The 65,976-nt window shown below is 34.6% G+C and overlaps 7 protein-coding genes across 7 annotated transcripts; 4 read left to right on the top strand and 3 right to left on the bottom strand.

Annotated features, from left to right (window-relative positions):
* Nucleotides 1-7,285: 7,285 nt before the first annotated feature.
* On the top strand, nucleotides 7,286-12,485 carry LOC113500030 (carboxypeptidase B-like). Its single transcript, XM_026880673.1, has 6 exons — nucleotides 7,286-7,388; nucleotides 7,836-8,045; nucleotides 8,163-8,268; nucleotides 8,507-8,629; nucleotides 9,620-9,808; nucleotides 11,842-12,485. Exons 1-6 carry the CDS (start codon nucleotides 7,321-7,323, stop codon nucleotides 12,427-12,429), a joined length of 1,284 nt encoding a protein of 427 aa, XP_026736474.1. The 5' UTR covers nucleotides 7,286-7,320; the 3' UTR covers nucleotides 12,430-12,485.
* A 3,625-nt stretch (nucleotides 12,486-16,110) lies between these two features.
* LOC113500051 (carboxypeptidase B-like) lies at nucleotides 16,111-23,220 on the top strand. The gene is made up of 5 exons (XM_026880712.1): nucleotides 16,111-16,216; nucleotides 18,249-18,461; nucleotides 20,048-20,207; nucleotides 20,616-20,936; nucleotides 22,498-23,220. Exons 1-5 carry the CDS (start codon nucleotides 16,146-16,148, stop codon nucleotides 23,053-23,055), a joined length of 1,323 nt encoding a protein of 440 aa, XP_026736513.1. The 5' UTR covers nucleotides 16,111-16,145; the 3' UTR covers nucleotides 23,056-23,220.
* A 5,182-nt stretch (nucleotides 23,221-28,402) lies between these two features.
* LOC113500031 (carboxypeptidase B-like) lies at nucleotides 28,403-31,060 on the bottom strand. The gene is made up of 6 exons (XM_026880674.1): nucleotides 30,947-31,060; nucleotides 30,354-30,563; nucleotides 29,896-29,995; nucleotides 29,581-29,703; nucleotides 29,254-29,442; nucleotides 28,403-29,060 (listed from the first exon to the last, which is right to left on the bottom strand). Exons 1-6 carry the CDS (start codon nucleotides 31,012-31,014, stop codon nucleotides 28,455-28,457), a joined length of 1,296 nt encoding a protein of 431 aa, XP_026736475.1. The 5' UTR covers nucleotides 31,015-31,060; the 3' UTR covers nucleotides 28,403-28,454.
* A 4,510-nt stretch (nucleotides 31,061-35,570) lies between these two features.
* Nucleotides 35,571-37,824, bottom strand: LOC113500032 (carboxypeptidase B-like). Its single transcript, XM_026880675.1, has 5 exons — nucleotides 37,550-37,824; nucleotides 37,068-37,277; nucleotides 36,727-36,832; nucleotides 36,271-36,582; nucleotides 35,571-36,167 (listed from the first exon to the last, which is right to left on the bottom strand). Exons 1-5 carry the CDS (start codon nucleotides 37,612-37,614, stop codon nucleotides 35,571-35,573), a joined length of 1,290 nt encoding a protein of 429 aa, XP_026736476.1. The 5' UTR covers nucleotides 37,615-37,824.
* A 1,710-nt stretch (nucleotides 37,825-39,534) lies between these two features.
* LOC113500065 (carboxypeptidase B-like) lies at nucleotides 39,535-41,597 on the bottom strand. The gene is made up of 5 exons (XM_026880736.1): nucleotides 41,489-41,597; nucleotides 40,976-41,185; nucleotides 40,690-40,795; nucleotides 40,226-40,537; nucleotides 39,535-40,145 (listed from the first exon to the last, which is right to left on the bottom strand). Exons 1-5 carry the CDS (start codon nucleotides 41,551-41,553, stop codon nucleotides 39,549-39,551), a joined length of 1,290 nt encoding a protein of 429 aa, XP_026736537.1. The 5' UTR covers nucleotides 41,554-41,597; the 3' UTR covers nucleotides 39,535-39,548.
* Nucleotides 41,598-46,158: 4,561 nt separating this feature from the next.
* Nucleotides 46,159-50,138, top strand: LOC113500053 (carboxypeptidase B-like). Its single transcript, XM_026880714.1, has 5 exons — nucleotides 46,159-46,290; nucleotides 47,887-48,096; nucleotides 48,742-48,847; nucleotides 48,932-49,243; nucleotides 49,316-50,138. The coding sequence occupies exons 1-5, from the start codon at nucleotides 46,217-46,219 to the stop codon at nucleotides 49,922-49,924; spliced, it is 1,311 nt and encodes a 436-aa protein (XP_026736515.1). The 5' UTR covers nucleotides 46,159-46,216; the 3' UTR covers nucleotides 49,925-50,138.
* A 3,032-nt stretch (nucleotides 50,139-53,170) lies between these two features.
* LOC113499978 (carboxypeptidase B-like) lies at nucleotides 53,171-57,546 on the top strand. Its single transcript, XM_026880608.1, has 5 exons — nucleotides 53,171-53,276; nucleotides 53,718-53,927; nucleotides 55,900-56,002; nucleotides 56,315-56,626; nucleotides 56,911-57,546. The coding sequence occupies exons 1-5, from the start codon at nucleotides 53,194-53,196 to the stop codon at nucleotides 57,499-57,501; spliced, it is 1,299 nt and encodes a 432-aa protein (XP_026736409.1). The 5' UTR covers nucleotides 53,171-53,193; the 3' UTR covers nucleotides 57,502-57,546.
* The last annotated feature ends 8,430 nt before the right edge of the window (nucleotides 57,547-65,976 follow it).

Raw genomic sequence — 65,976 nt, 5'->3', positions numbered from 1 at the left:
CCAGATCATACAAATGCTTGTCCTATGCGGGGATCGAACCCGCGATACATATGGTAACAACTATCTATCAGTATTGTATTTTAGAGAGAACAATTTACGAGAGAGCCAAAATAAAAGACTTACTGCACGGATAGTCGAGTGGTAGAGGTCACCACGCCAAACCTACTGTGCGCGACGTGTCGCGGGTTAGATCTGAGCGTAGGACAAGCATTTGTTTAACCCATGAACGCTTGTTCTGAGTCTGGGTGTTGTTGTGCACGTGATTTGTATCTTTGTGAAACCCCCCAAGACCTTTTTTTTTAGAAGAAAATATATTATCATATTCTAAGCCCACGTTAACCCACATCTGGGCAAAATCCCCCTTTCCATTTTCCTTGCTCTTGCCGTGTTACCCAATCCTTACTACTCACATGTGAGCACAAAAAAGATGCATACGACCATGATTCTTCGCTCATAGTTTAAAAATTCAAACACTTTTTTTGAATATTTTCAAGCCTTATTTTAACGCCAGCAAAGAACAAATACCGTAATAATTCATGTTGTTTTAACAGTGAACCATTATGGGCAAACTTAGTGAGTGGAACAATAAAACTTATATTGCACCGACCCCTAACTATTTAAAGTTCACTCATAAATTTTAATATGAATATGTCGTTTAGACCGAGTAGCTTGAGTTACACCGAACCGTAACGTGCTACGAATTTTGGTTGTTTTAATTAACTCTTCTGTAAATTGAGGTAAAGAAGATTTTTTTGAAAAAAGCCTAGACCTGGTCGATAAAAAGTTTATGAGCTGATGATTATTTTATTTGAATGTCATTACTTTTTTAAGATGAGGTGCAAGTTTGATTCTTGAGGAAGACCAGTATCTATGTATATCTTTTCCTAATAACAGATGTAAAAGAGAATCCTCGCTCTACATTTCTTAAGTAGGTATCTGTTTTAACACAATGCTCACCATTTTTTTTAAGTTACTTACAACTGCTGTGTAAATAACGGTGTCAACTTTGCTTAGTCGCTGTTTTTGGAAATATGAGATTTTGCAACTGTTGTTATATATGTTTTATTATGAGCGTAGCTATCAAGGATAAACTATTAAATTTATTGATAACACTAATAGTGTCAAAGCAACATAATATTTAGGTATAGGATTACAAAAGTGTCGAAACTGAATCTTAATTACTTAGACTAAAAATGTAATACTAAATACATTTCGTGGTCGTTTCCACTTAACTAAACGGTATTTATCCACAGTTGGACCACGCGATAGTATCATTTGAAGGCACTAATACCCTAATATTCGTTGAGAGAAGGCGAATAGCACGCTACGTAGCGCCTCATCTAATGATTATAATTTCGGTTTGAATCGACGGTAAGCGGGTTGCTATATAAATTTTGGCAGGCGTTTTACTTATAGCGTTTTGTTAACGTTTGTTTAACATGTTCTTGTACAGAGAAGTTCTGGGTAAAAGTTAATTTATGGTAACATTTTTATTTCTTTTTCATATTCTGTTAATAATGTTAATAGGATGCGATGGACTTGTGACATGTCTAATCAATTACATTATTATGTTTTTTATTATTAAAAAAGTAGAGTATTTATATTTTCAGATTAAATCATTTAAAAATAAGTCTGCTTTTGGATTCGAAGTTAAATAATATAATTTATTTAATTATTAAAAAAAATAGATTCTTTTATTTCCACTTCCGCATAATTTGTACAATTTGAATTTTAAACACCCTCATTTGATAAAAGAAAAAATATGTATCAGTTATTACACATTAAACTATATGTAGGACATAGAAAAACAATTTGCCATCATCCCTAATATACATAATGTTTATTTACTCTACATACCCATTTGTAAATCGCTCGTTTCGGTGTAAGACGCAGCCTGAACAACAATATTGTTTTCTTTGATACCGGCCAACTTGTTCAGGCGCTAATGGCATAATCTATTTAACTTTTTACTGTTTGTTTATACATGGTAATGGTTAAAGTTCATTTTTGTTCCGTAGTTAGTTTTAAACGGTCAGGGATTTTTCGTTTTTATAGAATTGTGAGGGTCAATTTTGTTCGATGTCAAGGCTGCGTGAAAGAGTTCAGGAATTTGCGAGTCTGACTCGTGACATCACAACGAAAACTAATTTATGAACAAAATTGGTCATCCAACAAATTTATGACCTTAGCAATGTGTTGCTTAACTTCGATGTTTATGTTAATAATTTGTTGTTATAACAGAAATAGAGGAAGTATATTTGCATATGTAATATATGTATATGTGTTAAAATTCAATTACGTAGCGAATACTGATCATGAGGTACAAATACGAGATTATTCGGTCATAAGTTTAAGGGGTAACTATAGTTTAGCAATTCTTTAGGGTACTTGTAAGGAAACTTTTGGTCAGTCTTAATCATATTTCAGTTCATAATTCTCCAAAAATATACCAGAAAATAATTTTTAAATAATATTTTCGTCTCCAAAACAGCCTTCCAGTATATTTATTCGTACAAACGAATGCACTAAATGGATTACAGTCCGTTTCCTTCACAGATGACAGGATACGTCTTCGCCTTAAGCCGAATTGAACAATTGAATCTTAAAGGAAAATCCTTCAGCGGAAGACTTGTAAATAATTGTGATTTGAAAGAGATTTTGTAACAAGATTTCGTTGGTAGAGTTCTATAAAAAATATGCTATTTATGAAGTAGCTTATGTACGTCCCACTGCTGGGCACAGGACTCTTTCCATAAAGGGAAAGTTTGTCAGATAGTCAAAATGTTAGATGTCAACTACCACTATGCCAAAATTCATCAAACTCAATAAAGCCGTTTGAATGTGGAGACGAAATAAACATACACACACTCAAATAAACACACTCCCATACTTTTATTTATAATATTAACTAGCTGACCCAGCAAAGGTTGTTTTGCCGAATATTTTTTTTCTAGTTGTACGTATTTTTAATGCCATATTATAAAAAAATAAAAACAAACAATTTCGTCCAAAGAATATTTTTTTTTTTTTAGTATGAACAACCCTCATCACTTAGGGGTATGAAAAATAGATGTTGCTCTATTCTCAGACCTACTTAATATGTATACAAAATTTCATAAAAATCGCTCGAACCATTTCGGAGGAGTAAGGTAACTAACATCGTGACACGGGAATTTTATATATTAGAGTTATGATAAAGGTCCTCCTAATATTTTAATCCACACATCATTACTAGCTGTTACCCGCTGGCCCGCCCGCTACAAAACGAAAATGATACCACGGGACCAAAGAATCGGGATGAGAACTATCCTATGTATGCCGTTCAGTAGATTTTAAATAGGAATAAACAGACATCCATACATACAAACTTTCACTTTAGTACGATAGCAAGATTTCTTGCAGAGCTGGTATTAAGCCCACAGCTTACTCTCTTTTACAAATAATTATGTCGTTATATTAAACATGACCTCTTTAAGCATAACCCAAACTTGATAAGAGACTATTATGTGATAAGCTAGTACACGTAAGCGCAATTTTATAATATAGAGCTACGAATATAAACCTTATTCCCTTTATATAAGGGTCGAAAAGCGAAAAATAGGTCATAAAGAAGTTTCGCTTCTTACAAATACGTGTGTACACTAGTGTATATTTTATTTTACTTTTGCTAAATAAATTCTGGTTACACGATCATTTTTAAGAAGTCTTAATAGCTCTACATATTTGGTAAACCTTTTTAATTAATATTTTACCTTAAATTAGAGTACTAATCGCCTTGTGTAGAAACAACTACACACTTCAAAATCTTTTGAAGTTTTCGTTTCTTTGAAGATAAGCCTCACAAATAATATAACTTTTCAAAAGTAAAATATTTTTTTTAAACCATTTTTGTTTATAAAAATTGCTATAATTATGAAAATCAAGATTATTTAGCAAACAACGTAATTTAGTTCCACCTCGCTCGATAGATGGCGTTGGGATCGAATTAGATGGCGCAATGGTTTGGTTCACTCGTAAACAATAAGACATCTGAACTCCGATCATCGCTACAAACAAACATACATACATACAATATTTTTGAAAGAGCAAACCGGAAGGTGCAAACCTGATGGAAGAATTTGCTCACGGAATTCATGGAAAATTAACAAGAAAGAAAAGAAAATACTTAAATCGTCTTGATTAGGAGAACGCCATCTATTGGCGTGTAAGTGTGACTACGCTATATGTACTGCATTACGAGGTTACAGTTTACTCTACTTGAGTCACATTCTAAGTCGTTTACTTTATAATTATTCATTTATTTACACTGTTTATGCATAAAAAATGTACAATGGCGGATTGAATGCCTGGGGCATTCTCTACCAGTCAAACAAAGGGTGATGCAGAGATAAGAAGAAATTGGTGCATGAAACCCACAATATTATTGTGATAAAATATTTCAATATATATTTTTTACGTTTAACGGCTAGAACTATAGAAAAGAACTAGATTTTACATAAATTACTTGCATTGTAGAATGTAGAGTCATCATGTAAGTTTGTATACTTAGGTATTTTAAGCTTAATTAAAATTAGTTAATTCTATTTTCGTCTCAAACAGAATATAGACATGATAATATAGACGCGGTTTTCCCCCGCTTCCTAAGTGTTGTGTAGAAGAAATTTCGCCACAAACTACACAACGCAACTCTCTCTCAAAGAAGCAAGTAAGCAAATATTTAGCTGAATTACGTTATCAAGTGACCGTGTTAGTATAAACAATTGTTTACGGATGATACAGTTACTATGACTGAAAGTAAAGACGGTTAAATTTATATTATCCTACAAATATTTTCAATGCGACAGTTTGTAAGTATGGATGGATGTTTGTTACTCTTTCACGCAAAAACCACTGGACGGATTTGGATGAAATTTGGTACATAGTTAGTTTATAACCTGGATTAGCATATAGGATAGATTTTTATTGAAAACAGCTACTTAAATACTAAAGGATCGATATACACCGTTACACTCGACCAGTAAGGGGCACCTAACAATATAATTGACTACTCATTAAAATGAGGTTATATGTAAATACTACAGGTTACTCTGTCATGTTTAGTTTTCACTGTGTAATTGTTGTGCAGTCATAGGGTTGCTACACACGATTCTCATGGTGCATTTTTGTGTTTTTATATTTTAATATCATTTGTTTATATTTTTTCACAGGTCCCAGGTTACTACGCCAAACACACTGTGTGCACGTTGTGTCGCGAGTTCGATCCCCAGTTTTGTGTGACCCACCAATGCTTCTTCTGAGTCTATGTGTCTTTGTACATGTGACCACCCACGACGCTAGGACTAAATTATTTAGTGCGCGTGTCCTTTTTTTTGTAGAGTTATGTCTTATTAGAGACTTTATACAACAGAATAAATAGAGCGAGAAAAAAATAAAGAATAGGTGAATTTCCGGTGAAAATTTAGCCTAATTCTACTCCTTATGGACCCTTCTGCGTTGCGATGCCAGAAATTGAATTAAATATATCTCAATGGAACACGTTACATAACATGAATTTCAATTAAAAAAACACTTTGCACAAACCTTAAGAACTCCATTCCCCTAGTCACCTGCAGATGATTATTAAAACATAATTCACAATAATAGGACTAACATTACCGTTATAAGCTGTTATTATTTCATAATATGTAATAACTACGTTATGAATACGCCAATAGTTCGTTTACTTAAAACTGTTGTTTGGAAATATGGAATAAATCATTCATTCAATGATGAAGGAATATCATTGTGTCGTACCTATTATTTGGATTGGCAGTTAAAACACAGAAAGTGTATAAAAACTCGTTTGAGTTGAAAGTTAATAGTGAAGAGATAAAGTTAAATTTTTTGCTGCACCAATGATTGCTTCTCAATTTTTATTTTTGATTCGCTTCATTCGGCTCAAAGTTTCGGGATATCAAACAAAAAAAATGCAAACGACTTGAGAGCCTATTACTTTTTGCAATCGGTTAAAAACTCAGCTGTTTAGTTGTTCATGAGATACGTGGTGACGTTTAGATGGACAGATAGCTTGGGGAATGTTTTTGTGTTATGTTAGGGTTGGTTGTAATGAGACCCAAAAAATTATTGTATGGCAGTAAAAAAAATGTAACCATGGAGTTTTTTGCTCGTTCTTCTCTATGAGAATCTACCTTCGGAGACTGACCGACAGACTGACACTAGATTTTAATAATCTATACTAATATATAAAGCTGAAGAGTTTGTTTGTTTGTTTGAACGCGCTAATCTCAGGAACTACTGGTTCGATTTGAAAAATTCTTTTTGTATTGAATAGACCATTTATCGAGGAAGGCTATAGGCTATTTAACATCATGCTGCGACTAATAGCAGCGAAGATACAATGGAAAAAGTGGAAAAAACGGGGAAAATTCTAACCACGTGGACGAAGTCGCGGGCAGCAGCTAGTGTTTATATAAATTGTTTAACGTTTAAAAGTGACATATAGAAATAAAGAATTTGACTTTGACTTTGTTGTATTTTTACCCTTTGGGTATGCGAAAACAGGTCAAGTCCACTTATAAACACCAATAAATCATCTTCTTAAAATCAAAAACATGTAGAAAAACAAATACACCAGAGACCAGAGCTATATCAAGTAACATGTTTAATTAGAACAATTATTTAATGAGCGCATCTCAAAAACAGAAGTTCGCTGTGACAACATAATTTAAAATTTGTGCCAGAAGCATAAATACTTGAATTATGAAATACGTTGAATGTTATGCAGGAAATTGTACTGTTAATTAGATAAACAGACTCTTCTACTATTTAAGGAAATACAAATAAGCCTAATGACAATAGGATATTTGTCAAAAAATCTGTCTAGTTGGTCAGAAAGATTTCCAAAAAATATAGGATCCATATTCAGTTCAGGTTTCGTTAGTAAGTCTGCCTGCCTGCAAGCTTTTTCCTCCGAGGATGTAATGATGATGATGATGTCCTAGACGTTTCCGTCGACGGCGACACCCTGGCATATACTAGCAGCTTGGTATGACTTGCGAAACCAAACTTGGTCTTGAACACGCGGTATGAGGAAGAAGAGGTCAGGTATCCAATGAATGTTCAATATCCTCAGATCGACAAACAGTACGACATTCCAACTTTCGTCATATTATCAAATAGTAATTAATTTTAATTATCAGTGACGTGAATCTTATTTACGTATCAGATTTGAACTTATTATCAACCAAATTAAATATCGGTTGATAAAGTGAATGCTGATTATTATTTGAATTATTTTTATTAGTTAGTGTTGAAGCAGCCATGTTGCGAGCTGTTTGTCTGTTTGTCGTTTTAGGCCTTGCTTTGGCAAAGCATGAGCAGTATGAGGGGTGAGTTTTTAGTATATTAGAACTAATTGTTAATTTTTAAGTACCGTAATTCTTGGTACCTATATTGCATGAATTTTGTTATGATTTATTCATTCGTTACATTGAAGTGAATGCCTAGCTATGACGATTCGTGAGATACAGTCTGGTGACAGACTGGCGTAAAGACAACCGAGATTTAGTAATAAGTTAAATTTTCACCGTTTTATACTACGTGTAAAGGTACATTTAGTAATTAAATCTCTCGTCTGAACGGCCCAAAATTTGACCGATTTATATCTTCATTTCGTATTGATTGTTCCTATGTCAGATCTGGCTAACCCAGAATCTTGCCAGTTGGACGAATTTTGATAAGCATCTTTCAGATCTACTTATTCAATTCAAGACTCTCATTACTCATAAACTCGATACCCTCTCCATCACTATTTCTCAAAAACTTAAATTTTCCAGCTTCGGTCTTTACAAGATCACCGTGAAGACTCCGGAACAGATTGAGCTGGTCAACTACTTGAGCCAAACTCTAGACCTTGATGTCTGGTCAAATGCAGTGCCCGGCCGCGCTGGCCAAGTCCTGGTACAGAAGGACAAGAAGGCGCTGTTCCAAAATGAACTTAAAGGTGCCGGGATAGAGTTCACTCTCGAGACTGATGATATTAAAGAGTAAGTCGAAAATTTGAAAACTGTAGATATAAAAATGAACAAAAGACGATCAGATAAATGATTGGATACCAAGTCACTGTGGAGAGACTTTTCTTAGTTTTTGTGTTAAATTTTCAGGCTCTTGGACTTGGAAGACAGGCTATTGGAAGCCGCCTCCATGAAGAGGAACAATGCATCTAGATTGGACTCTCTACCTTTTGACCAGATCTATAATTACCACCAGGTGAGATACTATTTTGAGAAATCCTTGTTTCTTTTTCAATTCTTTCGTTTATTAACTTTAGATAAATTAAGAAAATATTATTTACATATTTAAACACTCCACAAACAAGATTAAAATTCCTTAGCTTGGGATTGATTAAAAGAAAGACCACTTTCACCTTTATATCTGCATCGTCTGTTGCCAAGACCTTGATCTTTATGTATTCTCTCCTCTTAAGAGACTTGTCTTGCATTTCCAGGTGGATGCCTTCTTAGAACTGTTGGCTGAAACTTACTCGAACACAGTGACCCTCGTGAACGCAGGCAAGAGTGTTGAAGGCAGGGATATCAAGTACATCAAGATCTCCACCACCAACTTTGAGGTGAGTTTTCATAGAATTATTTTTTTCTGTTTTTTGCTATTTCATCATCATTATCAACCCATATTCGTCCACTGCTATTTATATGCCTCTCCAATTGAACGCCACCGGCATCTATCTTCGGTTGCTCGCATCCAATCACACAGAAGACATAAATATTGTTACGTCTTCTGTGTGAAGCAGAGCAATATTGCCATTCATAATCTTAGAGTAAAGTTTTCAAAATGTTTTAAGCAAATCAAGAAGATATTAAAGGGTTAAATGAAAACATAGATTGCAGAAAAAACATATTTGATTTGATTTGTAACTTCCCGGCGAAGTATTATTTTATCAGATTCATCAATGAATGCAATGATAAGCAGGTAATTAATTTGTGTTGAAAGTCAAGTATTGATAAATATACTGCGTAGTTTTATCTTTTAAGCTGCCTTAATTATTATCCGATAAATAGATATTGGCAAATACTTTATAAATTTTTGTTTGGCAATAACGTTTTGGTCATCAAATATTTGGAAAAACCGTCCACCTATGACTACTTTTTGTGATAGCTTATGTTTGTAATTAAATTGCGTTGTATTATTTGTAATATGACTGGCCTGTTTGTGTAGTGGTTAGTGGCCCAGACGGACGAATGTTTGTGTATTGGAAAATGAAAAACAAGATTAATCAAAATAATATACCAACTTTCACACACCGCCATCTAGTCTCAAAAAAAGCAAAGCTTGCCTTATGAGAACTATACACATACTTAAATATATCCAAACATAATATAGATAAATTATACCTAGACACAGATCTAACCATCGTGCTTATCACACAAAACATTTTTTCTGGGTGGGAACCGAACCCTCCGGCATAACAGAGTCAGTAACCACAAGACCAACAGGAGAGACAATTTCCAACATAGGTTCTTAGAGACGAGAAAAATCCATCCAAAACAAACACAGTGTAACATTCTGGTGGTATTAAATAGACATCCCCTATATTTTTCAGGACACCAGCAAACCCGTCGTCTTCTTGGAATCTCTCCTCCACGCTCGTGAATGGATCACCTTACCTGCTACCCTCTACGCTATCCATAAGCTGGTGATTGACGTCACTGAGCGAGACCTGGTTCAAGACATCGACTGGATCATACTGCCGATTGCCAATCCTGATGGATACGAGCATACTCATGGAGAGGTGAGCTGGTGTGATGGAGACCTTTTATTTATTTATTTAATTTCAACGGTGAAAAACCAATTAAATTTTATGATCAAGAATATAGGCTGGACTTACAGCCGTTTGGAATTAAAAACAGCAGTCGCATAGCCAAATGACGCTCTTAGCTGTTAAGCTGTCTTTGTTTTTAGAACATCTGAAGACAAAAAATACAGAACACAGAAAATAGTACAGGGATATACTTTAGGGAATATTATGCTTTTAGGGATACGTACATAAAGATTAAAAACGGAGCCCTATATCTGAGAGTTCACTGTACATTCGTCTGCTTGTCTGTCCATTACCAAGCTATATTTCATCACGTATTTTTGCAGTAGCTATAAAAAAAAACATTAAAGTAAAGATCTGGGCTAAGATACGGTTGTTCCGGTCATAAATTTTTGGGTATCGGGGATAACCTTTTTTTGTCTAAGCCTGTAGGGTGGGTCCCTCTTTACGTAAGTCTGTCTCCCAATTGAAGTTGTCTCTTCAGTATTCTTGAACGCAAGTTTAGACTTCTTAGGAACACATCTTAGGCTTTTTTTAGCAATTTCGAGTATGTTAAAATTCCTAGTCTTTGTCATACTGATCTTACTGAGCCATAGCCTATCAGATATATTTACAAAATGCTAAAATACTATCCTCATTTTAAAACAACAAAATAAGCCTCGATACAGAAATATTTAAAGATACTGTACTGATACTGTATACATTTCATGTATACATGTTATATTTGCCTCGCAACTAATTATAATGATTATCGAAAATTGATGAAATTATTACCGGGGGTGATTAACAAATTTAGCAATTTCGGCTCATCCATGACCGAGTGGCCAGAGGGTTGTATTTAAACACCGGATTTTGGGTAATTATATTCATGGTATTAATAAGGCATAGTACAGAAAATACATGTTTCAGTTCAAATAGGATTTAAGAAAACATATTTGTAACAACCAAACAAACTTGATGAGTTTTTTTTTGACAAAATGCTAGCGACTTTACGTTAAGTAAAAAAATAATCAACAAAATTGGTATATCTGGTCCGAAGTCGGTAAGGTAACAAAAAAATAGACGAATTGAAAACCTCTTCCATTTTTATGTCGGTTGAAAAAGAATTAAGTATTTGGCTAAAGAGACAAAAAAATATTTATGTTTGTTATCACTTCACGATTAAACATCTGGAACTGATGAAATTCAGGATATGGGCTGATGCTAAAATAAAGGAGAGTAATGATTTTGCAGCTTTAATCGATATAGAGGCGGGCGAACCTGCGAGTAACAAATAGTAAAACAAAGTATTATATCGTTAAATTATAAGGCTGTTCATTATACCTTTCAGAAATAATACTGTGTACAAAAAAACAGGCAAAACTTTGTCAACAAAGTTATGGCTGGCAACTCACACGTGAGCAAATTAAATTATTGCCCAATTAAGTGGTCGCAACCGCTGCGTATTGCCAAAATATTGAAAAGATAAAAACAACTCCGCTCATGGAAATATTTATTTTTAGCTTTTCCGAGTTTGATCGTTGCCCTTTTTCGATTCATGGTGTATTTAATTTTGATTGCCTTTTTTTTATTTTTGGGAATTAATTTATGATTTTGTGTCAATAGCTTTGTGGAAATATTTTGAACCATTTTTCAAAACTAGCGAGAAAAATGTAGTCTTGTTTTTAAAGCATAATCCTATCGCTATCTCCGGTTATTTTCAATACAATGTTAAATTTTAAACTTCTTGAAATAGGTTATTTGACAAAAAGAAATAGTACGTCAGATCTAGTAGACAAAAAATTAAGGAAATACAGTGATTTAAAAGCTCGTGTAACGTCACTTACCAGTATGCTTTTTACTAGCAAGTGATGTTTTTAGCTACCATACTTAATGCTTTTTATCTTCCTTGAGTGATAAACTGAACAAAAGCATTCAGATTTTTCTCAAAATCTGTCTGTCGGTCTTTACAGATTTCTATAATTAGATTTAATCATTGACCTCACTAAAAATTAATCTTCTTACAGTTCCGTTTATGGCGCAAGAACCGCAGCACCGCCCACAGCATCGTCTGCAGCGGAGTCGACCTGAACAGGAACTTCGACATTGCCTGGTCTACAGCCTCCAGCAACAACGCTTGCTCCGACACCTTCCACGGAAGCGCACCCTTCTCTGAACCAGAGACCACCATCATCAAATCCATCTTCGACCAATATGGCGACCGCATGGAACTGTTCCTGGACATCCACAGTTTTGGCAGTATGATCCTTTACGGTTACGGCAATGGGCAGCTCCCTTCTCATGGTCTCTTCCTGCATCTGTTAGGAATCAACATGGCCAGCTCCATTGACAATGTTAAAATGAGCTGGAATCCAAACTACGTTGTTGGAAACGTCGCCCACGTTTTGTACGATGCTTCTGGCAGTGCTGGTGACTACGCCATGTCTACTGGTATACCTTTCTCTTACACCTACGAGTTGCCTGGACACAGGTTCGGAGTTGGCGGCTTTGGTTTCTTCGTCGACCCTGCTTTTATTGAACAGGCTGGCTTTGAGACCTGGGAGGGTATCAAGACTGGAGCCAGATACGTCCGCGATAACCGCAGTAAGAAGTAAATCTAGATTTGAAACTTATTTATTTTTTGTATTGCAATAAATGTTATTATTATTTATACGTGGATTTTCTTTTGAATTTCTTTAAAAATGTTATTATGTAATGGGCTAATTAATATTTACGAACTAAATCTTTGTTTTGGTTAATTGATTTTTAATTAAAGGGGTTTGAACTTTTAGATAAGCCCGAGGCCTGTTTAAAGGAAGGCAAGTGCTTGAGCAAAAACTTTTATTTGCCTTAATTATTTATTTCCCGGAATTTGGATAATATTCCGTTTTAATTTTTAATTGTCTGATATAATATTTGAGAACTTTGTTTTAACTACTATAATTTTAATTGGTTCTTATATCTGTATTTTAATAACAGGCCTTACAAAATATGACGAAATTTTTTTAGTTTTTGAGAAATATTAGAGGTTGTAAAGTAAAATCGATTTTAAGGTTTTATATAGCGAATAATTTCTTAAATTATTTAAGAAGTATACTAATAAAGGTCATTCCATCCTTGAATCCCTTTAAATACGCCCGAATGCCACAAAGATTTATTTTATACGATAAGTTATTCGCGTGATCTGCAATTGCTTGTTCCGAGTCTGGGTTTCTTGTGCATGTGACTTGAATATTGGGGAAAAATACCTTAAACCCTTAAATTAGTTATTGCAGGAAGGTTACCCAGCCAAATTTACAGAGCAGATGTATCAGCTTCAATTTTTGATTTTGTTACTTAACTGTTTGTGAAACCCCCGCGACCAAAGAATTAAATGTTAAACTGTCGATAAAAAAAAGAAACATAATTGATATGGTTATGTATACTACTTGATTCACGTTCTCTTTAACGTTTAATTTTATAAAAAAACTTAAAATAAAACATTCTGTAAACAATTTTTATTAAATATCGTATCTCAAGTAATGTCTTGTGAACTAAACACCAGTGCATTAGCTGTGATAGATCGTTTAATAGTTTACTTCGGTCTCATCTATTAAAGGGAGTGACAGAAGCTGAGATATCAATTAAAATCTTTTAAAACGTGTATAGATACCAATGGAAAGAATATTGTTTAAGTCGCAGTAGTAAAACAGTGAAACTATTGGTTTTTTGTGCATGCGTTTGAAGATTCGAACTCCGGTTAGTGGAAAAATGTCTTTTTTTAATTTATAGTTTCCCTCATTCACTTTTCTCACGTCAACTAGTTTCTGAGATGTCAAGTAAGCTCTATGATGAATATGGACGAATGTTTTTAATTTATGCGATCGTCAAGCGGACTCTCTACCTATCTGTTCGTCCATCACCAGGATGAATCTCAGTAAAAAATCACAGATGATTTATTTCTGTTGCCGCTGTAAAAATGACCAAATCACCAAATTACTATAAAAAATGCCTTAACAGGTCCGACTGGATTTTTTGGTCTGTGTACATTTTAACATATCACTAACAATCATCTTTCACTTCAAAGCAAAACTTTTACAAAATAGTCAATAGTTTAGGGAATCTACAATCTTTTGATTTACAGACCTCAATCCATCAGATCATTTCGAGAGAATCGAGATATAATGCAGACATCTATTGTAAGTGTACGTGTATGTAACTAATAATGCATGATGATGACATATAAGTGCTCATATCTGAATATTATTGAAGCGAAGACATTGTCTTAGGTAATATTAGCAAGCTTGGCGTACATCAAAAGCATTCATGATTATGTTTGTCTTCCACAATTCCAATGTTATCATTTTAGGATGGTTTGTTTCCTCTAGGTCCGCTAGAAAAATGTGACCCCCAAATTATTTGTCATCAAATCTTGAAGGGAATCATGACATTGACATCTTTGAATCTTTGAATTTCTTTGAAAGGAAAAATGGAGTTTTAGAAAATATTTTACGTCACACACATTCGGACCTATGGATGTGGTCCCCATATGAGGCGATGCTCTTGACACGTCGCGTCGGCCTCCACACAACACGAGAAAGTGACACATCGGCCCTCAGTACTGGCCGGTGGAAGGATTAGAAGCATTTGAAGGATTGCAACGCATTGCCTTACATCGACACAAAAACGCGGATGACGTAGCACGGCGGTTCAGGTTTAGTCAGTTAGAGTCAGACACTACCCGTTCTCTCCCGAGGGTGGGTGATGAGGAATCCCTGGCCTTAACAAAAAAAGGACTAATTTGATTTCTTTCTTTATTTCTACGACCAAGACGAGACCAATAGGCGCATGCAACCTCTTTCATTAATCCTCATGGATACCTCTGTGCGCGGCAATGCTTAGCAATTCATCACGCGCATTTTCCAACTTGGAGATCGTTTTAATAGGCCTTAATGTATAGACTATATATTTATTTAGCAGATTTTGATTCCAAATGATAAAATTAATCCCATAATCGAGTGGCCATTTTTCACGCGAGTGATTCCGCGCGTTTCATTTTGTGCAAAAAATCTTATCTAAATTAGCTATAATCTGAAGTATTAACATTGTTTCGACATCTAATCAGAATTCATCATCGAGATGTTTGTGTATTATTATGACTTTATATTTTTGGGGGTAAGTAGAATGGTCTTGAATTAGAAATTGTCTTGATGTTTTATGATTGGATGCAAGTGTTGATGGTGAACCAGTAATTATAGATGAATCTAAACTTGTTTGATTTGTGTTGGTTTATTTTATTAGGGAAATAGCAGTGACTTCTTAAAATTTTCAAAGCATTTTTTTTTATTACTAAAATTTAAAGTGACTGTATTATATTATATGGACCGCTGTACCAACGGTGTTGCAGGTCGTGGGTTCGATTCCCACCAATGAATAAAGTTCTTGTGATGAACACCTCCATTTGTGCACATTTTAAGCTACGCTTGATATGGTCGGTCCGTCGATGGGTGCCAATCTATGTTACTAGAAAATCTGACAGCCAGTCTGCCTAAGGGGTATCGTGTTGCCCAGGTAACTGGGTTGAAGAGGTAGGATAGGCAGTCACTTCTAAAACACTGGTGCTTAGCTACATCCGGTTACTGTAAGCCGACTCAAACATAGTTTTGAAAAGGCTAGAATGATGTTGTTCATTATAATGTAAAAATACGTTTCTTAAAAATCACCTACAAATTATCTGTTCGAAGATAATTTATAATGAATCTTAATAAATAATTATCTTTGGCATGCAAATAACGATTCCGTTTGCTAATCTTACGACGTCATGAGTAAGATGTGGCTCTACTTCACTATCACAGCAGACTTAAAGATCTTATAGTACAATCAATGATCACTGGACAGGCACCACGTTCCAAAACAAACTTTTGAGTCCATCAATCAGATTGCCAAAAATATTAGTAACGTAATTTTTGTAAACAGAAAAGGAAGGGGATCCAGTGAATTAAAAACTACTGTGACGTCACTTACCAGTACGCTTTTTAATAGCAAGTGATGTAACTAGCAACCACTGCAAAAAGTCCTTTTCATATTCTTAACTTTTTAGTGATGTAAAAAGAATCAAAATACGTAAACAATATTTGTCGGTAATTTGTTTAACCAACTAAGCAGATATATTATTAGATTTAGTCAAATACCCCATTGTTACCACCTGACCTATCTCATACATTCAAAAAACACGCGAATTTTTAATACCAGAATCAAAGGGATTACTTTATCGCGAAGATAAAAACAATTTACATATATTATTGAACTGATCTATCAGTTTGGTAGTGAACGGTGATATATCAACTCAAAAATGATATTTTTTGTATATTTTTTCTCTGTTTTCTTTTGTTTTGTTGCGGCGAAGAATGAGGAGTATAAAGGGTGAGTTTTGTTTTATTTTTCTTGCTGTCTTTTAGATGGTAATCTGGTATTAAGACGTTTGTATCTGTATGAGGAATTGTAACGTATTGCCGTCGCCTTGCACCGACATTGCATTGACGACCTCCGTGGTCGAGTGGCGCACGCACCGGTTTCAAGGTGACGCTAGCTCTGAGGTCCCGGGTTCGATCCCCGGTCGGGTCAATGTAAAAATGCACATTTCTACATTGTCTCGGGTCTGGGTGTTTGTGGTACCTTCGTTGTATCTGAATTCCATAACACAAGTGCTTTAGCAACTTACTTTGGGTTCAGAACAATGTATGTGATGTTGTTCGCATTTATTTATTATTATTATTTATTTATTGAAAATCTGAAGACGTAGCAATGTGGTTTAAGTTTAGTTAGTAAGAGTCTGACACTAACCGCTTCCTTCTTTTGTAGGGGTAGAATGATGATGTAAATGATGAGTGTCTATAAGGATTCTCAGGCCTTAAAAATGACCAAGGAGTACCAATATTTTCTTTATGTTGACAAAACGTAGAATCTGCCACTGCCATTCAAAAGACTTTTTTTATAATATCCGATGAATTAAACTCTGAAATATTGTGTTATAATTGTGTTGGTTGGATCTGAAGTCAAGAACTTTTCTCTCACTTATCTTCTGCTTAATGTAATCTATTGGAAAAAAATAATGTCGTTTAGTACAAAAAAGTTCTAATTTAAAAACATTAAAAAAATACCTCTTTAAACGTAATATTTTCAAAATTGATTGAAGAATTGCAACAATATAATAATTTCAAATATAACAATATAATAATATCTTGAATACCATACAAAATTTTTGATAAATATATTTAACATTTAACAATTGTAACGTTTTCGTAAAGCAAAAAATACTACAATAATAAATTTCTGAGTTACCTTTACTTCACTTCATTAACTTTACGACGGCAAAGATAAGTGGCTAAAGTAAAATTGTAGACTATTTTTAAGGGGTCCGTACAATGATCAACTCTTAAAAAGGATAATTTGTGTCTCTTAGGGTATCATAAACAATAAACAAATAACTGGTATGTACAAAGACACCGAGACTCAGGACAAGCATTCGTGGATCGAACTTAAATGTTTGTGAAACCTCCCTTGACACAAGGGTAAAATTAGTGAAACGGAATTTTTTTTTACATTTCAGTTAATTTATATGGTTTTCACGAATTAGTTTTTTTTAGATTTGTTGTGTGTTGAAGTGTTTTTTTGTAAGTATTTGTGTAAAGTTCGCTCTCAGTAATCACCTGACTATATACTTTTCACTTGAATCAAGCTTAAAAGAAAAGTTCAAAATACAATCGCCGTTCAAAAAATTTGAATATATTTGGTACGGAGCCAAGAATTAAAATACGACTCAGAATGGTCTTCTTTTTATTTGTTGTTCCAACCTGAGAATGTAATGACAGGGAAATATTATTGCTTTAAAGCACTTAGCTTTGTTTTATGGCGGTTAAAGAGAAATGTAATAATTAACTTTGGACGTCGAGGGAGGATTTTAAAGGGGAAAAATTTACTCAAAATGCTTTTAATTATTTTTGTTGATGTTGTACATTTGAGTTTACATTTCAGCAAATAAAATATTGAGTATTGAGTTGGTTTAAATATAGACTGGAATAATTGACATAAGATTTCCTATACAGATTTATGCAATTAACCTGAGGAGAGTTTTTGATTTTTTTACTGGGCTATACGAGGGATAAGATTGAAGCACTTTTAAATGCAACGGTTACCGACGCAAAAAGAGGGGCTTTATAAGTTTGACGTGTCTGTCTGTGTGTGGCATACTTTCTAAAGGGATTGAGCGCTTTTAATTTAGTTTATTTCATATTCAAGATGTTATGTTTTTCTGCTCTGAGCTATGTTCGCTAAATCGGCTAGAAGTATATTCTTATCTTGTATTTGTAAAACTTAAAACCTATTTACATTTCAAGGTCTTTGTTTAAGAACTCTTAGATCAGAGCCTCATTTAATTAAATTGTTTTAATTTCAGATACAAAGTTTACAATATAGCCATAGAATCGCAAAGTCACCAAGACCGCATCATTTCTTTGAAGAATGATCTGCTGGATTTCTGGAGACTGCCGAACTTTGAGCATAACACAACAGGGAAGGTCATGGTGCCTCCTTCTCATTTCGACTGGTTTGAAGATCAGCTGACAGCAATTGGGGTGGAAAAGGATGTCCACATTGAAGATGTTCACGAGTGAGTAGGGTGGAAGATTGTTTGTGTGACGTTTATGTTTGATAGTCTATATGGGCAACCGATACATTAGTTACAAATGATTTTGTTGTTTTGAATGAAGTCTACGATAGTTAAATATACGGCATCAATAATGCAAATCCCTCGTAAGTGGTTGTACTAAGTAGAGCGAAGGTAATGACATGTATAAGTTAGAAACCCCCTACGACTGAAAATTAAATTGCCTTAGTAAAAACATAGTATTTAAAAAAGGTAAATCTTTTTAACATGCTATACTTAGGTCTCGATACAAGATGTTATTTTGTTTTAAACAGAGTTTTGAAAACAAAAACTAAACTCCAAAGTACACTTGTACTATCAACTATCTCAGTTGTAAAAATACTAGGATCCAATTATAATTATTTTATCATACAAGGTCGACAGTTTATTGGTATTGTAAAAATTATTGCCATTACTTACGAGAAATAAATATAGTTGTAGATAAAATGGACATCATATACTGCTAGGGACCTGATAGGTAGATAAAAATAAATTCTAATAAGCATTGTGATGGTTGGGAACTATGAGAAATTTTACTAAAAGAAAATAACGTTTTATTATATATATATATAGTCCTCCTTATCGTTTTCGATAACGGCGACCATTGGCAATTCACCTCCTAGCGCGAGCCCTGATGTGACTACTAGACCGAGTTTGGATCTAAACACTCGGTCGCAAGCGCTGCAGTAAAGTTCACCCGCAGAATTGAGAGTATAGGTGTACGACGGCTTAGGCTTCTCTTTTTGGGCTTGGCGCTTTTCGTCTAGCTTCTGGAGTCGTTTTACATCGAACGACTTGACGTTTTCAAAAACAGTTTTGCGCCAAGAGGACCTATTTAATTATTTATTTACGTTTTATTATAAATCAAATAGCTGTTACTCGCGGCTTTGTGTGCTTGAATGACGGTTATAGCTACAAAATATAACTCTTAAAAGAAGGTTGGTAAAAGTAGCCCTTGTCTTAATCCAAGTGTCAGCTATCTCCAAAATAAACATTTCCATAAAAATCGATCTAGCCAATTCAGATTCTGAAAAGTTAACAAACACACTAGTGTAATTGTCTCAATGATAGAAGCCTTATGGGTAATTATATTGTCACTCATAAGTTGATATTTAATGGCAGTCATATCCCATTGGTATGACCATTGAACTGCCAAGTAAAGCTTGTAGGTTCAAATCCCGGCACACTCATGACTTTTTGAATTCATATGCATTTTACAAAGAAATCATCACTTGCTAAATCTCTCTTTTGCATTTAAAATTTATTATAAAAATAATGAAATTATTCCGATGGCAAATAAAGTTAATAAATAATAACGATAAAGAAATTGTGCAATGCAATCTAGATATCGCTGATACGTAGTAAGCTGAAACATAACATTTGATCACTAATCATGTTTAGATACACTCAAACGATTTAATAAACTACCATTTACATCACTATAATACTATTTCTAATTAAGTTAAATCGAATGAAGATAATGATCAAAAAGATTTCGTCAATGCCCATTCAAAAGACATTGGAAATAATGAATTAAAATTTAATTCCAGACACCTCATGAAAGCAGAGAACACGATAAATTATGTTCGATCCGATACAGACTATGTCGGTGATTATGATGATGATAATTCTGGTGATGGTAATATTGAAATTGATGATAACCAACCCGAAACACCGTTCGATATCAAAGCTTATCAGCGATATGACGATGTAAGTAAATGACAGCATAATTAATAATGTTATTAACATTTGTATACATAAAAAATGTAATTGTGTTCTTTGTTTATTGAGAGCGATTGGATTGTTTATCAATGTATTAAAATTGTTTAATCATAAGTTTGACGTACTGGGTGATTATGGTATTAACTCGTGCCAATGAGGTTTTTGAATACGTTAACGAAATAGAAGTAAATCTAGAAATTGATTAAAAACTTGAAGGTAAACTTGTCATTAAACTAAAAACAGATGAAACACAAGACAAAACAAAACTAATGGAAAAGACGAGTTTATAATACCCATAAGTTTAGGTTAGGTCACAACTTAACGTTTAAAATGTGTTTAAAAGGAGGTTTTTATTTCAACACTAAAGTATTAATTTCAAAAATGTTTCATTTACAGATTCTTAAATACCTAGATTCGCTGGAAGAAAAATACAAAGGCAGTGCTGTGAAATTCGACGTCATACAATATGGAATCACAGAACAGAATAGAAAATTGGTTTATATCAAAGTTACAAATGCAGCTACATCTACATCACGAGCAACTGTTAAACCTATTGTTGTGGTAGAAGCTGCTATCAATCCAAGAGACTGGATCACTATTCCTGCTGCCTTAAACGTTGTGGATCAGATTCTGGAAGAGAGTAAATTTATCAAAGATCTTGAATGGATTATTATACCTGTTACGAATCCTGATGGATATGAATATTCTCATACTAATGTAAGTATTCGATTGGAAGAGCTTCAGGGCTTTTTATAGATAGATTAAAGGTTTAGCTTGATATGGTCGGTCCGTAGACGGGATACCATGTATTTCATAACGAGTTCCTTCGTGTTTCGGAAGACACGTTAAATTATGTGTCGCGGCTGTTATTTCCACATATTTGACAGTCGTTACTTGTAGTTAGATGCTAGAAAGTCTGACTACCAGTCTGACTCGCTGTATAAGGGAGGTCAAACAGGCAGTCGGTTTTAGAAAACACTACTGTACCCGGTTATAAGGTTATAAGACACAGTTGGAAAAAGGCCACGACGATGGTGGTGAATCTAGTGCTAAAGTTATAATTTCTTATAGGGCGATAATTTCCATCGACATAAAACAGAGATAGTATGTCGATGAATAAATACGAGTTAAGGACTTATGAATACATTCGCACGGGTAATAATCTCATAGTTTTCTGGGCCTACAAAATTAATAGCGCCTGAAGAAAATGTTTGAAATATTTGCTATCTCCCTATCTACAAATTGCTAGCCAATGTTCTAAAGGGTATATTTTTGTTTCATTTTCTGTTCCTGTTATGCCTGCTAACGATGTCCATTTTTCAATAATAATTGGCATGTGTGTGTGTTTTTATTACATTGTTTAAACCGAAATTGATTTTCGAATCAAATACATTTAAAATTCCGGTTATAACTTGATACCATGGCTAGCTGAGTAATTAAAACACCATGCTGAACTCACTGTGAGCGACGTGTCGTATAGGTGAAGTGTTTTTATGATCTACGAATGCTTGTCCCGAGTCTGGTAGGCTTAGTGCATGTGACTTGAATATTAGTGAAACCCCTGCAACACAAGGATTAAATTCCTTAGTGGGAGATTTGTATAAAACTCCTCAATAACTGTTATTATAACATTTCAAATATGACTCAATTTTCGTTCTGTCAAATAATATGTCAGAACATTTTACAGTATAATCCTTGCTGTCCGAACACACGTATTGAAATAACTAGTTCATATTTTGCTGAAAGTAATTAACTGTTCAACTTCAAACATTTTGTAATTAAACAAAACTCCGGATAAATAAAGCGAAGTGAACGTATTGAACAGTTGAACAAAAATGATTGATAGTTTAACAGAAAAATATTTCACCCATTTTTCATTTTGGTTATATCAACATGTTGAAAAATCTGTTATCGGGTACACGGCATTTTCATGCATATTATATTTAAACTCAGATTCAACATAAATAACTTGGAAACTCATTATTTTTTGGGTATAGAGCAATTCTGCAACGGATAGCTTGAAATTATTAGAGACAATGGTTTATTTCCTGGATTGAACCATTTGATGAAATGTTTTTTATTTCCTAGCCCACTGTGTCCCACTACTGGGCAAAGGCCTCCCCCAAATCCTTCTCCACGATTTTCTATTCTAAATGAAATTACTATGTAAATATTTTTAGAAGTTAGCTATTAAACTTAAAACAGATTTTGACTGGTGATGATAGACGTGCTGCAGTTTTTTTTGTACGTACCACCTAATAGCATTTCATAATTCCAGCTTCGCTTGTGGACAAAATCAAGAAGCACAAGAAGCAACCTCGGCATCATCTGTCCCGGTGTCAACATCAACAGGAATTTCGACCTAGACTGGCTCCACTTCGACTCCAGCTCCAGCCCCTGCAGCCACCTGTACGCCGGCGTCGAAGCCTTCTCCGAAATCGAAGCCCAAATGATCAAAGACATCATCCAAGAAAACAAATCTAGAATCAAACTTTACATCTCCTTACAAAACAATGGAGGATACATTTCTTACCCATGGAATTACGAAAGGGCAGCTAGTGGGATGTTCAGACAACATCATCTTTTAGGCCTTGAGATGGTTAAAAGTATGAAAAATCCTTACAAATTGGGTGTAGGATCCTCAATCTTTGACCGGGCTTCTGGAACCAGTAGTGATTATGCTAGAGAGAATGATATTCTTTATACCTTCAATATAGATGTGGCTCAGGGTGATGATGGTGTGGTTATTCCTGAGACGGATATTGGGGAAATAGTTGATGATGTTTGGAAAGCTATTGCTGTAGCCGCTGATGAAATGATTAAGCTGTATGTCTGAACTAAAACTAGTATAGGAAATGTTCTTGATATTATCTAGTATTAGTCTTATTTAATAAATCGTACAATGTATGAATGAGTTTTAACGATTTTAAATATATTTCGTAAGATATTCAATTAGGCATTATGGTAGTTTTAAATTAAATTAATTAAACAAAGAAACAACTACTTGGTTTTTATTTACTTGTTGTTTTTTAACAAGTTAAGTCCGAAAATTCCAGAACAGTCGGTAATCATAGAAAATGGAAATTGTATGTAAAAAGAAAAAACTATGAAGTCTCTCAGATAGATAATCAAACAATATAAGACAGTATTTTTTTGCTTTTTATGAACAACAAAAAATGTCAAAGATAAACTGACTGCTTTAAAGTTCAGGACAGGGCTTGTGACGTAACGATTTCGTAAAATAATTCACACAACTGTGACGTCACGATTAAATTTCATTCACTGTTATTAACTTATTTCGGTATTATGCATGACACTCTTAGACAGATACTGAAAAAATTGTCATTATCATCATTTTCCCTCAAAAACATCATGACCAACAAATTTCCGTTTTAAAGCATCATCACACCTTACAAACTCCATCCCTAAAATCCCCGTTAATACAATCGTTATTACATCTTTCAATAACTTCTTTAATACCTTCTTATTTTTCTTCGGGAAAATTTTAAAGGCAATCTTCGCAAATTGGAAACAGATCCACAAGTGAGTTACGATAAAAAAAATGGTGAGATTTAATTTTAAAGACTCGCACTCCCCGTTCTTTCAGAATTTAATATGGCGAGATCTTAAAGAATTGATTATTAAAGTAATCTGTTATGAAATGCGGCTTTGCTTGGTTCCTTAAAGGTTTTCGTTTCTTTATCAGATTAGAGATTTAAAGGTGTTTTTTTTATATCAAAGCTTAGATTGGAGACTTTATGAGTTTCAATACGGATATTTATTTTGCTTTGTTTTTGTTTGATAGTTATAGATCCTAGGTTGATTAAAATGGTTACTGGTGTGTCTAATTTGGTTATCTCTCTATCTATTTACGAAATCGAGAATAAAGGTTAATCAATCGAGGTTATTTCTAAGGGTTAGTTTTTTGTCTTAAAAGATCATAAGGTAATCATTGTCGCTTCTTGTATCTTTCTTATGGCTGTTAATCTCGTTTAGACAAAGTCCCGTGCACCAGCTAGTCTACATTAAATGTATGTCTTGTATATGTACTTTGTATAAAACTCTTGCCTAGGGATAAATGGAAAGAGAAGATTAAGGCCTTTGCCAAGCAGTGGAACAAAAACCTTTTTTTATTTAGCCCACTGTGTTCTACAGCTGGGCAAAGGCCTGCCCGAAATCCTACCACGATTCTTTGTTCTGGGCCTCATGGAACCAGCTCGCGCGGTAAGCGTTAAAACGTCACGCCTTAAAATGTTGTGACATAGCCTAAAAAATAGTAACAAAAATAATATGTACTAAAAATTAATCGCAAAGTAAAACTAAGCTAATAAGCCTTAGATAAACTCTCTCGTCTTTCCAAAGCACTTTAGAGCAACACGATACACAAATAGCTTTGTATACTTTTAAATGTGAAAGGTGCACGGAAATGGTTTCCTCGAGTGACATGCGGTCGGCGCATTTTAAGCATTTCACCTCTTTTCTGTTTAGAGACCAATTTTCAACCGTGACGTAAGCCTTGTTTAAAATAGATCGGTTTTTAGGTAATGCTGTTACGAAGATTATTTTTAAGAATTATTTTATAACTAGGCGTTGCGCTCGCCTTTGTCAGCGTGGTTATAAAGATTTGGATTAATAGTTTTAGATTGCACCCTATTTAATAATATATTTCTTTAAGCATGCCTTAAAAAAATTGGCTATCTAACCCCGAAATATTTAAAAAAAATCATACCCTTAGTTCCTGAGATTAGCGCGTCTAAACAAAGACTTTTGTAATTTAAGTGTTGATTGATATCGAGAGTATCTCTCACAAGATAGAATCGCTCATAGTAGCTTAGTGGTTAAATGGTTTATGTAAACAAGGTCGCAGCTTCGAAATCGTGATTGCGAATGATTACATAGCTGGCTAGTAAAAAAAGGTTCTTTACTAGTCTTTAAGCTCGAGTTGCTTACTCAAATGGTGAACCGAAACCCTATTACTCTTTTCAGTACAAAACTTTTCTGTTCCTTTTATGATTATACTAGCTGTTGCCCGCGACTTCGTCCCCGTGGGTAGAAGATATAAGTTATGATTTATACCTGCCCTGTTTTTTTACATTTTCCATTTTATCTTCGCTCCTATTAATCGCAGCGTGATGGTCTATCCAACACAAAAAGAATTTTTCAATTTGGACCAGTAGTTCCTGAGATTAGCGCGTTCAAACAAACAAACAAACAAACAAACTCTCCAGCTTTATATATTAGTATAGATAACAACTTTTTTCACAAAGAATATATTGTGGATCGCATTTAAATTTAAAACTATTGACATGACAGCGAACAAGTTTTTTGATCAATGATTGTTTATCATCCCAACAATATAAGACTACGCCTTCAAATAAAATATAGGCAAAAGTCTATAAATAGAAATTTAAAATATGATTTTGTGATAAACATAAGAATTTTCAGTTATACGTAATACGTTTGACATATTTCTTGAGTAACAACGGCTTGTTGTGAGACAGCAATTCTGTTATAGAGACGTCGATTGATCGATATTTAATATCGATGAAATTATTTATCGATAAACGTGGAAAGTTATTCGATACGATGAGATAAGTTTATTAGTACTGTTTGTAACGATCATTTGTTTTGTGTCTGGGTTTAATTTCTTGAGAAAATGTAAGTATTTGAATGTATAAGTATATTTATTAGTTGTCTAGTACTCAATTTTTGCTTAGTTTGAGACTAGATGGCGCTGTGTGATAGTTGTGGAATATTAAAAAAAAGGAGTAGGTTCTAAATTTGATTCTTTTTTTACGTTTTCGTACGTACTTCGAAATCTTTTGGTGGTTCTTTTTGTTTATTTAACGTGAAATAATTAGCTTTCATTTTCCCAAGTAACTGGGTTGAGGAGGTCAGATAGGCAGCACTGGTACTTAGCTAAAACCGGTTAAACGAAACCGACCCCAACATAGTTGGGAAAAGGCTAGGCCAATGATGATGACTTAGCTTTCATTTGATGTCATCAAAATATCATCAAGAGTGGTTGTACAAAAGATACATGAGATTTTACTTTAACATATAAACAAAAAGGAAATCACGTTTAACAATATCCAAAAACAAAAAACACTCCTCAATTATTCATTTCCAATATTCTTTACTTAACAAAAGGACATTTTGAACTCTTGTTCAATACACATCACTATTGTCCAGCTCTTGTTGGAGTGTCACGTCTTTCCTTGGGGCAATATTTTCCGGAACCTCGCCCCCCTCGCCCCCGCACCCCCTCTACCCCCCTACAGCGACGTGAAGCTATCCGAAGCGAATTTTCTTCTATTATTGCTCACCTGAAGTGAAAAAACAAAGCGGGATTCTTTTCAATATGGTCTTAAGAAGGTATTTTTGTGAAGATATTGATCGGTATTATAGTCAGTGTTAGGGCTTTAATATATAAACTTTTTGGTGGTCTTGAGATAAGAAATTTCTTGAGGTTTTAGTGGGCTTTGTTCCTGTAAAGACAGAAAGGAAATACGCTTTTTAATATTGATTTAATAGAAACAATGCTTTTGTATGAATCCGTGTTTCGGAAGGCACTTTTAATTGTGGGTCCCGGCTGTTATTCCTGCCTCTTTGACAGTCGTTAAAGAAGCTTGAAAGTCTGAAAACCAGTCTAACCAAGGGGTATTGTGTTGCCTAGGTAACTGGGTTGAGGAGCTCAGATAAGCAGTCGCTCCTTGTAAAACACCGGTTAGACTGGAAGCCGACACCAACATAGTTGGGAAATGGCTAAGCCGATGATGAATGCTTTTGTATTAATTTGTGTCCAATAATTTAAAGCTAATGTCGTAGTGGCCTTGCGGTTCTACGCATGGATAATATATGCAGGAGGTGCCGGTTCGGTTTCGGTTCAAAGTACCAATGTGATTTATTCAAAGGTTTATGTTCTTTCTTTATAAATTTAAGACACAACTGACCAATAGTGAAGGGAAAAATAATGTTATGATATCGGCAACCCGCAGTGATCAATGCTCAAAACCTTCCCTTTGTTAGAAGAGACCTGTGCCTAGCAGAGGGTCGTATACACTATGAACTCTAATAGAATGCCCATGATATTGTTCATACGTGATGTAATTAGTTAGCTACTTAATAGATAGTTCTACTTAATAGAGTTACAAGTCCATGACTTTTTCTAACTTTATCAAAATTATACTTTTCCATTATCTGCTGCCTAAATGAATACCACTCTTTAATGTTTTAAAGAAAATTATAACAAAAGAAAAGAATGTACAATTTTACACCGAACTCATTGAAAAAAACTTAAATGAGTCTGGTCAAGTAAGAGTCGGACTCGCGACGCTAAGAGTTCCCTACAAATAGGTTCAAGGAAAATAAGTTTGCAATAAAACTTGGGTCATAAAATATAACAGAAGCGTATTGTCTGTAATTTTTAGACTATCTAAGTATACTCAATTTATTTATCTACTCTCATTTTGTTTAGAAACTGTTTAAGAATAAATCACCAACTCAAATATATCACTCAAATAAATCAGTCGTTTACTTAATTAATATGTGTATGTTTTAAACGACATACCAAGATTGTTTACCTCTTCAAAGTACCTGTTCTTGAGATACAACCTAGCAACACACAAACGAACAGACGGACAAACGTGGACAGCGTTTTTCTAAACCAGGATTCCGTTTTTATCCTTCGGCTACGAGACCCTAAAACAGTATTCTTGTAGTTTTAATTGTCTTTAACTACTTCGGGCAGCCATTATGAATTAAATTAAAAGTTGTTCTCAAAAATCAAAACAGCAAGTCTTTAGATGCAGGGTTGCAGCGGTATGCTAAATTCATTGAAAAGTTCCGGCGCTAGGATTACATCGCATTACCATTCGTTGTTGAACTCGACGCGTAGTGATGTCTCGTCGAAATGTCGATAAAATTAATCTTAGAACGACGGTGAAAAGATTTTTAGATGGGAATTTTACTGACGGTTTCGAAAGATTTATCTGAAGAGTTTTAACGACTAAAATTTAGTTCGTATGTGGATATTTTGATATACATAATATAATAGTGGTTTACCTACTATTATTTGATCCAGTTTTCTTTGATCATGACTCCGACTTGACATTAACGAAGGCGAAAGGCTGAGTGAGTGCGAGTGAGAAAGAATGAGAGAGAAGTGAGAAAAAATGCATAAAGTTTTGATGATTCAGGTCTTTTATTCAATAAATATACTATTAGATCAAAATCTTAAACATAATTGCGATTCCTAAAGTAAGAGGCAGCCGCTCTGGCTCCAACCTTGATACCTTCCCAAGTTTCAAATCCAGCCTGTTCAATGAAGGCAGGGTCAACGAGGAAACCGTTAAGCGTGTTGTGGTTGTTATTGAAAGCTGGCAATTCGAAGGTGTAAGATAAAGGTGCACCAGCCACCATAGCGTAGTCACTTGCACCGCCGGACGCATCGTACAACACGTGGGCAATATTACCAACGATGTAATTCCTGTTCTGTGGCCACTTAACTCTGTCAATAGCTTGGGCCATGTTGACTCCAACCAAGTTGATAGTCAAAGCATTAGAAGGTAAGACTCCGTTGCCGTAGCCGAAGAGGATCATGCTGCCAAAGCTATGGATATCCAGGTATAAGGCAACACGGGATCCGTAGATGGCTAGGACGTCGTGGATGGCCTTGGTTTCAGGTTCGGAGAAGGGCCCGCGGCCGTGGAAGGTGTCGGAGCAGACGCTGCCACTGGAGGCAGTGGACCAGTGAATGTCAAAGTTCCTGTTGAGGTCTACACCGGCGCAAAAGTCTCCAACCATGAAGCCCGTGGCGCGGTTCTTCCTCCAGAAACGAGACTGTGGATGATAATATAGGAGATAAGTAATTAGATTGAAACGCTTCAGTGCTTATCAAGTAAAAAGAAATAATAAGCTGTTTGATAACGGAAGAATTTTTGCGTATATTTCTGCGAATGTTAATGAAGTACTTTAAAATAAAACATATTCTACATAACCGAACTCTAAAGTTGTGATCAAAATAACCACTTACATTAGTGTGAGTCCAAGAATAACCATCAGGGTTAGCGACGGGTAGAATGATCCAGTCGATCTCTTGCAAGAGATCAGACTCAGTGACGTCAATCACGAGTTTCTGGATGGCGTAGAGAGTGGCAGGGAGGGTGATCCATTCACGGGCGTGAAGGAGTGACTGCATCATGACGATGGGTTTGCTGGTATCCTAAAACAATAATTGGGCTCTTTAAAAACTTTCGAGAATACATTTTTTTTTTCATGAATAAAATAAAAAAAATGATCAAATTTCTTTGAATCATTCAGGAATATTTATGGGTCAGTGCTAGTCTTTAATGAAACTGACCTGGAAGTCGGTAGTGGAGATTCTGAGGTACTTGATGGGTCTGCCTTCGATGCTGTTGCCGGCGACGACGACAGTCACTACATCAGGGTATGTCTTGCCAAGCTCTTCCAAATAGGCATCGACCTGAAAATATTAGTTAATGCTTTATCTGCTCTAAACAATAGATACAATCAAACAAAAATTCTGGTGAATTAGAAATAATAAGTATGCGACTTGGCTGTTTACGAATCACGACACAAGGTTTAATTTCCTTCCTTGGAGTGGGTAAAAATTTCGCCTTTCCATATTCATCACAAGATTTAATAGGATTCATACCTCATCATATGTGTGGATGGTGTCGAATGAGAGACGGGACGAGTTCTTGGAGCTTCTTGCTGCAGCGGCTGCTAGCAGTCTGTCTTCAAGTTCCAATTGCCTGTGAGAGAAAAGTCATTTGATAAGTTTTCATCAAGTACTCATATTAAAGCAAACAGCTAAGAAGTGAGTTAGTTTTAACCTTCTTATTACGTTTCCGTTCTGTTTTATCTTCGATTCAATAAATTAATTGAATTATTTTATTTATTTATGCTAACACGTATTTCCAATTGAGATAACACAAAATGAGAGAAAAATACAGTATTAGGATTAGGTATTAAGCAGACACATAATTATAACATTAGAATATCAATTTACCATTTAAATTATCATATATCATTATTTTCACAAATATTAAGGCATGTGTCTTTCATTTCACGGAATCATTATTTACATAATCAATTTCATTAATTACTTACTTTCTGACATCCTCTTGAACAACCTTGTATGTTAATCCAAAATCTTTAAGGGCGCTTTCGAATTGATCTCTCTTGTCTTTAGGAACTAGCACTTGACCGGGGCGACCAGGCATGGCATGAGACCATACATCAACAAACAACTCATTCTCTAATTGGTTGATGAATTTGATCTCATTAACATCGTTGACAGATACTTCGTAGACTGCAGATCTGGAATAGTACGGTCAATCATTATTTCTCGTTTCTGATCAACTTATGAAGGCTTTTTTTAGGAATATGGTTGGAACTTGACCAGTACTGAAAATAATCGTCTCATATTAAGCTATTATCGGTTACGGTGTGACTTAGCTTAGGTAAACCATTTTAATGAGCTAAGAAGTAAACAAGCTAAGCAAATATAATTTGCTTTAAATGTTTATAAAATATCTATTATTCAATGAATTTTCACAATTGTCACTTTCATCAAATCAATAACAAATTTCCATTAAAAAAATCTACAAAGTTAGTTCTTACTCACTCTCTTGTTTACATGACATGTATAATTAAAATATTAGAACCAAAAGAGCATTAAAAATGATAAATGCCTGTCTTACCCATCATAAACTTCATGTTTAGCCCAAACTCCATACAAACACAAGCAAAACACCAGCAAAGACCTCATCGTGATCACCAACAAATACTAACAAATATCTTTCAGAGCCAGCAGTGGTTATATGCCAAGACACATCCGATAAAAGTACGATAAAAAATAAAAAAATAAAATAAAAGGGATTAAGATATCCCTAGCGTTTGTCATCAAGCAGAACTCTTAATTACTTATTTCGCAATATCTTTATAATTATCGATGATAAAATTTAGGCGTCAAAATAGTGTATGGTCTATTAATCAATCTACGTCATGATCAAGTCCGGGAAATCAATCAGTAGATTAGAGTTCCGATTTTGTAAGGGTTATATGGAGTCAGCTTGATTCTCGTAGCGGATGTGCAAATGATAAATAAAGTTGTTGGTGTGGATAGTATATTAGCGTGTGATAATAGGAAGGTAAAAGATGACTATAATTAAGGTAAAATAAGCATAAATTGCAAGGTAAAATTCATGTTTTCCAATTAAGGAAAAGTCACGAAGGACTCTGCTCAATTTTCTTTGACCTTTTCTCTTAAACTCGAGTTTAATTTCAATGCGTTCGAGATTATACACAATACTGATTGCTGCAAAGTCTTGTTTCCACAATGGCAACAGAGATCGTAGTAAGGGCATTTATGTTCTTTAAATCCCATTTATCGAAAACAATTGTTGGATGGAGCATACTTAAAATATAGCTAAAAAGTCGTGAACAAACAAACTCAAATTCAAACTTGATTCTTATTATATACTAAACCGGGGATTAGAAAAAAGATTTCTTATCGCATCGATAGTAATGATGACTGATTAATAAATTCATTAAATATTTAATCTTTGATTAAAAATACAGAAAACGTGTTCTACAAGGTAGTTTGCTAACGTTCTTATCTCTAGAATTTTTTTAAGGGACAAATTTCTCAATGATAATGCTCGAATTTCATCAATGGTGTCATGAAGTCATATTATTAATATTCATAGTTTTGTAATAAGGTTAACTACAAACAAGTTATATATCTCCGAGTGCTGACGCTGATTGAACCCCTCTAATATTTTGAACTGAAGCGTTTGACTCATATCACTTGTCGAAAATGAATATTAATTTATATCCAATTGAAGATTTTATTAGTTATCTATTGTATCTGTGTTGTCAAAGTCTCTTACTCCCTTGTTTTCTGACAGGAACAATTGTATAGAGTTATCTTTGCTTTATCACGCAGTCAGTTCATCCAGGGATGTCTACTAGGGCCAATCTATGCTTGACATTGAATTTCGCTAGTTGCTTTTTATTCGTTTAAAATAAATGTACAATGTTTTGTATAGATGCAATCCATGTGCTTAGTTATCACTAATCTCAGATTGATGAAGATTGATGTGTGTGTACATAAGTGATTTAGATAATATTTAAAACAAATTCAAAGTAATTTATGGCCGTTGCCCTCAAATTTGTTTAGTATTGTACTGAAATCAGATCGGGATCGAATTTATGGTGCATTTATTTTATCTTCCTTCTGGTCCTAACATTTTTTAACATTTTTATTTATAAGAATCTACCTAGTTATAAGTTTAAATTCCTTTGTTCAGAAAATAGCATATGAAATAACCTATATATAAACTATCTGCGTACCAAGTTTCGTCTAGATTTGTTCAGTAGTTTTTGCTTGGAACAGGAACAAACATCCATACATCCAACGTACTAATTATTAGTAGGATTTACAACGATCGATTTGAAAATAATTTTCTTTTTCTTACTTTTTAATATTTTCATCTACAACTCAGTATTGTACTCCAGCGTCATTAAGGGCATTTTCAAATGAATCTCTCTTGATTTTAGGTACTAGCACTTGACCAGGACGATCCGGAGCTGCATGTGTCCATACATCCACGAGCAGATCATTTTCAATGTCATTGATTATTTTTGCTTCATCAACATTGTCTACAGTAACTTCGTAAACTGCGTGGCTAAAATAGTAAGCGTGCGTTGTGATTTTAAAGTTATTTTTTATATTAAACATAATGTCTAAGTTAATTTCTTTGGTGACTAGAGTATAATATAACTCTAAAATAATAACTGCGTCTTTAAAATTAATATTATTTTCAGTTCATTAGTTATAGTATTTAGAATTATCATCTTACCCATCATATGCTTCATGCTTAGCCAAACTCCATATAAACACAAGCAAAAAACCAGTAAATACCTCATTGTGGTTAATTGTTAGTAACTGTACTAACAATTAACTGTAATAATCATCGGTAATTATTTTGAAAGTAACATCCGATAAAAGTAAGATAAGAAACAAAGAAGAAGAACAAATTTATCGATGGAGGAAAAAAATAAGGATGGGTATGAAAAAATCATTTCGGTATGTAGAGAAATCACAATTGAGAGACTTCCTATAATTAAGTTGAAATTAATAAGACACAGAGTATATCTAGAAAAAAAACGATGAAACACGGGTTCCTTTAAGTTTTCACCAATTCTATGTGTCTTGCTAAATTAAAAAGTCATATTTGAGAATTTTTAAAATTCAGGTAATATTAGAGATGCGAAAGTTTGTACAAGTATGAGTGCGTGTGACAAGCGGAATGTCTTTTTTGATGAAATTAGGTTGCTTACACCGTGGATTCACACATTGACTATTTTTATCTTTAAATTTTTTCACGAATTCATCCATCGTCGAAACAATTTTGAGGAAAACTTAAATAACTAGTCTTTCGATTCAAAGATTCCTATCTAAAGGGAAATAACATATTTTTGTTTAATCCAAATAATCACATTCAACATTTGCAGTATTCATACTTGTGTTGTATTAACAGAATCACGTTTTTACAATCAACGAAACAAGTCGCCTTTGTGGAAGTGAGATGCAGCTACGTGCAGTGTATCGTGCCTTTTCTCTTTAACTAGAATAATAGTTTAGTTTCCAAAGCAAGAATCTACCTGTAGTACAGGTATATGAATGGCGCCGAAAGATAGATAATTTAGTATCATCACGTTCATGATATCAAACGTGATGACACATTATCTATTTAATAAATGCGACTGATAAAAGGATTAAAAACCAATTAGTTCCAGATGTCCTGTCTCACGTAAAAAATGTGATTTCCACACTTATAGAAATAGACTTATAGAATAAAGTATTTATTTATTTATTTATTAATTAAAGGCACACCAACAACATATTTACAAATATTATGTATACAATTATTATATTTTTTTCCCTGCAGTGTAAATATGTCACTTACAGGTGTACACACCATTCATATAATAGTTCACATTTTTATTACAATATTATTTTTATATAATATACATTAAATAACATATAATAGTATTTGACTAAAAATATCTGTTAAATATTAATGTAAAAGAATACTTGTACTAACGCGAATTATACCTCGATTTCGGGAAGATTTCAATATTTTTAGGAAATCTATCTGACGAACTAAACAGATTGTTGTAGTCAAATACCTTATTGCGTAGATGTAGATAAACTTTAACCTAAGTATATATCCTTAACCATAGATATGTCTTTAGACGTATAGGTAATTTACAAACCATTTACTTTTCTCGCTTACTAATTTTTATCAACATGTAAGAAATATATACAAAAATATCTTGAGCCGTTATCTCTTTTATATAAGCGACATCTTTTGATATTTACTGGAACTATAATCAATTTTCTATACATTTATTACATCGATGGCGATATAGTTCTACATTAATGCAATAGATGGCGTAGTATAAATTGTATATCTTTGTTTAGGAGATAATTGCTCTTCTTATTATGATGTATTTACAATGCTTTCAAGTTGAATAACTAGATGATTGACCCATATTGGACACTCGTAAAAATAATAATAAAAAAAACATCAAATTCATTGGCCTCTATCAGAACAGAAAAAAAGCAAAACTCACTTTATGATAGTTGCATCATAAAAAGTGTTACTGTAAAAGGTTATAGCAATTTTTTAAAATTTGAATTTCAAATTTTCATAGTCAATATCGGAAAATGGAATGAACAATTGAACTAACAGAAATTTGATGCAGAGGAAATAGAGCAATATTTATATTTTGAATCCACGTATAATAAAAAATATACTACATACGTGTTTTATTACTAAAGAACTTAAATTGACGACAGACGATCAAAAATGATGAAAACGAGTCAAGTGCTAGTAGGACAGTTAGGTTTCCTTAACGTTTCCTTAACGAGGTGCAATAAATAGGCGTGTCACAAAAGCATTAAGATACGTATTACAAGCACGTGTCAATAAATCGCTTTGTACAAGCATTAATTGTTTCACTGATTATTTTTGAATCTCTTCCATGATTAGATAATGCGGGATAATAAAATTAGTTAAGACAGCAATTTTTTAAATCAATACTACAGCTGTAAGATGTAGTTTTTCTTTCGTTTCACAAAAAAGAACATTAAAAAAAAACGTTTTCACGTCAGAAGTCTATGGACAAAAAATTGTCAGACTGGCTAAGATACTCTATACCTTTCTTAATAAGTTGAATGAAGTACCGATTAAAGTTACCTATGCCAATTATAGGTTTAGTTGAAATAAAAGATCATAAGTCTGATAACAGTCTTTATTTTATAAATAAGTCTCCAGCTTTCCTGGCACCCACAACAATTCCTGCCCAGGTTTCGCGAACTACTTGTTCGATGTAATCCGGGCTGAGATTAAAACCTTCCAAATCTTCAGAGATACCAGGTAATTCAAAAGCGTAGGTTAAATTTATCCCGATAGAGTGAGCATAGTCTATAGAAGTACCAGATGCTAGGTAGTTGAGTACTAAAGCAGAATTTCCAACAATATATTTCGGGAAGTTGGGAAGAGATTTTTTATGAATAGCACTAGCCATTTCCACTCCAACGGAGTGAAGGTCAAATATATTGTGAGAACGGGAACCATCGTGTGCCCATGGGTATAGGATCACGCTCGCAAAACTGTGCATGGTTACGTATAAAGCAACGCGAGAAAGATTTTCTTGAAGGATGTCCCTGACGACCCTGGTTTCAACTTCTGAGAATGCCTGGGAGCCACAGTAGACGTCAGAGCAAGCGTAGTGATTGCTACCGACGGTACCGAAGCGGAAGTCATAGTTACGGTTGCCGTCGACACCGGGGCAGATTTGAGTGATAGTGCTCTGGCCTTTTGAACGAGTCTTGCGCCAAAATCGGCTCTGTAAAGGCAAATAAACACAGTTGTTAATATTAAACTCACTCCCAAACTCTGTGCCGTAATCCTAATAATTTTAATTTAATGCACAATAAAATATTACTCACTTTGGTAAAAGTGAATTTGTATCCGTCAGGGTTGACGACTGGCAAAAGAATCCAGTCAAACCTATCTAAAAGGTCTTTTTGGGTAACATCTTCAACCAACTTTTTGATAGCGTAGGTGACAGAAGGAGGGGCGATCCATTCCCTAGCGTGGATTCCTCCATCAATGAAGATGACGGGTTTCCTGTGATTCTCGAAGTTGGTGGTGGAGATCTTGATGTACTTGATAGGACGACCTTCGAAGGACTTAGCGGCATCCACGACCTTGGCAACTTTAGGGTAGGTGGCTCCAATGTAATCGGTGTAGTTATTTATCTGAAAATGAAAATTTTAAGATTAATTACTTTTTTCATTTAATCTTATGTTCATATGCCACTGCATACGAACGTAAAATTGGATCTTGATAATTTTTATTATTGCCTGAAATTTTAAATTGATAAGAGTCATGAAGTTACTCACAGCTTCAATCTGCTGGTAGCTCTCGTAAGGCAACTTGCGTCCACCGTTCCTGGCAAAGCATTCCCGGTTGTGCCTTTTAATTCGCATGTCATCAAAGTCCAGTTCTCTGTAATTGCAATAAATATGAGTAAATATGGAGCTATTTGGATGAATAATCTTATTCATGTAACCAATGAAAAATAATATTTCAAATTAATGGACATAAATACTTTTGAGTTAACAATTTATACGTAACTTGAAAAACCATTTAAAAAAAAACTCAGTATTTCGAGACATAACACACCTTTTTCAATTTTTGATCATTTCGCTAATAATAATTCTACGACGAAAAATATAATTACTGTTTTACGTTCTCCCGGTGAATCTTGACAGAGATGCCGGCAGCAGCAGCCTCTTGTTTGAACCCAGCTTGATGTTCAGGTTTGACTAGGATGATACCTTCGCGACCTGAGATCGGATGCCTTAAGATGTCCAGTTCGTATCTCTCTATCATGGCCCTAAAGATTTTGAAATCAGCTTTAGAAACAGGTCTCACGTAGTAAGACTTCCATCTGTAATAAAAATTTAGTTATTAATTTGATAACTGGTTTTCAAGTAGGATATCCCACTTTGCCGGATAATCATTCCAAAACGAAAAAGGTGGCGTCAAGATTATAAGCCTAAACCCAGAATTTACCGCGGAATAAACATATTTCTGCATTTTTTTTTCAACAGAATCTGATGAACTTTATCAAAGTCCTCTTCTTCTTCAAATCTTTAACCAGTAGTGAATGGTCAAGGTTATAATATAGGAAAACAAAAAAATATTAAAATTAATACTAACCCGATGTATTCTTCATGCTTGGCACAAACCAAAACACACAAAGCCGTGAGTAGAATTAGCTTCATTGTAACAGACTACCGTATAATCGTTTACTCCTCATACCAAAACAATTATAACTATACACAAACTGAAGAAATCAATCGGTTGTCAAATCATCTGATCTCAGTTGTGGTTAGAAGGTTCCAAGTAGTAGTTTAATTATACCACAGTTATATTAGACCAGCCTTCGGAGGGACAGGAATAAATAACCTGAAAAGAAACATAGTTAAGGACTAACATTCCGGTTTGTCAAAACTCAACTCTTCAATCTAAAATACTTATATACACAACCTCCTTTTGCCGTATACTTCTTCATTTTTGTTCTACTAATGAAATTTGGATGATGAGATTTTTTTTCCATGTTCGTCAGTTAGTTTTATGATTATTGGATTCGTAATTTTCCTTCGGTCTTGCAAACGTAAATTGATCAAATTACAGAGAAGGAACTTAGTCATGGCGTCACTTTTAAGGATAGAGTTTGCTTAATCTCACGTCTCAGACCTCGGTAAATGGGATTCCGATTTTTACCCTTTGTTAACCAACACGTAACACGTGGTTATGTATGTATGTATGACATTGCCCTCTGCTCAACTTAAAACGGAAGGAGTCATTTGATGATTTCAAATAATTATGAAAGAATTGGGTATATTTAGGAAACAGCACGTGTTATTTATTGGTGATAAAGGTATCTTTTCATTTTAGGGATTTAGGTATGTACTGTGCCACCTGTGCGTTTGGCGAAATTCACTCATTATTTATAATCGATATTCAAAGATAAAAATAAACGGAAATGTTATAGCGAATTATAAAATAGATAATTTACATAGACGTGATTATAAAAAGATCATCAAACAGCTGGCTTGAAAACGTAATTTTCCACTAGCAGAGGTAGACATTGAGCTGATCTGATGCTGGAGCTGAAAGGTGGGCACAGGACCTCAGCAATATAATTAAATAGCCTCATTTTGAATTTCATTGAATTTAATCTCGTTTGATCTGTTTTGAACCCAAAGAAAGAAAGGAAGTCAATTGCTTCTTGCATTTGAATTTTGTTCTATATTTTGTTTAGAATGTTTGGCATTGAATTCATCTCGACTATTACGAAAAAGGTTTATTATATACATTCACAGTTGCTACTCTGTTCTAGTTGCTTAACCATACATACTTAACTCAAAGAACCACTTATGAAGGGTCAATCAGCGAAAAGTGCTTATTTTTTTTTATTCAGGGAATCCTCATGGACACCCACTCTCTCGGAGGAAGAGACATAGTCGGTGCATGGCAAGGCGCTGCAATTCCTCATGCCTTTACATTTTGCTATATTTTTATCTTCATTAAAAAACACGGATTAGCTGATAATATTTTGTTAAATTTTATCCCTAATTCATTGCATAGTCTGATGAAATATGTTATAAATTGTAACGTTAGATTGGGAAAATATCAAAAATTTTGATAAACGCTTCCCTATATCATTGGTTCAGATAAAGTAACCCATCCGCCAGAATGATGAAACTGCTAGCTAAACATAGTTTGAGTAGAAAATGACTTTTTCTGAGATCAAAAAAATTGTCTGTTGATAGCAGCTGCTGGTACTGAAGATTGCTCTAACTAGATATCTCTGCCACTTTTAAAATGGCTTATTATACACAAATAAGCCTGAAGTCTAGTGTTATTTTTATGTATATCTCTAGCCACCCGTAGAGCTTGGTTCTTTGCCTGCCAAATTTGAGTCAGCTTTTTTAATGAACACACATTATTAACTTAGTAACCAGCACATCTGAGAACTTCGTTAGGATACATTCTTCCACGTTAGAGCTTGCAGGAAAATCTCTTATATCAAGTTTTACACATCAACCAAACCAAACAAAAAGACGAACAAGATTAGGTGGCCAAGGTGTGACTTTCTTCAAAAGGTGAATGATACAGTTATAATAAAAGATAGTAAATATGATAACAGTCTTTATTTTCTAAATAAGTCTCCGGCTCTCCTGGCACCCACAGCGATTCCTGCCCAGGTTTCGCGAACTACTTGCTGGATGTGAATCGGGCTGAGATTGAATCCTTGCAAACCGCCAGCCAGACCAGGTAATTCGTAAGTATAGGATAAAGGCACTCCGATAGAGTGAGCATAATCTTCTGAAGCACCAGACGCTGGGTAGTGGAGTACTAAGGCAGAATTTCCAACAGTGTATCTCGGGAAGTTGGGGAGAGATTCTTTATCAATAGCGTTAGCCATTTCAACTCCAACTACGTGAAGTCCAAAAGCATTGTGAGAGAAGGAACCATCGTGTCCCCATGGGTATAAGATCATGCTTCCGTAACTGTGCATCGTTAAGTATAAAGCAACACGCGAAAGATGTTCTTGAAGGATGTCCCTGACGACCCTGGTTTCAACTTCTGAGAATGCCTGGGAGCCACGGTAGACGTCGGAGCAAGCGGAGCTACTAGTACCAATGGGGCCGAAGTGGAAGTCATAGTTACGGTTGCCGTCGACACCAGGGCAGACAGAACTGAGACTGCTCTGGTCAGTTGAACGAGTCTTGCGCCAGAATCGGCTCTGTAAAGGAAAATATAAATTAGTCATTAATATTAAACTCACGCCCTCACTCAGGGAATGCGAAATCGAATAATACTCACGTTTGTGAAGGTAAATTTGTATCCATCAGGGTTGACGACTGGCAGAAGAATCCAGTCAAACCTGTCCAAAAGGTCTGGTTCGGTGACGTCTTCAACCAACTTTTTGATAGCGTAGGTGACGGAAGGAGGGGAGATCCATTCCCTAGCGTGGATGCCTCCGTCGATGACGATGACAGGTTTGCTGTGATCCTCGAAGTTGGTGGTGGAGATCTTGACGTACTTGATAGGACGACCTTCGAAGGAGTTCGCGGCATCCACAACCTTAGCAACGTCGGGGTAGGTGGCTCCAATGTAATCAAGGTAGTCGTTGATCTGAAAATTAAGAAAACACTTTTTTTTAGCAACCTGATTTTGGCTTGGAGATATTTCATTTTGCATCCAATTTTATGTTTATGTGCAGTGATTTTCATTATTTTTATTAATGGATTAAATTTAAAATAGATAGGCGATGTGAATTTACTTACAGCTTCAATCTGCTGATAGCTGTCGTAAGGCAAGTTCCGTCCGCCATTCCTGGCGAAAGATTCCCGGTTGTGCCTTTCAAGTTGCATGTCATCAAAGTCGAGCTCTCTGTAAATATATAAAAATATGTAAATAATGTGCTACTTAGATTAAAAATATAAAATCACAAGGTAGGAATTAAACATTTTTTATATAAATACTTTTAATTAAATGGTTTTTAACTTATTAACACACAATTTTCGTGAATAATAATTTTGCGAGAATTATGAAACAAAAAATAATAATTACTGCTTGATGTTGTCACGATGAATCTTGACAGAGATGCCGGCATCGGCAGCATCATGTTCGAATCCAGCTTGGTGTTCAGGCTTGACTAGGATGACACCTTCGCGACTTGAGATCGGATGGCTCAAGATGTCCAATTCGTATCTCTCAATCATGGCCGCAAAGATTTTGAAGTCAGCATCAGAAACAGGTCTCACGTAGTAAGACTTCCACCTATAATAAACATTTAATTATTAATTTCATAACTTTTTCTATAATAGAGACGTAAGTAACGCATGCTGTCATGGGGGATTCGTTAGCTTTTTTACCAACGCGGTGTGACGTAGGAAAATGATACGCAACGTAAAAGCCCAGAATTCATCGCGGATAAAATATAATTTTTTTTCAATGATATTTTTTTGCTTTTAGTAGCACAAAATCTGATAAAAGACAACTATATCAAAGATTATGACAAACCATAAGTGAATAAATAACAAACCACAAGGAAAACAAAAGAATATGGAAATGAATACTAACCCGATGTATTCTTCATGCTTGGCATAGGCCAAAGCCAGCAAAACCGTCAGTACTATGAGCTTCATTTTAACAGAATACTTTCTTGCGCTTCAGGCCAAACATTTTATAACTATTCACGAACTGATAACAAAAAAATCACCGAGATAGTTTATCTATAGTTGATCCTACAGTAGGTACTTAAAGATTATTATAAAATTACGGACGGCTTCTGTTCGCATATCGCAATTTACAGAACTATTTTGAATACATCACTAAATATTTTACCTTTTGTCCGTAACCAAGGAATTGTATAAAAATCACATTTGAAATTCGATAATATTCCTGCTTAAATAGAAGTACAGTCTAGATCTGAAAGGCTGAAGATACAACGGTTGTCAAATCATCTGACCTCAATTGTGATGAGTGCAAGATTTGCAAGCAAGATATGACCAATAATAATTGTTTTTTGAGCCAGAAAGTCTTCTAGGAACAAGTGTCAAGTCAAGTAAATTGATTGGTTGTTAGCCCATTTGTGAACCATCACAGTCCAGAAATGTTTTTTCTTCGGTCAACCACAGTTGGTTGACAACAGGTAAAATGAATCGCCCTTATAGAAAATGGGGCAGAAGTTGTATCACAAAATACTCATGAAAAAAAAGACAACTGTATTTTGTCGACTTGGTTGATATCCAATCCGACACACATTCATACCGAAACTGACATTTTTACTAGCAATGAGGTCCAATATGAGGACTTTCAATGTGTGACCCTAAATATGTTTCATATCAAAAAATGGGCTGGAATAGTTGAATACTCTACAGATACCGATTGGTTCAGGTCACCACTCCAAACCCACTGAGCGCCTCGTGGTCGTGGTTTCGATTCCTACGTTGAACAAGTATTTGTGTGACCCTCGAATGCTTGTCCTGAGTCTTAGTGTCTTTGTGGTGTGAAACCCCCCGCGACACAAAGATTAAATGTCTTAATGCTGGAGTCGTTTTTTTTATAAAAGATATATTAGTAAAATTTCAAATCCAAATGTTACGGATTTTTATTATTCCATAGTAAAGAGTGAGGGATACGGGATGTTGTTTTTTTTTGGAAGTATTTAGAAGCCTATCTTGAATAAATGAACTTTGATTTTACTGTTGTGTCATTAAGTGTATAATTAAGGAAACCTCACGTTTTATTCCGCGACGATAAGAGGTTATTATCTTTTTCGTTTTAGGGATTTAGGTTTGTACTGATGCGCCAATTGCGGATTGTGACGTAAAATGTGTTTTGTCCGTATTTGCAAAAATTTACTCATTATTTTCAATCGATATTAAAAGATAAAAAAAATAAACGGAAATTGTATAGCGAATTATAAATAGATAATTTAAACAAAGACGTGATTATAGATGGGTCATCAAACAGCTGGCGTGAAAACGTAATATTTGAAATAATTTCATAATAATTGTTTTTTGTTGATGGCTGATGTACAAACGGTATTTAAGCTTCTAGAAACACGCCCTTCCGAAATTCGTAGGAGTGCTGATTTCCACACAATGTTTTGCTTCAGCGTTTTTAGCACCGGTAAAAATTGTCAACAAATCTTATAAATACGTGTTCCTTAGCACAAATACTTTAAAAGTGTATAAAATACTCGTTATAGACAAATTACTGGTATATTTATAATAACCTTTTTACTGAAAAAATAAAATCTATTCTTTAAAAAAATATTTCATTATTGCTCCATCGTCTATGGAAAGACAAACAAAAAACCAAATTAATGGAAAATTATATTAATCAGATTATGACTAACACTTAAATGATTGAGTTAATCAATTTAATCTGTTTTCGTTAATCCATAATTGCGTTTGAAATATAATTTATTGTGTATTAGATAAAACACTACTTCATGGTAAGGTGTCTTTAAAAGATAATTTCAAAAGCATTTGAATAAACAACAACCTAAGTTCAGAGGCGTTAGACCAGGAAGAAACAAAGATGATAAAAATAAATTATTACATAAATCAGAGGGAACTGGAAACAGCCCCATAATAATTTGGGAAAACCCAAGAAAATAGAAGAACTTAATGGTGAAACTGATATTTATAAAGCAAACATACTAAAATTAGAATCAACGGATTCCTCAGACACTTCAGAAATTTTAAAATCAAATTGAAAAGAATCCTGACCTCCCACAACTGACAAAGTATATGAAGATGATGATCAAGGCGAAGAGTTTATTGGTATCCGTGATGGAAAATTTGACGACGATAAAACAACATTGATGCTGGACGTAGAAATTGGAGACAAAACGCTGATCAAGAATAAACTGAGGCTGATATCAAGTACGGACCGCACGGGAGAGAAGGTAATTCGCATTATTTTTAATTAGCAAGTGTATGATCCTAGCTGTCTAAATTCCTTAACTTCTTCCAAAATATTCTGTCTTTTGCAAATTCTGCCACGTGCGCCTCGCATATGTCTACCTCACGCTGATGATGATGCCTGTCTTTTATAGTGTGTGTGTGTTTAAACTATTTTTATTAAATAAGGCATATTCAATGGTCATCTCCTGGGCTCTACAAATTTACGCAACTGCAATAATAATATGACATAATACTCATAATTATATTCTGTAGAGAAGGCTCATAGAGTTCATTGAATTAGGTATCAATTAATTAATTAAGTGATGACCAGTTATCGTTTTCGTCGTCATTACATCGCTTATCTTAATAACCGTTTTATACTTTTGTATTTATTCCGACTTTGAAATTATAAGTTTCCGACCTCTCTTTGAACCATGTGTTTGTCAGACCGTCTATAGGTCCGTCCGCCTATGCGTCCGTCTATCACTAAGCTATGTGGCCTATTTGAATCCTTAATCTTGCGAGTCCTATTCGCACTTAAACGATTATTTAAGATTCCTCTACTTTTTCGACACCCTTTTATTCCGGTATTTTACTATGTTCTTTATTATTGTCATAGCTTCTACATTTTGTTCATTTTCCTCTTCAATTGTGGCACGTACGCCATAAATCCTAATCGCCTTAATTTCAATTTAATTAGTCGGCCATATCTAGCACGCTTCAGATATAATGGTTTTATGTGCATTAATGATTATTAGGATTAGTGATAATTTAATATCAGTTAGGTATTAAAAACCTATGAAGGTAGATAAGGCTCTATGAACGAAGTTGTTTTGTATGTTAGTCACCTACCTTTAGGTGTGAATGATAGATATGTTATGGAAAAAATACACCTAATATATCACATTGAATCTAGGCGCAAAATTTTATCCCTGAACATTAATTTACTATTAGATAGTATAAAACCTACCCAAATGGTCTTGAAAAGAAATGGATGAATTTTTGGTTATGTTACAAATATGTTCGCAAAACTCTTATTAAATTCACATAGCATTACATAGAAATGTTTAGAGTTTTTCTTTTCAGACCTCATTTAAAATAACGACAATCACAGTCGAAACAGTTTTCAAACCTCAAAACAACCAGTAGCCAAGACTCTGATCCGCCTGCTCTTCACTGCTTGATAAGTGCTCTTGCTGTGGAGCAGAAACCCTTATCTTTAAATATGATACAAAACGATTACGATTACATGTAACATATGTAAAATTAAGAGATTACAATCAAATTATGGCAAACATAACAAGACGATGTCTAATTATCAATTATAGTTGTCTACGACGGAATTTTAATATTTTTACTATCAGTTATCTTCTACAGTACCTAATTACTTTTAACTACGACGAAACTTAATACTTTGAAGTCTAATTATCATGGATTAGATCACAAACTATCAGATGGTTTTACTACAAATTAGTAAATTACACCATATTAGGTAAAATCCATTGCTGGTTTTTGGAATCGGTAGCGATCCATCAAAAGCCTTAATACGGTTTATGATGTAAATAAGTCTTCTTGTATCAGTTAGATGATGTTATTGTTTTATAAGCCTACCATGCCTCTCTGCTGGGTAATGCCCCCTCCCCTAATCTTTCCCTGATTTTTTGTCCTGGGCTAAATAGAACCAGCCCGCGCAGTAGGCGTTTGGAAGTAATGCCACCACTTCCACGGCGAGCCCGCCCATCTGTTGGCTCCAATTGTGAAGTGGCGTTGGCAAACTGTCCATGTGACTGACTTGACCCGCTCAATCTCATTTCAGCCTGACAGCCTTTTTGCCTACGTTTGTAATCCACCGAATATTGTGATCTTATAACCAAAAATGCTGTGTTCCATTGCTCTTCAACACCAAAACTTCTGGCGGTCTTTCAGCGACTAGGTCCGAGCACAGTTATTATAAGTTGGCTAAAACTAAATTTTATATCCCAATGACAATAGTTAACTGTAATCTCCTCTTCTAAAAGGTATTTGAATAAAAAATAATCTGCAACATCAATATAAAAAAATTTGGGTACGAATTTTTACTTTATTAAATCAATAGAAATTACGAAGATGTCTTGTCCGATACTTTTAACCATTCTATTACTCTATCATTGAACTTTAATTTAAATACAATTCAGTGTTCTGTATCTTTAACATTGATTATATCATCATCACCTTTGCCGTCTCATCCACATAGATACATATAGGTATCATTTATACATCCATAATCATACTATCTCCAAATCTTCATCTTCATCTCGTACCTTCAATGATAAAGTATCTCAGTCTTGTTTTATCTCCCGTATGATGTTGAATAGTTACAACTGTTGTTGTGTCGAGTGCTCATGTTTTTACCATGTTTGTTATAAGATTATTTTTATTTGTCGTATTAGTATTTGATGCTTATGGAAAACATGAGGAATATATTGGGTAAGTAATGAGAATTTTTGTATTATTTCATCCAAAAATCGATCAGTCCATGTGCTCAATTTGATGATGTCATTGTTATTTTATGGAAGAATTAGTTTAAGTGACCCATTCTTTAAAGTTTTTGGTAATAACGAATACATAGTGTGTAGAGTACACGAGTACTAAGCGAACGCCAAAGTTTATAGATATACTAGCTGTTGCCCGCGACTTCGTCCCCGTGGGTAGAAGATATAAGTTATGATTTATACCTGCCCTGTTTTTTCACCTTTTCCTTTGTATCTTCGCTCCTATTAGTCGCAGCGTGATGGTTTATAGCCTAAAGCCTTCCTCGATGAATGGTCTATTCAACACAAAAAGAATTTTTCAATTTGGACCAGTAGTTCCTGAGATTAGCGCGTTCAAACAAACAAACAAACAAACAAACAAACTCTTCAGCTTTATATATTAGTATAAGTATAAAAGTATAAATTTCAAAACCCAATCAGATCTCAAAACATCTTTTGTGAAATAATCAATGAATCTGTTAATAGTAACTATCGTGAGAACGATTCATTATTAGATGATGCGACGGTTTACTCACGCGTATTTATCGGGATTGCTCGATTAGTTTCGGACTCAACCGGAGTCCTTTATCATGAGGGTAATCGAGTAAATCGTTGCTCCATCTAATTATCAGTTAATGTGTTTTTGCTTGCATTAAATAAACTGTCAAAACAATGTATTGTTGAAAAGTGACAGCTATACATTTTATGGTATCATCATATGTTCCAAATTTTATATACACCGAATAAAATTTAGTATCAAAGGGAATGATGCTTTATTTGAATTGATAGAAGGAATAAGTTCAAATGACTGTGTTATCTGGATAAAATTTAGTATTTAAGGAAATGATATTCTATTTGAATTAACAGAAGGAATAAATTCAAATGACTGTGTTATCAGTGTCGTTGCAGAATTTTGGTTTATCGATAACATCAAGATAGTATGAACTTCTGTTTTCGTTTTTATCTGATGGATTGGTGTATAATCTATTATAGGTACCATCCTTTGGATTATCTATATTATTTTTAATGGAAGGAATTAACTTTTTTGTAACAGTTAATTCTTTTAAATCAACTACGACGGAGCATTTCCTTAAATTCATTTGAATTTGTACATTTGGAACACAAACTTACACTCGAACTAAAATTGAGTGCAAAAAAGTATTTCAATGGTATAAGCAACGGATGATTATGAATGACATTGGTCTTTTTTGGAATAACTGAACAACTGTATTCCTATTTCAATTTTTAATCTTCAATATTAAAAGGTCTATCACGAACTCGTTAAATTAGGGTTGCAGTTGTTGTCCTCCCTCTTATAGCAACTTTAAGCGGTAGACTACTTTTTGTATGACTGGTTGTTAGACTTTCTAGATTCTAAGTACCCGTAACGACTGTAAAAAAATTAAAAATAATAAATCAAAACAAATGATTTAACGTGCTTTCCGAAACACATCCACGAACCAACCGTATCAATTGTAGCTTCACCTGTGATCGATCAACTTGAGCAATTGAGGCTTAGCCATAGGTAATAATATGATTTCGTATATTTCAGATGGAAGTCATACTACGTGGAGCTGAAATCTGAAACCCAATTGAAGACTTTTAAGTCTTTGATAACGAAATGTGAGATTGATGTACTGGTCCATCCAATAATAGGTCGTGAAGGAATAGTTATAGTAAAGCCTGAAAATCAAAAAACTTTTGAAAAAGAGGCTAAAGCAGAGGACATAGCTTTTAGGATACATGTTAATGATATAAAAAGGTATTATATTAAGGAATTTAATAACAGTTATCCATAAGAAAATGTTAGTTAAGGAGCGGGACAAACAGTAAGGAAGTAAGACGAAGTCCCACAAAATTAAGTGCGTGTTGTCCTATCCCTGTGTTTTTATTTGCTTCATGTCAATTCAATATTTCCTTTATAAAAAAATTGCCAGTGACGTTGCGATCACCTCTTTCGTCTTTTCATTACGATCCACCTCTAATAGCTAGCTTATTAAACTGATTTACTCACATTGAATTAACAAATACATGAAAGTTTCAAGGAAGTAATCTTAAGGTTTCTGTATAGTTTGTGTTTCTGATTTTCCTTTTTTTTTACCGTTTATTATCTTTCGAAATACAGTACTAAGCCAAGATTACAACCGTTGATTAGTCATTATCTATGGAGTAATAGTTTCATGATAATACATAATAATTAAATAAATAATTAATTAAATTATTATTGCTTAATACTTATGACTACTTGGTCACCGTCATAAACGCCATGACAAAACATACTTTGATAGGATTCTTGACTAGATGGCCTCAGCGTTTACATTTATTCAATCTCGATTTTTGAATCATCTAAATCTTGGCAGATTCTCATCGAAAACATTTTTCAAACTGATACCCATCCTATTTTCAGGCACCTGGATTACGATGACAAGATTCTTGAGAGGCACAGAAGAAACTCGATGACCAAAACCAACGGTCGTCCTTTACCCTATGATAGCTACCAGGAAATAGACGTTGTAGGTTTCTTTAACAAAATTCTATTAGAAAGTCATTCGTATTTTCCTTAGGGTTTACTCAAAGTAAATATTTCCCTTTCACAGATCAATGATTACCTCGACTATATAGGAGAGACATACCCCAACGTTGCCAAGGTCGTTGATGCCGCTAACTCCTTCGAAGGTCGTCCTATCAAGTATATCAAGATCTCCACCACCAACTTCGAGGATGAGACCAAACCCATCATCTATTTGGATGGAGGCAGTCATGCAAGAGAAAGAATTTCCATCCCTCCTGTCACGTGGGCAATTCACAAGTTGGTAGAAAACGTCACAGAACATGACCTCTTAGAAAGATTTGATTGGATCCTTCTACCAGTTATTAACCCTGATGGATACCAATTTACTTTTACAACTGTGAGTAGGTTAATATTTAAATTGTGACATTCATAGTTTCATGTGCAAGCAATGATCGTAATCTATTTTCAGAACCGATTGTGGCGAAAAACTTGTTCGAATGACCAACACTTACTCAGCACAGTCTGTTTGGGCGTCGACGCGAATCGCAATTATGATTTTTATTGGAACACTGCTGGAGTAAATGATTCACCTTGTTCTGATACCTACCCAGGCTCCAAACCATTCTCAGAAGTGGAAACCAGGGTGGTCAGGGATATTCTTCAAGAAAACGTACATCGCATGGCTTTGTATATTTCCTTCCACAGTTTTGGCAGTATGATTCTGTACCCATGGGGCAGTGGAAATTTACCCCCGAATGCGGTCGAAATGCATGATATTGCAAGTGCTATGGCAGAAGTGATCAACAAGCATTCGATACCAGATTTTCCAAGATATTATGCTGGTAACTTAGCTTTAATGCTTGGTAATGAAGTGTCTGGAAATGCAGAAGACTATGCTTATAATTTGGGAGTACCTTTGAGCTTTACCGTTAATCTGCCGTATCCAATTGTTACAAATTCTTTGGAGGGATATTTGTTAGATCCAAAGTATATTGGACAAGTTTGTCGTGAAACATGGGAAGGTCTGATAGTTGGAGCCAGAAAAGCCGGTGATCATTTTAAAGATAAAAATCGTTAAGATCATATAAAAACAAAGAAGAAACATTATTCACCTGATGCCAAAACAAAAGTACGCATATATAAATTAACAGCAAACCTGAATCATAAAAAGGAGATGTTAGTGGAATCCTTTCGAAATAAAACGTTTATTGCTTATCAATCTCGGCTGTGGTGGTTTTAATCAACTGAATGATAAACATCTGTATCTATTTAAGTAAACAACTTCTATATCATTATGTGATAGTGTTTTTAAACACAAAACCTTATTTTGAAGGAAGTAAGGTAAGTGGAAGACACATCACACATCAAAAACAAAATACTCAGTACAAAAGTGAACCTTAAGGTTTGGGAATAAGGGCGATATAATCGTTCAAGTACTTTTAAATTGTGTTAGCCTGTACAGAAAAGGGATGAAAATTTTAAAAGAGTTTTTAGTAACCACCCGCTGAGTGTTAAGTTGTAAAGGTGTCGGGAAAGTTCCTGCAGTTACAGTGCTTCATTTAGTTGTAAGGAAAAAGTATTTATATTTTGGTATCTCCATGCCTTTTGACTGAATAGTTTCGTAGGCGTCTACAGAGGTAAATTACAGCGTTGTTATGTTAGGTAAAATATCTGTTTAATGCTGTAAAATAACTGTATTTTGTGTGATTGCTTCAATATTGAACGTCATCGGTTGCTTGTATAGTCGAGTGGAGTGTTTAATACAAGCAAGGGTCTACAATTAATGTTCTCTTATGTCGTCAGGGTGTCTTCGAAGGCAGGATTCTTTATTTTTTGAGGAATCCGTCCTTCTTATTATTGTGTCTTTATCAGGTTTGGAAGATCCTTATGAGTAGACCGTGTATGTCTTCGGCACGAAATCACTCGTGCGTCCCTGGAACAACGTTCGACTGTGAGGTGAGTTAGTTATTAGGATACAGTTGAACCCGCTCAGTGAAGTTCGTTTCAGAGCAATCGGGCGTACAGGTCTTCGTTTTTTAGCCGACGTATACAGTTCTCTCAACTGTGAAACTGGCCTTATGGTATTTATAAATAAAAATAACTTCCTTTTTTTTGTTCAAGTAATATGTCTCTATAAACATTTTTTATAGGTGAAGCGCCCTCTGTTGGAATATTTAAACATTACAACACCTTAGTTTTTAAGTGGTGTAAAATGTTATAGCTTTCTCCGATAGATAGCGTCGTTGATTCCGATAAGGTATCGACTTGTTATTGGTAGTGAATAATAGGTGGCGCTGCTGTAGAACCAACTTGACAAAGACTAACTAAAGTCATATAGTAGTAATAGTTACAGTTTAAGTAAAATAGATGGCGCTGTTCGGTTTAAAAGGTCAATCACTTAATGAGTTTGGTTAATGGAAATTAAACACTTTTATGCATAAAACTAATTAATATTGGTATATTAATGATCTACTATTAATGTTTGTCCAGTTTTCTTAGTCGTTTTAAACATAGTACCTACATTTATTTGTATAGGAAAAGATATGACTTGGTAATTATTTTGATGATTTGGTATTGGGGATTCCGAAATAGTTAATCCCTTTAATCTTTTAAACCAAGCAAGTTTTGCTGATACTAACTGTGCCTAACAGATATGAGGCTAATGAGGGATTATAGAGGGGAAAATGGGATATTTTCCATTTTTACCTTTGACGAGCATTTTCCTAAACCTTCTTCATTGTTTATTATTAGATTTTCGTATGTCATGTATTGATGTAATATGTTTTTACAGCTGAATAGCATTGTTTGGTAAACGTCCCATGTATCTATTGCTAGCAGGAACCAATCCCAGTTTTGGTGAGGAGAAATCAAGTCCACATTTCCCCTTTTCTTTTTTTATTCTAGAATTTTGGTTCTAACTACCGAGAGATTCGATTCTTATCCTTAAAGTTATATAATATTTGTAAGAATTAACAGGAGATTTTGGTGTTTAAATAGTAGATGGAGTAACAATACAGCTTTGTGATCCACCCACTTCTTGTTATCGCCGCATCACACTATGGTTGACTGGTAGAGAATGCCTCAGACGCCTCATCCGCCTCGAACACATTACCAATTATAAGAATTATAATGAAATAGAAGTTATACCTCTTTTCATATTACAATTCAAAGAAATATCGCCTTTCTTCTTCAAGAACATATTTACAGCGATCTCCGATTACAAAGATATCTTTGCATGACTCCAAAAGAGTTAGTTATAAGAAAATATATCGAAAATATACATATAGTCTCAGCATGCCCATTTATGTTTCCCTTAACATAAAATAGAAAACGTCCTATAGATACCATTATCTTCAAATTTTTTTTGGCTGTAGAGCTAGACGGTGTGCTTATCCTAAATCGATAATTATATTAATTAGTATCAGCCCGACACTACGAACTTTATCAGAGAGCCCATTGCGGTTGTCGGAGCGAGACAGTGCTATGTATTGCCGTAGCTTCGTCTCACTTCTACAAAAACAGCAGTACTATTTTTAGATCTCATAATACATATACGGGACATATTGATATTAGTAAGTTATTTATTGTTAACGGAACTGATAGGTGTATCTGTTGTAAAGATACAAAATCGTAAGTAGAGTTAAGACTTTTACACTTTGGGACACAAAAAATAAACAGCATTTGTTTTGTAAATTTTTCGCTATTTTCTATGAACATAATTGATTAAAAACCGGTCCAGTGCGAGATGTACTCGCGACACTAAGGATTCCGTACCTACTAGACGTATGTTACAAGGAAACAAGATTGGGCGACAAATTAATTCAAAGTGCGATCTCAAAAATTTTGTTCTTCGAACTGGTTTGTCATCCACAAATATTTTTGTCAACCAACAATTGTGGTGGTTTAATTCATCTTAAAATGTATGTATGCTACGAAGGATGATTCGAGGTGTCGCGGATTGGAGATTAATGGTAGGATTTGGGAAAGGAATTTGCCCAACAATGGCAAAGTAGGATAAAAAGGGTATTTAACCAAGCGCACATGCTAGCAAATTTATGTAGATATCAAAGAGATAACTTCAATGTTGAAGAAGAAAAGTCAATCAGCGTAAAAATTAATTAGTCTTTATCAAAGACATTCCGATCAAATTACATGACATTGAATTAAACAATAGTTTAGATCGATCAGCCAATCAGAAATTTCGAGAGAACATTTTCATCTGACGTATATTTCGACGTATAAAAGAACGAAAAATATGTAAAATTTGGTGAATGAGTTTTCGTGGCTTCAAGTGCATAGATAAGGTGATTCAAGAGTAAAGTTATAAATTTAAAAAAAAACAACCTAATGCAGTACTTTCCTAAAATGAAGATACTGGTGCTTGCAGCTCTGTTCGCTTTGGTCAACGCCAAACATGAACAATATATCGGGTTAGTGTGTCATTAAATATTATCATCATCTTGATCATCATCTTCCTTGAATTGCTCACTGCTGCCGATTCGACTCTATCTCTTGTTCTTTGCCCATTATTAATTTGTTTTACATATTTTTTCATTCACGTCTAACAGGATTCCAAGTCTTGGGCTCCATTTAATATAAATTTACTCTCTCTACCGTCATGACGTTTGGCTAAGTAGTGTTATTGTATTTATTGAAATCTTTGAAAAGTTTTGGAGGCCTTTTACGACTACAGTTGTGCTGTTGTGCAAGAAAGACTACACGTCTACTACTTTAGTATTTTGTTTAATTTGGATTGCTTATTTTTAGAAGAATTTTCCGTCTTAAAAACCAATGTAATATGTATCAAAACTGCTTGAATCAATTTCCAGACATATACCAATATCTGACGAAGTAAATCCATTGGTTTACAGATGGAAATCCTACTTCGTAGGACCAGCAAGCTTGGAGCAGCTCACCAGCCTGCATTCCTCCTCCAATCAATTCAGATTGGATATCTTAAGTCGTCCAACAGTCCAGACAGCTGGCGTCATATTAGTGCACCCTGAGTCTCAGACAGACTTCATCAATAACTTGGAATATTTGGGAATCAGCTACAGTGTCCACGTTAATGATGTCAAAATGTAAGTTATTTTCATTATTCTCTATAATAGCTAGTGTATCTTTGCTTTTAAGTTCCTCATAATCGGATAATTTATCAGAGTCGTCATTGTGAACTAGAGCATGCCAAGCCACTGGGTCTTGGTTGTTTTTAAATTTAGCTATTAGTTAAATCATTACAATTTGGTCAGCCAGAATACCTATGGGATACAGTGTTACCTAGGATTGAGGATTAAGTGTGGATAATTTGGTATTCATTGGCCACATTATGGAAGTCGATTTGTGGATTACTTTACCAAAAGTCTTGGTTGCGGATGAGTAGATATAAGAATGGTCATTAATATGAGTTAATTAAACTCACATGTCACTTTGAGAGAAAGTTAGAAAGTTTTTTTGAAGAATGCACAATGCTTGTAATTACCGGTAAAACAAAACATTCTTGTCATAACGAGTTCCTCCGTGTTGTGTAAAGGCACGTTAAATTGTGGGTCCCGACTGTTATTCATACATCTTTGACAGTCGTTACAGGTAGTCAAAAGCTTGAAAGTCTGTCAATCAGTCTAGCCAAGGGGTATCGTGTTGCCCAGGTAATTGGGTTGAGGAGGTCAGATAGGCAGTCGCTCCTTGTAAAACACTGGTTCTTAGCTGAATCAGGTCAGACTGGACGTCGAACCCAACATAGCTGGGAAAAGGCTTTTCCGATGAAAATGATGATATGATTTAATTTCGTCTAATATACCCATAACAATTAATAGTCTAATATTAGCAATAATTTTATTATTTTCAGAGTCGATTCTATTTTCTTTTGACATTAATTTTGTTTTATTCCTCCTTATTCCATGTTTTGTTTCATTAAAGTTAATTACACGTCTTGTTACGAAGACCGTCGTTTATTAATTCTACTCCTTTAATAAAATTACTTTGATCTTTATAACATACTCTAATTAGTCTTGTTATGTTAGGTCCGATATTAGAATTCGCTGATTTCGCTTAAGGCATTTTTCTTTGTTTCATATTATGTTAACAAATCCAAACTCTTTTTTAAATTATAACGACTCGGTTTTTATTAATACTTTTTCTTTTTTTTAACTTTCCTTTGAGCCTGTTCTGAACTGGAATCGAGTAGTGACCTATAAATCCTCGGCTATCCGTGGATACAGTATACCATCAATAATAAGTCAAAAAGTGTTATTTAAACACTTTTTGACTTATTGACGGGCCTGTTGGTCTAGTGGTTAGTGACCCTGACTGCTATACCGGAGGTCGTGGGTTCGATTCCCGCCCAGGATAAATGTTGTGTGATGAGCATGATCATTTGTTCTGGTGTCTGGGTGTAATTTATCTATAATATGTATGTATTTAGAAATATATAAGTAAGTTTATCAGTTGTCTGGTTACCATAACACAAGCTCTGCTTAGCTTGGGATCAGATAACCGTGTGTGAAAAAAAAAAAAAAAAAAAAAATGATAAAAAGAGCAAAGTAGAATTATATCAAATTAACACTAATTATCTATTTACTTTTAATCCCAGACTTACAAACGTCTCGATCATTTCAATGATTAGTAAACTCATTGATAATGTCTTAATACATTTATTGCTCCGTAGATAGCAGGATACTTTAGCAAAAAAACGAAATATAACTATCCTCATGTTACGAGCCATGAAAAGCTACTAGTATAACAAACTGATAGACCTCAAATATACCATTTTCTTTTTTGACTTAAACACTTCTGTCTTCAAGGTCACCACCTCTAAAAGTAATTTTCCTAATTCGCTGTCACATTGCCACGGCAGTAATATTACCTTAAGACGTGGGGTAGGAGCCCAGATTTTTTTTACACCAATTTTTACTAATTTCTTAGTCTAGTTATATTAAATATAATAATTAAGAGGCTCATGTGGCTACCCTACTCTGAAACAATTTACTTAATGACCATCATAGTCGACAAAAATAATTACAATGATACTAATTTGAATATAAATAATGTTTTCAGTCAGCTGGACCGTGATGATGAGATCACTGATAGCTGGAAGCAGTCTCTTAGCAGAAGCGAGAACAGCACTCTTCCTTTCGATAATTACCAAGATTGGGAAATGGTAATAGGTTATATTATTTTAGTTAAACTTTTATATGGAGAAATAAAAATCCTTTTGACCCAAATTCAAATGCACATGATGTGGTTGCTACAAGCAGTAGTTAATAGTTCAAGTGACAGTGCTATAACCAGATAAACTTTGACAAGTAAACTTTTACTAAAAATTAAAATAATTAGAAGCAAAACTGATGCTTTAAGTGCCATCATTCGAAACTACTATCTAAAATAATAAACCGGAGAAACCTAAAAAGCTCCTCTTTGTTTCCAGCCTTTTCAATATTAACCTCATCCCATTTACCAAACTACTTTCCAGATTGTCAGTTACCTGAACGAAACTGCTGTAAGGAACCCGAACACTACGACCTTAGAGAAGGGTGGCCTATCCTCCGAGGGTCGTGACTTATACTACTTGAAGATCTCCACCACCAACTTTGAGGACTTGTCCAAACCCATTATTCTTATCGATGCTGGCATCCATGCTAGAGAATGGATCGGAATCCCAGTTGCAACTTGGATCATCAACAAACTGACTGATGAGCTTAACGAAACTGATCTTCTTGAAAAGTTCGACTGGATTATTGTACCTGTTGTCAACCCTGATGGTTATGTTTACACTCGTGAAAATGTGAGTATGTTTTTTATTGATTACACTACCATATACAATAGAATCAATAGGGTGGTTGGAGGCTTCTCCTTCATGAATGGCAAGGACAGAGAAGAACGCAGCGAGTTCTAAGTCTCTGGCAAAAACTTTTTCCCGACAGTGTAGGTTAAAAAAAGGTCATTGTGATCTAGTCGGGAATATGCAAAAAGAAAAAAAATCCAATGTTATCCAAGTTTTTTGAAATTTATTCTTTGACTCAGCTGCATATAACTGCTTTAATCACTAAAACAACATATTATTTCCAGGATCGTTTCTGGCGCAAAACGCGTTCCAACAACACAAACAACTGGGAATGTGTCGGAGCCGACGCTAACCGCAACTTCGACCACTACTGGAACACCGAAGGCGTCAGTCAAGACCCTTGCGATGAAACCTTCGCTGGTATCGAAGTCTTCTCCGAACCCGAATCCCGGTTTATCAAGGAAATTATTAATGAAAACCTTGCTCGTATTGCCTTGTACGTAACCTTGCACAGCTACGGCAGTACTATCACCTACCCCTGGAGCCACAGGATCGGTCTTTCAAACAACGCTCTTGGTCTCCACGCTGTAGGAATCACGATTGTCAATGGAATCCAAGAATTTGCTTTGCCTCAATTCCCTCGTTACGAAGTTGGCAGCTCAGCCTTAGTTCTTGGTGAACTTATTTCTGGGTCCTCAGATGATTATGCTCATTCTATTGGAGTACCTTTGACCTTGACTGTGAGGCTTCCGGGCTTAATTCCTCGCTCTTCTGCTGGCTTCATCCTGGATCCTCAGTACATCCGGCAGGTCGTTACTGAAACTTGGAACGGTATTGCTGCAGGCGCTCGAAGGGCTGGAGAGTTGGTTAACTAATCGGATTTTTTTTTATACTTTCAATAAAATAAAACAACAATTGAAGCTTGTTTTTTTGTTAACTTTATATCAGCTTACTCTATTTTCCCATGTTTTTCACTCATTTTCTTGTTTGTTTGTCGTTCCGGTTTAGTTTTTGTTACTCAAATTTTGAGGCACTTCCCGATAAACTAGCATTCTGAAATTGTCAAGGTACATTCAAACGCGATAAAAATGCAATTTCCAAATATAAAACGACTGGACCGATTTTGATAAAATTTGAATGGAGAAGCACTTAAAAACGTGGGTTTTTAAATTTTTAAATCTGTTTCTCTGCCTCTATATTCGGAATAGATCTTGCAAGTGCAACAAACTTATCGATATCGATAAACGCGTTCGACATCCCACGCCGGCCATCCCTAAACGAGCCCGCGAACGCGAATAGAATATTCAGAATTGGAAATTGATCTCACAGTGAGCTAAAACTTTCGCGCCTTGAGGAACGATGGCAAAATTCCAATTAAAGGGATTCCCGCTTACATGTACGGCGACCCCCGTTAAGAAATATGCAAATACCGACCATACTTGGAAATTCTTAAAACTTTGTAATAGTATTAACTTGAAGAATATTGATGGACTCATTTAAAACTTAGTTTTGGACGCTTATTATTTTATTAGTTTGGCTTTAGTTTTTAAAATAAGTTCAGATTTTAAATTGATAAAGTTTTGAGTGTTCTGATTTTGTTTGTGTTAGAATTAGTATTTGGTGGATTTATTTAAAGAAAATCGTTAGTTAATAACGTATTGCCATGACGTTTGTTTTCCTAACATTTAATTGGCGTTGAAATCTTAACGTTTCAAAAAGCCAAATTAGACCACATTTCGACCGCAGATTAATTCACAATGTTTTTAATGAAACGCTCAAATTTTACATATTTATAAAATTCACACAATTTTCCACAATTTACAATAGTTTTTTGTAGCTATCTTGAACTTCCTCAGTAGGTAGGGGCCCCTGGTGACATTTCTTATTAAAGTTCTCAACAAGGCCTCTGTATGTTGAACCTGTGTCCCCGTGTAAGCCTTTAAAAAGTCCAATGTCTTCTCACGAATGTATCCCGTGAATTGAAATAAACGAGACAATATATAATTTCACATTTCTACTACAAAGAAAAACAGTGCCACACGTGGTTTATTAAATTTAAACTTGTGCTAAAATATATCCTTAATGAGGTCGAAATTATTCAACATTATAACCCCATCAGGCGAAGTTTTCACGTTTAACATAATTCACATACCTACAGCGGAAATTTTAAAGCAGTTGCTTTGTCAATTTTATTCGGAATATATTAAGGTTGATTTAAAATTCGCTGGATGGTGTAAATTGAGTGTATACCAAGTTATATGTATACATGTGTGTATGTACATATCTCATAGACGCTGGGGCTATCTAAGCTCAAAACATTTTTTTATATCGACTCCCGAAGTGAGGAATTCACCCTTTTTGCACGGGGTTTCACAAACATACAAATCATATGCACAAAGACGTCGAACCCGCGACAAGTCGTGTAGAGTGGGTTTGGCGTGGAGACGTCAACCACTCGGCTATCCGTAGGCATTTGAAGTAATAAAAAAAACAAGTTTTAAATGAAAGGAATAAAAATAATTTTAGAACAAAGCTGGAAAACGGAGCTTGCTTTGATGATTCCTATCAAACTTTGGTTTTCTTCGCATCTTTAAACGCTAGTTGTAGTAGCCAAAAACTCATGGCTAAGCAACAGCTGCACAAGTTGATCGATCCCAGGTAAAGATAAGCTTGATACGGTCAGTCCGTGGATAGGGTCATCTATATCATATCTATGTTATAACAAGTTTCTCGTGTTTCAGACGGTTCGTTAAAACGTGGTTCCCGATTGTTACTCATACCTACATCTTTTAAAGTCACTATGATTAGTTAAAGCTAAAAAATCTGACAACCAGACTTACTAGAAGTGTGCTGGAACAGTTTTAGAACATTCGTAAATTTATTAAAATAAATAATACATATAGCAATGCAATTATAAGTGGTTCACCGGCATTTGTTTCGAAATTATATTTAAGTACTTTAAATAATTAACAAATTACTTATAACTCTTTAGCATCACATTGCTCGCCTTTATCATTAAGGAGATAAGTAAGCGAAACGAAAAATTTTAATACGACTTTCTTGACCCAAAGGTGTTTGGCCTTTTAACTCACTTCCATCCTATAGTGCGATATACAGGTTGATGTGTTAATTATACTAAAAACGTTTACGCAAATACGTAAGTGGGTAATATTAGCCTGTGGATGGTCACTACAGGAAATGTTACACCTTGTAGACCGCTATAATGAGAGCTCGTAAAGGATTATTGCCATATGTAAGGCAATTAAGGTTATTGCGAGTTTTGATCTCATTTTACCGGCGGTTTAGGTTAAATGTTATTTTTCGTGTCGTATGTTTAAAATAAAAAGACAGTATTTTATTTCCAGGTTTCTACTGACACGTTTTATGTGTGTTTTTTAATACTGTAAGACCCGACTTCAAAACCGTGAGTTTTATTAGCCGATATACCAAATCATTCTGAAATTGCACACTAGCAGGTGTGGTGATCTATGTTGGCCTCTTACAATCTTCTTCTGTACGAGAAAAGAGCTTCTCAATATTTATAATATGTATCTTTGTGTAAAATTTTGGTTTAAAAGCGATGACGATAACTGGCCTTATATTTAAACTCTTCTAGGTCTACGTTATTTCTTTTTTGCACAACAATCCATGCCCAAGTAGCCGAGTGAAATACTTCACCATTTTTTTTTTGTTTAGCCGGGGGAATCCTCATGGACACCCACTCCCTCGGGGGAGGATATGGGTAGTGTCAGACTTTTACTGACTAAACCTGAACCGCCGTGCTACGTCATCCGCGTTTTTGTGTCGGTGTATGGCAATGCGTTGCAATCCTTCATACACCGACCGCGGGCTTCCACCGGCCAGTAATGTGGGCCGGTAGGTCACTTCCTTGTGTTGTGTGGAGGAGTGAAATACTGCACCATACTTTTTTTTTCTATACGTGAAGTCTTTCGATCCTCGTGTTGGACAAACCTCTTTGTCTTTCTTGAATGCTTGTTCTAAATCTGAGTACCTATCCTAAATTAAGTTCATAAAGAACTGCAAACCTTACTTTTACTGGTTTCAGTACGGCCTTTAATATCAGCACACCCTATATGAAGAGGTCATCGTCTCGTACTCCAAAAAGGTCCACATTACTATTCGGGCGCTGTCCGAAACATGTCAGTTTCAATCCACTTCGCGATTTAATAAGATTTCACTGTTTGTTTTATACGATTGTCTGTTTGTTTCCAGTTGGAAAATTATAGATGGCTTTTATTTATTGAATTGTGTAGTACCGAAGTTGGCTTCACGAGATGGGGAAAAAGACTTTTATTTCTTTATTAAAAAACTTAAAATCTGATTTTGGAGGATTCCTTACTCAAAAGGGAAATAATGTCAACCTATTGCTCAGATTCTGTTGTCTGTATGAATGGTCGTGTATCCGTCTTTAACTAGGCTGTATCTCATTATTGGCTGTTTGTGTGGTGTCTTGAATAATTAGGAAAGTACTTTGCCTGCATCGCACTTGCAAGTCGCGCATACAAATCCTTGCATCAAACGGTAAAACCACCACTGTATTAAAAAAATATACTGAATAGAATATTATGTAATTCGGCGCAGAGTTGGGTCGCTAGGAATAACACATAGACTAATTTTACTGGTCAGCTAAGGAGGCTTAGGAGGAAAAGCTAGGTTAACTAAATCAAACTTTTACATTATATTTATATTTCAAGACAATTAACAAACTTTGCACACGGAGCTCGTAGCTAAGTTAAAACTGCACAAGTTGATCGACAGGTTAAGCTAGCCTTGCTGCGGTCGGTCCGTGGATGGGTAACTTTTCATGTCATAACAAATTCCTGCATGTTTCAGAAGGTACCAGATGGGGTTTTTTTTTCAATTATTAAACAACTTTCCTTTTTTTTCGTTTATTGAAAAATCTTCATGTAAACTTTTGTCAAATCTAAATATCTTAAACATTGTACGAGTACATTACATTTAAATTAAATTTATAGTAATATATGTTGTCTAATGTTTACACTCACCATCTAAACAGTCCCACCGGAATCAAACTTCATAAGCAAATGGATCCGAAACGAGTATTTTAGGTTACCCTTTGAGATACCTTTTAGACGTAGGGCTGTCACAAATACCAAGTAATTTAATATTAAAGTCATTGACCAAAGCGTAGGTGACCGTTGACCAACGAAAAATAGTCTCTTTTCAAGGAGGTATAAAACTCATTTAAAACTGAATTTTCATGTGTCAATTTTAGAAATTGAAAACTACTGAAATTAAATAATTGATGCTTGTTCGACAAACATAGAAGTTTTAGTGTAAGAACATATTTGGAATTGTCTTTTTTTTATTAATTTTTCTCCGATATGACTTTATTTCAATAGAGAAAAAGCGAGATGAAATTATTACAGCCACACAATATGTGTAGTTACGGATATAAAAGTTTCAAAGGTAGGAAGGTAGGTAAGTTTTTACATAATTAAAAAGTCTTGTTTCTAGTTTTTTCTTTTTAATAATGAATTTCATTTAGAAACCAAACACTTTTTTGATACTTGTCGACTTTAAATTAATTTAATTCATTTCCATATTTCAGAGCTTTGACAACCCTAATTTCCGATCTTCAGATAAATAGTAATCATATAAATGGCTTGCACTAATGCATTTATTAATCTCGGAGGTAAAGTTTCATGTTTCGATATTCCTTTAATCATTCTGATCAATTTCTTTGTAGATACGCCTAGATTTTTTGTTGATTTAAATCGTAATTTTGTAAGTATATATGGATGTGGTGGTAAAGAAAACCGAGCAGAGTATCCCTATGGTACTATACGCCAAACCTACTTTGTTGTGAAGTTCTTAAAGTTAGTTACGCAAATTGATCATTTTTTCCACAAGACTGAATCTCTATTACAAAAAGCCTTTTTTCTGTATAGAAGAAACCGGATTTTTTTTTGTTTATCTTTAGCTTATTCGTAAGGAACCTTTTGCACCGCCGAGTCCTACTCACATTTAAAAAAATATTGATTCATGGAGTAAGGTGTAAAATCATTACTAATTGAAGGCATGGTTTCGCATTCAACATCAAATAATTCCCCTTGTAACTGAACCATGTTCCTGATTGAACCCGGATTAAGTGCACAACTATTCAGCATTGTACTAAGCAAACGGACGATAGCATCACATCTATTGCAAGGTATTAAGGTTGAAATTCGTGATACACCAACGAAATGCACACCGGAATTTAGTTCAAAACATCACGTTTAAATTGAAGTCTAACAATACCGTCTACATTTAGAACGAAATAAACGTTTGTGTGTATGTATGTATGTATGTTATATACGGTTGTATTCATGTCATTTGTTTAAATGAAGCGCAATGCATTCGCAACACCGTCCTTGGTAAGAGACGCTTAAAATGAGAAATTTTAATGAATTTCTGCTGTCTTCGGAGTTATCGTTTTAAATAATTTCTGGATACGACTTGGTTTTGTTTTTTTGTTACGAAGAACGGAGAAATTATTGCTGTAAAGTAAAGCAATATTAATTTCTAACATTTTACTTACATTCAGGAATTTCAGTTTCGTGATTACCTTGTGATTCTTTTATGCACAAGATAACAAGGTCCATCCCAACGCAGACCAAGAACCAAAATACTTAAGTTTAATGTTTTATTTATTCTTACATATCACTCACAAAACAGTAAAGGTAAACATTGTGAGTAAATCTGAGGGTCTACAACCAAGTTTTAAAGTAATATTATAATGGTTTTGGAAGCGTGACTGCGCAATACATGGCCTAGTTCGCCATCCTTCTTCCACACCTGCAACAATAGCACTTTAAGACGTAGTGAGGCAGGCAGCAGGATTGTCCAAAAAGGTTAACATAGTCCAGGTTCACGAAGGGCAAAGAAAGGAACATGAGTGGGTTTTAGTCAACCGAAAGTGGAAAATGACAGCGTGCTGCTGGGGAGTTTGTTTCGTCGTTTCTCTCTCACAGCAAAAGCACTTAAGAAGCGGTAAAGGGTGGGCGAAATTGGGTGTTGTCCAATGTGATCTGAGCTTCAGAAAGTTCTACTTAGTAGCCTTATTTGAATGAATGACTTTTGATTTAATATACGGAAAAAAAGCAGTAGGCTCCCTGGATTCCAAATATCGGAATCTGGAATCGCCAACGAGCAGTGAGCTTGCGTGGTGACCGGATCATTCTGACTTCCACATCCAACTATGCTTTCATTTTCCAAAAATTTTAAAACCACATCCAGTAAATGATATCCGTGTGCCACCCGGAGAGCAGCAGGTAATTAACTGAGAAGGATTTTAATGAAAATTATTATTGGTAGAGTAAGTGTCAACTGTTTGCATCTTATAACAGTTTTCTGTAATATTCAATTTTCATGGAACTTGATTGAATTTGACGCTAAAATAATGTTGAAGTAAGACTTGTGAATTTAATGGATGTTTTCATTGACTCTCAAAAAGGGGTTTTCGATATTATTTTTTTTATGTTTTTATTTTTAACTAGCTTTTTTTCTGCGGGCCCGCTCAAAACACACCGCAAATAAACAAACACAGTTGAAAAAAAAGCTATTCTATGCTAATCATAATTATCAAGGTTATAAACTATCTATGTACCAACGTTCATCTAATTCCTTTCAGTAGTTTTTGCGTGACATACAAACCGTATGTATCCAAAAGGTAAAAAAAGGAACGGTATAATTAGACTTCGAGGTTCATCCGTGTGGCTAAATACATATGTATCATTTTTTCGTTCGGCTCTCACTTGACTATTTTTCATTTTTGTATTTCAGATAGTTTGTTTTAAATTTGCAGCAAATCAATTCTTGCCATTCGAGGAATGACGTCTTAACTTTTCCTATGATAGATAGATTCAGGTCAATACAGGGTAACTGTTGACCCTCTGGAAGCAAGATGCTATTCTATATCACTCTCACGACGGTCCTCGGTCTCTACACTCGCGACGGTTTCCTTTACTCTTTGTCAGTGGTGACTTGCAATAATGAAAATGCATCTAAGAATAAGTCACATTAGTACTTTGCCTACGTTTGCATATGCTTAACTATGTATGTTCTATTTGACAAAACTATTGTTTTAAACTAATTCACAGGTAATATTCAGTGAAAAGTGATTTACATAATCCGTAGCGAAAACATAAAAAGAAAACAAATTGTGTTTATTATTGGTTACGGGATTAAATTGAAATTCCATATAAATCTAACAAAATTAAATGTCAAAATAATTTCATGCGTTTCAGAAATGGCTTATTCTTGTGAAAATTATATTCTGTTGCAATATTAATTATATTTTGTTTGTAAGCTGGCAAAGTATGAATCAGGCTTGCGACCTTGGCGGTTATCTGAAAAAGGCTAAATGAAAATAAATTAGCATAATATTTTGTTTACCCATCAAACTTTTTGCCGTAAAAAACCTTTCTTCATCTCGATTTTAATCTATACTAATGTATAAAGCTGAAGAGTTTGTTGGTTTGTTTGAACGCGCTAATCTCAGAAACTACTGGTCCAAATTGAAAAATTATTTTTGTGTTGAATAGACCATTCATCGAGGAAGGCTTTAGGCTATAAACCATCACGCTGCGACTAATAGGAGCGAAGATACAATGGAAAATGTGAAAAATAATAGGGTAGGTATATATCATAACTTATATCTTCTACCCACGGGGACGAAGTCGCGGGCAACAGCTAGTTTTTAATATTTTTTATTATTGTGAAAGCGGAACCCAAATAAAATGTGAAATTTTATTGTATTGTTAAAAAAAAAGAACTACAAGTAAATACCAATGGTTGCTTTCCGCCATTTTGTAAAATTCATTTATATTTCAGCTTCCCTTGTTTATTGTACGACATTATATGAGCGTTTACTGATGTTTGCTTTACTTTCGATATCTGAGTTCTGTTTGTTTTTATCCTTGATTTATTTCATCGTTATTTTTTATTGTTTTAAAAGTATAAAATATTTTTATTATTTTACAGCCAAGTTATGTATGTACGGTGGCCCTGCTTTTGTATAGTAATAATCGATAATTTATATTTATTAAGATCATCCATTTCATGATTCTTGAAATCAATAAAATCCTTAAAAGTTGTTCTAAAAGTATATATTTCGCCTAAAATTCTATGATCCAAACTTCTACGCCCACTTGGCTATGACGGAGACAATAATAATATGAAAGGTCATTATCATCCTAGCCTTTCCCTAACTTTGTTGGGATCCGCGACAAGTCTTCCTAGACTAGACAAAACTGCCTATCTTCTTTAGCCCAGTTACTTGGGCAACCCGATACCCCTTAGTAAGACTGGCTGTCAGACTTTCTAGC

The sequence above is a fragment of the Trichoplusia ni genome, chromosome 13 (assembly GCF_003590095.1).
Source record: "Trichoplusia ni isolate ovarian cell line Hi5 chromosome 13, tn1, whole genome shotgun sequence".
NCBI lineage: Eukaryota > Metazoa > Arthropoda > Insecta > Lepidoptera > Noctuidae > Trichoplusia > Trichoplusia ni.
The sequence above is the reverse complement of the archived record's forward strand: the minus strand, read 5'-3'. Positions and strand labels throughout refer to the sequence as shown.

What these genes read in the sequence shown, in the direction of transcription:
- LOC113500065 (XM_026880736.1), bottom strand. Translation starts at nt 41,553, where the DNA reads ATGAAGCTCATAGTACTGACGGTTTTGCTGGCTTTGGCCTATGCCAAG. An exon ending in CATCGTGACAACATCAAGCA is followed by an intron (nt 40,796 to 40,975) that starts GTAATTATTATT and finishes ATATATTTACAG; the next exon opens with AGAGCTCGACTTTGATGACA. An exon ending in GCTATCAGCAGATTGAAGCT is followed by an intron (nt 40,538 to 40,689) that starts GTAAGTAAATTC and finishes CTTAATTTTCAG; the next exon opens with ATCAACGACTACCTTGATTA.
- LOC113500030 (XM_026880673.1), top strand. Translation starts at nt 7,321, where the DNA reads ATGTTGCGAGCTGTTTGTCTGTTTGTCGTTTTAGGCCTTGCTTTGGCA. An exon ending in AAGCATGAGCAGTATGAGGG is followed by an intron (nt 7,389 to 7,835) that starts GTGAGTTTTTAG and finishes TAAATTTTCCAG; the next exon opens with CTTCGGTCTTTACAAGATCA. An exon ending in GAGACTGATGATATTAAAGA is followed by an intron (nt 8,046 to 8,162) that starts GTAAGTCGAAAA and finishes TTAAATTTTCAG; the next exon opens with GCTCTTGGACTTGGAAGACA.
- LOC113499978 (XM_026880608.1), top strand. Translation starts at nt 53,194, where the DNA reads ATGCAGTACTTTCCTAAAATGAAGATACTGGTGCTTGCAGCTCTGTTC. An exon ending in CACGTTAATGATGTCAAAAT is followed by an intron (nt 53,928 to 55,899) that starts GTAAGTTATTTT and finishes TAATGTTTTCAG; the next exon opens with TCAGCTGGACCGTGATGATG. An exon ending in ATTACCAAGATTGGGAAATG is followed by an intron (nt 56,003 to 56,314) that starts GTAATAGGTTAT and finishes ACTACTTTCCAG; the next exon opens with ATTGTCAGTTACCTGAACGA.
- LOC113500051 (XM_026880712.1), top strand. Translation starts at nt 16,146, where the DNA reads ATGATATTTTTTGTATATTTTTTCTCTGTTTTCTTTTGTTTTGTTGCG. An exon ending in CTTATCAGCGATATGACGAT is followed by an intron (nt 20,208 to 20,615) that starts GTAAGTAAATGA and finishes TTTCATTTACAG; the next exon opens with ATTCTTAAATACCTAGATTC. An exon ending in ATGAATATTCTCATACTAAT is followed by an intron (nt 20,937 to 22,497) that starts GTAAGTATTCGA and finishes TCATAATTCCAG; the next exon opens with CTTCGCTTGTGGACAAAATC.
- LOC113500031 (XM_026880674.1), bottom strand. Translation starts at nt 31,014, where the DNA reads ATGAGGTCTTTGCTGGTGTTTTGCTTGTGTTTGTATGGAGTTTGGGCT. An exon ending in CCATCCACACATATGATGAG is followed by an intron (nt 29,704 to 29,895) that starts GTATGAATCCTA and finishes TAATATTTTCAG; the next exon opens with GTCGATGCCTATTTGGAAGA. An exon ending in TCTCCACTACCGACTTCCAG is followed by an intron (nt 29,443 to 29,580) that starts GTCAGTTTCATT and finishes TTATTGTTTTAG; the next exon opens with GATACCAGCAAACCCATCGT.
- LOC113500032 (XM_026880675.1), bottom strand. Translation starts at nt 37,614, where the DNA reads ATGAAGCTAATTCTACTCACGGCTTTGTGTGTTTTGGTTTGTGCCAAG. An exon ending in CACCGGGAGAACGTAAAACA is followed by an intron (nt 36,833 to 37,067) that starts GTAATTATATTT and finishes TTGCAATTACAG; the next exon opens with AGAACTGGACTTTGATGACA. An exon ending in ACAAATTCACTTTTACCAAA is followed by an intron (nt 36,168 to 36,270) that starts GTGAGTAATATT and finishes TTGCCTTTACAG; the next exon opens with AGCCGATTTTGGCGCAAGAC.
- LOC113500053 (XM_026880714.1), top strand. Translation starts at nt 46,217, where the DNA reads ATGTTTGTTATAAGATTATTTTTATTTGTCGTATTAGTATTTGATGCT. An exon ending in GCTACCAGGAAATAGACGTT is followed by an intron (nt 48,848 to 48,931) that starts GTAGGTTTCTTT and finishes TCCCTTTCACAG; the next exon opens with ATCAATGATTACCTCGACTA. An exon ending in ACCAATTTACTTTTACAACT is followed by an intron (nt 49,244 to 49,315) that starts GTGAGTAGGTTA and finishes ATCTATTTTCAG; the next exon opens with AACCGATTGTGGCGAAAAAC.